General features: G+C 47.5%; 1 protein-coding gene and 1 non-coding gene across 9 annotated transcripts; both read left to right on the top strand.

Moving 5' to 3' along the window:
- The first annotated feature begins 15,357 nt into the window (after window positions 1-15,357).
- On the top strand, window positions 15,358-42,978 carry LOC102049717 (aprataxin and PNK-like factor). 8 transcript variants are annotated; one of them, XR_008730512.1, is made up of 9 exons: window positions 15,358-15,687; window positions 16,669-16,768; window positions 28,602-28,702; window positions 32,954-33,075; window positions 35,560-35,606; window positions 36,902-36,939; window positions 37,413-37,485; window positions 41,022-41,070; window positions 41,673-42,978. XR_008730512.1 is itself a non-coding variant. In XM_055700423.1 (7 exons), exons 2-7 carry the CDS (start codon window positions 16,744-16,746, stop codon window positions 41,724-41,726), a joined length of 387 nt encoding a protein of 128 aa, XP_055556398.1. In that variant the 5' UTR covers window positions 15,358-15,687; window positions 16,669-16,743; the 3' UTR covers window positions 41,727-42,978. The 8 variants fall into 8 exon arrangements, 4 of the variants coding, with proteins under 4 accessions (XP_055556398.1, XP_055556399.1, XP_055556396.1 ...); XR_008730515.1 differs by lacking the exon at window positions 41,022-41,070 and having other exon boundaries at window positions 37,413-37,481; XR_008730511.1 differs by lacking the exons at window positions 28,602-28,702; window positions 36,902-36,939 and having other exon boundaries at window positions 32,950-33,075.
- Window positions 17,192-17,276, top strand: LOC114015036 (small nucleolar RNA SNORD45). Its single transcript, XR_003558761.1, has one exon. It is a non-coding gene; the product is annotated as a small nucleolar RNA SNORD45 (small nucleolar RNA).
- Window positions 42,979-70,204: the final 27,226 nt, after the last annotated feature.

The raw sequence follows: 70,204 nt of genomic DNA on the forward strand, positions 1-70,204 counted from the left end.
CAGTATTGCTGAGAAAAAGAAGTCGCGAATCCCAATAGCAAGCAACCCATGCTGTGTTTGCATTCAGGGAAGGACAACTCCAGTCCCACATTGTCCTATTTGGAGGCAAAAGGAAATCTACAAAGGCCATCTGGGACCTCTGTCAAGTCACCAGACTTGGGGTTGAGGTGGCCAAAGAAATCATGTGTAGAGTGTAGACATCATCCTACTGTTTCCCACATCCACAACAGGATAAGCTGAATCTCAGTCTGGACGTGCCCGTTTCTCTCACTGTTATCCAAGGGAGTCCAGCATCATGCATCAAGATGCAGACCTCTGTTGTTGTCGATGTCTAACATAGGTGAGAGGGAACCTTCCTCTAACAACCTCAGTTCTCAGTAAGACGTTCTTAGGAGAGCTCTCCTCGGCTCATAGCAGACCTTCAGGCTCAGAGCCTGCGGTGAGATGACTGTTACGAAGGTTTGAGCTTTGGCCCCTACAGAAACATATTGCGCTGTGCTCTTGCTTTTTTTGAAAGTCATTACAGATCTGTGTGAATGCTACAGACCTTTTTTTCTTTTATAGGGCTGAGTCCCAAGGGCCTTAAAAACACAGGAAGGTCATATCCATACATATAAAGGGACCCTGATGGTCTTTTCTTCTCTCCTTTGTAGGACATCCCAAGCAAAGGCCAACCACCCCAAAGAGGGGATTCTCCCCCAAACCGGGAGAGAGTCGAGATGCTGAAAAGCAGTTCATTCAGAGACTGAAGGAAGAGTGTGATGAGCAGTCCCAGCAATTAAGCAATATTCAAGGTGACCTTAAAAGGGCCAGCTATGGCTTTGATGCCTTTGCTATAACAACACAGCACTTTTTCAGGCAGGTAGGTGCGATGAGTATTTTCTACCATTGGTAAGATACTTTGCCTTTACACCAGCCACTTGCCCAGATTTATTCCACAGTTGTTGAAACTTTGCTCTTGGGAGAAAAGCATGTAATTTCTTTGCAACAGTTATTATGATGAGGGAATCGTAATTTGATGCCATGTATTTGAAAATCAAGGTTCAGGAACTTGGAAGAGGAAGAATTGTGACTGAAGTATTTCTCATGGAGGGGTTTCAGGATGTTTTTAGGAGTAAAGCAGATGCACAAACTTAGAAGTACAAGTCCCTGACTGCTACAGCTGGAATGGAAAGTATAGCTGAGATCTTGATACTTGTGACCAAATGCAAAAACAATCCATGCATTTAGTCAACCAAAGGTGTTGGATGAAGGAAGAGATTTGCTTTCTCACAGTGCTTACCTACTCCTGCTGTTCACCACAGATCAGTCAGTGTCCCTGTTACAGAGGTGCCAGTTCCTGAAGACGTTAGAATAACATTATCTCAGCATTTAGATTACATTCAGCAGGTATAGAGAACAGTAAAGGAAATGTTGCCACTAATTAGAGAAGCTTATTTATTCACTAAACCTGAGACAAAATGAGCAAATTTTAAGACAACCCTGAAGGACTTGTAGGTAGTGCTTGTTTCAAAAGCCATTTACTGATCTGGGAAATCTGGCTGGGCTCTGAGGTCCAGACCTGGTTCACCTGATGCCCATGTATTTTGTACCGTCCTGGGTTAACCTGGTGTTCCAAGTACTTTGTAAAACAGGCAGACAGTCACCAGCAGTAGGACCCAAGGTCTGGAGAATATCCCTGATTGCCTGTTTGGCTACTTCTGGAAGAGGTAAGAGTAAACTTTCAGTGTTAACTAGGATGAAAGAAACCAACAAAACCCAAAGCACAGATTCAAACAGTCTTTACAACTTCTGAAATACTTGGTTCAGTTATTCTTTTTTATATTAGTGGGAAAAGTTACCTTTGAACAAATAACCACAGTTCACACTTTTCCCTAAGCAGGAGCTGATCTTGCTAGGGGGAGCTTCAGTGAACTTAAAAAAAGGGAAATTTTTAATTCGTACTGAGTATTTTAAATACCTTCTCAAGGGGTTTTCCCCATCCATTTTTCTATAGTCTTGACACTTTTGGGCTTGATGGGCATTTGTAAAGGGCTTTTTTTTTTTTCCTTTTGTTTTTTTTTTTTTTTCATTCGAGCTGACTGCGGAGTGTCCTTGATTAAAGCAGAGGGAAACAAAAAAGGGAAGGGCAGTGTATGCTGAGCTTTGTCTGTGTGTTGTCCACTGGGGAGAGATTTTTCATCTCATGCCTCATTCACAACTTGCTGAAGGAATTCTGGAAGCTTGGGCATACCTCCTGTGTCTCCTCTGGATACGTTTTCAGTGAGAACGGCTGCTGCAGCTGAGCTTTCAGATGACTCTCATCCAGTTGGCGCATGTTAGATCTGTCCTGAGAATGCCTACTGAACTGAACACCTCAGGGGACTTTATTTAACAGAGTCCTCTCCAAGTCCTGCCGGGCGTAGCTGTGCCTCGTGTTTCCAGCTCCCCTGCACCATCAGGCCGGCTGGGGGTTTGCAGTGATACTCCTCTGAATGCCCGGGGCTCTTGCAGGTGAAAAAGAATATACTTCTGGAATTTAAGCACCTTCAGGCTTGGGCAGGATTAGGTGTAGATTTTTTCCAGATCCACTGCTGGGCTCGTTTACCTGTGTTCAGCCTGAGCGTCAGTTTCTTCTGGGCTTGCCTGGTCGCCCTGGAGATATATATATATGTGCACATCATCATTCAGTGCAGTGCCAGACACCTGTATCTTGCCGCTCGCTGCTGGGAGCCATGTAACACGGACCCCTCCCAGGCAAAGAGACCCCCGGCTTCCCCGGGTGGTGAGCTGCACAGTCAGCATGAGCCCAGCAGTTACCCATTAGTCACTTAGGTGTGGTACCTACATTAGGAGTATGGTTGCTTTAGGCTCCATCTTTAGGGAATGGAGGCAGGTGAGCACTTCCAGGAGACCGTTTTCAGCACCAAAGATCTGAATTTCTGCTTGAGGTACTTGCCTGTACTGTGGCCTCCAGGGATGCCTAAAGCTGCTGCACTTTTAAATTCAATGCTGAAGTTGAGAGCCTACATGTGATGGGATGATCTGGGAGTATTCAAGCAATCGTGTAACTGGGCAGTCTGTTCTCCTGCAACGTAGACACAGGCTTCCAAGTTTTGGAGTCATTCAAAAATACAATCTGTAGACATTTTCTGGGATGGCATTATTGTTTGAAAGCTTGAGCAAAATTGCATTGGCTGGCTTTGAGTTAGGGCAGCATGAAAAAAGAAACTTTCCCCATTATAAAAGTAATACTTATGTTTGTTCCCGAGAAGCCTGCAGGCAGAATGTTGAGGTCTGAGTAGAACTGCAGTTTGGCAAGGGAATAATACTCATTCAGGAAAAAGGTGGGGCCTTATTCCAGAGAAGTTTGAGCTTGAGTTGTCCAACTGGCAGTTCTGCTCTGCTTAGCAGAGGACCCAACCCTACTTTGGTGCTAGGGAGCCTCCTTGGGCTGATAACCAGCCATAGCCTAATTTTACTCTGTGTGTCTCTCTCTCCTTACACCACATCAAAATAATGCCCAAAACATAGGCTTTTATGTGAACTGGAGTTGAATTCTGTTAGAAAATGTGCTCCAGGCAGTGAGGACTGGGCTGAGTCTTAAAAGCAACCCAAGGGCCAGTGTTTTGCACACAGGTGGGAGCCTCCCTGTGCCCGTGGCTCTCTTGTCTTGCTCACACTGTTTCTGTTCTCTCTCCAAAGCTGGGGAAAGCACCAATGCAAGTGGTCCAACAGACGTGTTTAGCTGAAGAAAGAGCGTGTCAATACGTAGTAAACAGTGTTGGCCCACACTCAGGGTTTCTTTGAGTGCTTTCTAATTGTAAGCACCTGCTGTAGCAACCTTAAGGCGGCATGACCATTTTCTTTGGGTTTCGTTGGATTTGTTCAATTGCTGCTCCAGACCACTGCTGAACATCATCATGAAATCATCTCTTTTTCTCCGTTGTAATAGGCAAGAGTCATTAAATAGGCATCAAGGAGTTCACAGCATGTAGTGGTACTTAGCACAGACCCATTAAATGCAGCTAAACCAATTTTCTGCCTTGGTGAAGAGCCTAGGCAGTCAAAGCAAGCGATGGCTGAGGCAGCGGACAAAAAAAAAATTGAAGCAGTGGTTCTGACTTACACGTTTAGCTAATTATGAAAAGTAATGATTGCAGTGCATGTGGACAGCATGGCTTTTAATTATTATTTAATTAGCAGATGGATTAGTGAAGACCCTCAGATATGCACACATGACTCCTATTGACTTTGGGAACCACTTTAAACTTCTCCTGAAGGGGAGCAGATGGAGTTTGCCCCTAACGTCGGATGTTCATCATGTCGATACAACCCTTGTGCTGTGAGGCACCAAACTGCACCAAGGCCCTGGAAACTGGACTGATGCCTTTCTGCCAGTCCAGCATGCCCAGGCAGCTGGACTGTTGGAGCCCCGCTCATAAGTTCTGCCCCTGAAATTTCAAATGAGGACTCCAGAGCTGCAGGGCACGTGAGGGGAAGGGATCGTTTCTGAGCTGCAGACCCCAAGGGTGGGAGGAGGTAAGGGAAGGCGCTGTGCTGTGGTAGTCTGTCCCGTACTCTGCTGGGGCACGGAGGGGTTTCCAGACTTGCGGCACAGCCTTGTGCTGCACTTTCCATCACAGTGGAAAAACTGCTCTGGACAGGTCCTGGCATGTGGGCGCGAGCAGATCAGCTGGGAATGGGGGAACCACACAGATGTGCTGGACAAGAGCAGGTGCAGGAGGGGGCCTGGGAAGCAGGACCACAAATAACAATCAGTTAGTTGAAAGGAATGTGCTCGAGCTTGTGGGTCACAAGCCCTGGTGAAAGGGACATGAGAAATTTCTGAAGGGTATAGAAACAGGGACTAATCATCAAGTTGAGACTATACAAGGAATAAGGCAGTCAGTTTGTCAGCTTGCTCAAAGACGTGGTGCAAGAGCTGCAGACATTGTTGTCTTTATTGCTGAATTGCTAAATAGCTAGTGTGAGATCCTCGCCGGAGTTGCCACATAGTTATTGAATAAGCAAGTTTTTGAACCGATCAGAATTAGATGTAACAATTGCTTGTGTGTATATAATCATGATATTTGGCTAGTTAAAGTGACGTCTGCTTGCATCAAGCTGCATCCCGTCTCTCAGCTGTGGCAAGCAGGGACAGCACTGCAGTACCTGACAGCATCCCAACAGTTTGTGTCTACCAACACTGGGAAAGACCTGTCACCAGTAACCCGTGTGTGTGTTTGTCTCCACACCGGAGTGTGAGTTACTTTTGGGTGTGTATACAAGGCACATCTTCCAGACAAGTAAACAACATAGCGGTGTCCTGGAAAATCTGGGATGGACAAGAGAAACCTTTTCCCCCATTCAAATAACTGAGATATGTGTGTGCTTTTGTGTATTCTTCAAAGCAAGGTTTCTGCCTGTGAAGTGTCATGTCACTACCTTGTTCAAATGCTAATGACCTCTTGTGTAAGAGGCAGAACTGGTTGCACTAGTTCCAAGTCACTTGGGCTTCCCACCATTGCCTCCAAAACAGTAATTTGGGATAACATTTCAAGTGCTCTTCTCAGGCTGGGCTGACAATGGTTTATTTCCACAGCTGCCTCTGAAAGTTAGTTTAGGAGAAATATATGTATTGTTTGTGCCTGGTGGTGGCACAGTGGTAAGAAGCCAGCACTCATCAGAAAGACTGACCTTCTGGCTTTCAGGGGTACTACTTTCCCAGCATTTGCAAAATATATTAGAATTTAGACCAAGAATAGCTGTTAGGAAAGTGCCGCTCCACTTCTCCCTCATCATTATTACCATCAATGGGCCCAATTTCCTGTATGGAGCAAGTTCGGTCTTTTCTTTGCTCCTCCTGGAGACCAGAGCAGTGAGAACAACTCAACCTTTTCATTCTGTATCCTGGAAGAAATCCATGTTGGATTCACCAAGCCCTGACAGTTTTGGGATATGAATCAAAAACATTTTATTGCAAGACAAACAAAACACTTGGTTTACTTGGGAGCAAAAAATTAGAAAGAAACTTTGTCATCATTTAGGGCTTTCTAAACTGCATTTCAAGTAGAAACGCACAAGATTTGGTGCTGGGGACAACTAGTTATGGTAAAACAGTGCAGTAAGAATTGAGAGGTGCTCCTTTCCTTGCAAGCATTGCAGTGAAGGCTCTATAATGCAGCTGCTCTGGGACTCAGGGACACTCATTCATGCTCGATCTGCCCAAGGAGTGGGTCAGGGTTTGTAAACTGAAGGAAGGTGCCTTCTGCGGGTGCCCTGCTTATTTGCTGTGGGTGCTAGATGACAGGCAGTGAGAAGATAAGGTGCTGTAGAATAGAAACCTTAAAGCAGCTGAATATCTTTCCCCTCCTCATGCTCTTGAATGATGAATGATGTACTGCTTATCTATAGGATGATGTACCTATGTTTATCTAAAAGCTGGGAAACATGCAAGGACCCTTATTGCTAACATGAGGGATGTACTAATTGCGAAGTCCTTGGATCTGTCATCTTTAAAAAGGCTCTCTGGTCCTAAGTTCCTGTTGTTTATGAAAGGTGGCAAAGACAAGGACTTAAATCATGGTCACTAGTTTAGTGAGATGTGTAAATGAGTTCCTGGCATTGTAATGAATATGTAAACGATTTCCTGGAAAGTTAATGAATAGGTCTGAGTTGCTTGTATAAAGAGGGGACTGAAAAATCCCCTCGGTGTGGGTGACTTTGGTGGAGGGATCCCCCATGCACCCAGCGCTGGCAAATAAAGATAACCTCCTCCGCTCACTCGAATATTGGTGGCTGATTCTTTAAATCAATTTGGCGACCCAGGTGGGACCTCCTCTGCTCGGCTGCGGGACCCATTGAGAGCGAGCGGGGACTCCCTAGGGTACCCCCGGGGATTTTCCCGGAGGGGCTCCTCGTCTCATCTGGATCACCGCAGGAGCAGACAAGGACTCCATCTTGCGGAGCAAAGGTACTATCTTTATTCAAATATTATATTAATTGTAAATATTATATTAATATTATATTTTGAACAGTACTGTTTTGGATATTTCTGTTCTGGGACTGGTCCATCTGTAAAGCTGTCCGTAAGACATAAGATCATTGCATGCTTATGCAGGATGGCGTATGCCGGGTAGCTAGCACCGCAGGTATACATCTGATTCTGTTCTGGTATTTGTTCCGGTATTAAGGTAATATCGGAACTCTGATTCTGTTCTGGTATTTGTTCTGATATTGAGGTAATATCGGAACTCTAATTCTGTTTTGGTTGGAAGACTGACACGTTTGATGATTTGAAGTCAATCTGTGTATATAGGATTAATAATTATAGGGTTACTAATAATATTTGTTATACTCATTTTATGCTGGAAATGTGAGAACATTTCTGTATTAGGTATATTATGAATGTTGACATGTGGTTATTGTCTTGAACATCCGAGGGGTGAGTGTAAACCTCTATATGTTTTAAAGCGCATATAGTGTAAAGAATTAGTGAGTATATGGTGGGAGTTGCTGCTTAAAGACAAAATTTGTCTCTGAGCAGTTACTCTGTGCTGTTTTGGCATCGATTTTGCGAGCCAGCCAGGAGAGCTCTCCACCAGTGCTGGAATCCAGGGGCCTGGGGACCCTCAGGGCCCCCGACTGCATCTTCTGTCGGCAAGACTCCCCTGCCTCTCGGCTTCTCACACAGGTGGACAAGGACTTCTGCACAACATAAAAGGTATTTATATTTATTCTTTGTTTTGAATATTTGATTGTCTTAAGATTTGTTTTTACCCCATAAGACAAAAGACAGGGTGCCGTCTTGCAGGGTTGAGAAGAAGGGACGCCTTCTGAAAAGGGTAATAGCCCTATTTGATTATCTTAAGCTTTGGGAAGCTAAAAACTTCCTTTAGGTTGTCTTAAGATTTGAGGAATTCCTAGAATATAACAACTGAAATAGCGCTCTGTGTCTTGTTTGTTCTATGTATTGTCTTGTTACATGTTCAAAATTGGAGTTATGAAATGTATGTTGAAAAAAAAATATTCTGGTAATTCTAGGCAAATAGCTGAAAACTTAACACTCTGCTTAAGGCCAGAAAAAAATGAGAATCTGTTTTTTGGCAATTGTTCATTGAAATGCGTACTTTGTGTGATAACGTAAACTGTCAGCATTCCTAGAGTTGTATGTAAGTGCACGGTACCGTGTAGCATACTGCCTGTGTGACTGAGGGCTGCCCAGAGAGTGTGGCGTGTGTGAGAGACGTGGTGTCACTGCAAAGCGACTGGGGAGTCCCGATCTGTGTGTCTGTGTTCCCCGCGAGGGGCCGGCCAGAGATGGACGGAGCGATTGCAAAATCAGTTTATGAAGTGTTGGAATGCATAATTAGACATTATAGCGGGAGACTGTGGACAAAACATTAGAACTAACATCATTGGAAAAAGCACGAACTAGCCTCTGCCCTTAGTGTCGTAGGTGCTGTCTGTATACTCGAGCAAGAGGTTGCAAGTGTCTAAGATATATTATCTCCTTGCAAAAAAACCCCAATAATAATAATAAGAAGAAAAATAATGAGACCAAGAAATAAGGCTAAATAGAGGTCTGGAACTGTGGTGTGTGTTCTGAGATAAGTATGGTACCTCCAGTAATAACTAACACATTGTAGAAAAATGCCAGACTTATTAGGACGATGGGGGGCAGACCGAGCCAAGAAATAAATACCAAAACACCCCTGGGATGTATTTTGAAGCATTGGAAAGAATTTGGCAGAATTCCCAGTGGAAATTTGAACAAAAAGACATATTTAAAATATTGTCAGAATTGGTGGCCTTTGTATACATTAGGTGATGGTGAAAGATGGCCACTCGAAGGAAGTCTTATATTACAACACAATTTTACACCTTATGCTGTTTCTTCATAGAGAACAAAAGTGGAATTAACACCACCTGATCTTTGATTATGGCTCTAGAAAAGGATAAGGGAAAAACTGAGACCTAAACTAGAAAGATATTCTTGTTGAATTTTTTTTTTGGGGGGGTGGGGGGGGTGGGAAGAGAGAGAAGAGCTGAGGTTGTGGTTCCTTCTGTGGAGCAACCAGAATGAAGCACGTTGTAAGATAAAAACTTGCACTAACGTATGTAAGACCTAAAGCGGGGTGTGGAGAGTCAAAGACCCTGTGAAAGTGTTAAAGTATTGGGGTGAGTTTGTACAAACCCCCATACCCCCTCGAAGGTGCATGCTGGACGCATGACAGGGTGTTTGCTGTTTGCCTGCGAAGGCGTGATATGTAAGAACACAGAGCAACAAGTAGCAGATTTGCATTCAGGGTAAGAAAGAGTTAAAACAGAAGTGCTGTAGCAGAGGCAGGCTTGTGTAACCTGCAGAGCAGGAAGAGCATCTCCTGCCCCGAATCCTTCTGATGGTGAGGAGGAGGGGGTTGCTGTTGCTGACGATTGAGCAGAAGGACCTGACAATGTCACCCCAATTGCTGCAGCATTTGCAGTACAACGGGACCGGTAACGGCCCCTCTAGGGCAGGCGGTGGGTCTGAGGAGAATAAAGGTGAGTCTTTGATGGGGAAATTTAGATGTTTGAAAGTTGGTTGGGAAAGACTTATCAGGATGATCTAATAGGACTAGATAAAGGTTCGAGTTGATTGTTATTAGGTAATTGTGATGTAGAAAAGTTGATAGAAGGAACAGGGAACCTGTACAGAAGGTAAGAGAAGAGCTGGGTCGTGCTGAACTGGTAGAGGAGATGAGGCAGAGACAGGAGGAATGTCAGGCAGAAGTGAAAAGTGAATCCCTCTCCTATGGGATCGGATCACTGTGCATATTGTAGGGAAAGTGGACACTGGAAGCGAGATTGCCCTAAGCTAAAGAACCAGCAAGGGGTTCTGGTGAAATAGGGACTAGGAAAAATGAGGTGGAATTTTTAGTGAATACAAAACCAACTTACTTGGTGTTAAACTTCAGTGAACAGAATTTGTTACAGTTGTGGGAGCTGCTGGCCACCAGGAAAACATCCTGAAACCTTTAAAGTACAAACTAAGAAAACAAGTAAGAATGCCAAATTCACCAAAATCTTTGTTGGGATGAGATTTATTAGAACATCTAGATGTTTAAAGAAGGAGAAATGAACCCAAAATTTAAAAATAATCAATTAATTGAAATCTTGAGCTTATCTTTATCCCTGAAGTAAAAGAAATCTTTAACCAGGTATATCCGGGAGTAAATTCCAGGTAAGGCAAAAAATGCTTTACCTGTTACAGTAAAAATGATAAGCAGGAGGCCTGCCTAGTTCAGGTAAAACAATATCCCTTGGTCAGCAGGGCTGTGGGGGATATTGGCATAAAAACTGAAATAAAACGCACTGTGTAGTAGTTCTACTACCAATGTAAATCTGTGTGTTTTACCACGACACAGACTTGTTACGGGATGCACAGATGAAACTGCATTGACAACGAAGTGCTGAATGATGAATGATGCACCACTTATCTATAGGATGATGTACCTATGTTTATCTAAAAGCTGGGAAACATGCAAGGACCCTTATTGCTAACATGAGGGATGTACTAATTGCGAAGTCCTTGGATCTGTCATCTTTAAAAAGGCTCTCTGGTCCTAAGTTCCTGTTGTTTATGAAAGGTGGCAAAGACAAGGACTTAAATCATGGTCACTAGTTTAGTGAGATGTGTAAATGAGTTCCTGGCATTGTAATGAATATGTAAACGATTTCCTGGAAAGTTAATGAATAGGTCTGAGTTGCTTGTATAAAGAGGGGACTGAAAAATCCCCTCGGTGTGGGTGACTTTGGTGGAGGGATCCCCCATGCACCCAGCGCTGGCAAATAAAGATAACCTCCTCCGCTCACTCGAATATTGGTGACTGACTCTTTAAATCACTCTGGGTAATGTTATTGGCGGAGGCTACACAGGGCCTACAGGAAGATCATTTCATCCAGTCTCTCCACCGCCGTGCCAGGGTGCGTCCCTCATTTTCCACTGGCACAGCACCTCTTGGTGCTCAGCGCTCCGCTGCTGTGGCTGCAGAGCCAGATACTCACTGCACCGTGCACTTCGGGTCTGCCAGCAAAACCCACGGCTCACCTGGCCCAGGATCTAAGGGATGTTTGTAATTGCCCTGTGCCTCAGTGCCTAGCTGTTAGACAGGGATGCCAGGGAACTGCCCTCACATTAAGAGGCCACAGAGGAAAAAAATTGTTACTTCTGATGCACTCTGATGTCACGGGCGAGATGAGAAAACAACAGCCTGCGAGGAAGATCAGCACTGCTGTCAGTGCAGAGGATAGCATGGGTGATAAATAAGGCCTTGGGCTACAGAATGCATTAAAAAGATCAGCAAATTCAGAAATGAGTACTGACATGCCTGTTCACCGGGCACAGTGGGGAGTGCTGTGCTCTACCTCGTGCTGTAGCTGTGTGACGGATCTGCCCCACGGAGGGGGCATCCACCCACCTGGGTACTGCACCGCTTCACTGTGCTGCTGCTGGGCTGCGGATGCAATTGCACACCCATCGAAGGGGCATGGGGGTGTGAACTGGCTGGAGTGGAGGTGATGATGGGGATACTGGGTATTGCGAGAAAACAGGGGAATTCCCCACTGAGGGCTCCTGAGGCGGGCACTGTGTGAGGTGGGAGTAGGACCAGGCAGTGCAGTATCCCACTCTCCATACATTTTAGCTGTGTGCTCCTGGGTAGCCCAGGTCCTGTGGCAGGATTTTGCTCTGTGATGTGGACTCACTTGCACAAGCTACTTCCTCACTGCAAACGGGGTGATTAGAGCCCCTCTGCCTCTGAGATGCACCCCTTCCCCCAGTATGGATTCTGGTAAAATATTTCCCATCTTCTAGCCTTTGTCTTAGCCCTTGTTTCTTCCATTCTTCATAACTGCTATTGTTATTTTTTTTTCACATGCACAGAAAGCATCGTAACGTAATACAAATCAATAATTCTAATACAATAATTATGATAACTACAACAAAGGGCTGCTTCAGCCACATAAAATGAGGTAGGCAAGAAGTAAACTTTTCCCAGAGGTCAGAAAATCCAAAGGAAGTGTCATCTAGGGATACTTGATGTAGTATTTTGGGGGTTATCCAAATTTGTTGCAAATCCGTTTCAATACGTTTTTCTTGGTTAACATAGACACAGCAAGTTTGATTAATAACCATACACAATCCTCTTTCTTTTGCTAAAAGTCTGTTCAGACCCGTTCAGTTTTGAAGTACTACATTTCTTAATGAAGAAACTTTGTTGGACTCCCTGTACAGCGTCCATGGTGAGTTTTTCCATTTGTTCTATTGTGGCAGAAATATTTATTATTGCTTTTTCTAACTCACCCCTAATGAAGGAAGATGCCGTCTCGCAAAACTATGGAATGCTGAGGGGCTTTTGGGTCATCAGGGGGTTATTAGTTCCTCATTTAACCAATTTCCATGGGGATCTCAAAACACCTGGTGGAGGATGCGAATGATTAAATATCCTGCCTTGGGGAACTGGTATCCTACCCCAGATTCACCTTGCCGTCAGTTAGGTAGTCTTTTCCTGGCCCTGCCATCTCCACATAACCACCATAATCCTTGATGTAAGCAGCTATAGGTCTGATTAGCGAGCATATCTAGATGCACTTTCCCACATTTCAGGGTAATACTATATTTTCCTTTTGTATTAGTTGGTGTTAGAATTGGCGGGCCACATACACTCCAATTCAGAGCAGTATAGTTTAAACTGAGCCATCCTGTCAGTGGAGCATTCATTCCCATCATTCCCTCTAATTATTGTAGAATTTCCTGATTTCTGTACTTCATATCAGGGTCCTGCCGTACTATCTGGAGATTTGTAACAACCAAATCCTGTATGATTAAATGGCCAGCTCCAATTTGCCTGTGATACCATTACACCATATAATGGAAATTCTCTACTACCTCTGGAAAATGCTGAACATACCCAGCAATCTGCCAGATTCAAAGCATTCGTTACATTATGGGTTAATTGTACAAACAGATTCTGGTCCCAAGAATGAGTTCCTATTGTACAGAACATTGTTAATATACAAACAATCAATGGTCTTTTTGTTGGATCCGAAGCCGCAGAGGTCTGGTAGGTGTTGATTTCCATTGTGACTTAGGGGCTGCCTTCGCTCTGGTGTGGCGGATCCAGGATGCTTGTTCCTTAACTCTGACTGCGGTATGGGATGTAAGCAGTATTTGGAAAGGACCTTCCCACTTCTGTTCCAGAGGTGAACCTGAAAGAGGTCTGACACATACATAATCTCCTGGCTCCATGTTATGCACAGGTCCATCAAGACCTGGAGCTCCAGTTCCTAAAACTACGTCTCGAAGCTGTTTCTGCATGCTTCTTCCATAATCAGTAAGTACTTCATTCTCAACTCGGGCTGACGCTCTGCTCCTGTTTGTATACTATAAGGTCTCCTATACAATATCTCAAAAGAACTTAGCCCTTCTTTAGCTCTGGGCTTGGTTCTAATTCTCAGGCGCGTCAGAGGCAATGACTGAGGTCAAGATAAACCAGCCTCCTGTCCAGGTTTTACAATTTGCGGCTTAATTAGGTGGTTCATTTTCCACTTGACCACTTGCTTGTGGATTATATGGGGTGTGTAACTGCCAGTCTATTCCTAAAAATTTAATAACTTGCAGAATGACTTTTTCAATGAAGTGTGGCCCCCAATCGGATGAGATTACTGCTGGAACCCCAAATCTCTGTACTCTTTCTTGTAATAGTACTTTGGTTACTTCTTTAGCTTTGTTGGTTCGGCAAGGGCATGCTTCGGGCCACCCTGAAAAGGCATCCTCAATACCTCCTGCATGACCAGCAGGTATTAGGACCCCCCTTTTGGGGTCGGTGATCCTGGATTGCGATGACGGTGCCACCTTGTCCCGCGGCCCCACGGGGATTTCAGGAGTTCACCTGGCTCCCGGCTCCCCCTTCAGCTCAGCTGCCCCCTGCCCCGCACCCGCCCCGCACCCGCCCCAGCCCCTCCGCACCCCGCTGGGGTCTCCTTCATGTGCCCACATGCCGGGGGGGTCCGTGCCCTGGGGAGCCCGTCCCGGCGCGGGCACGGAGGGGAGCGTCGCAGAGCCCCCCGGAACGGCGAGCGCGGCTCGGGGAACGCCGGCCGAGGCGTCCCGGGGCAGGGGGGGCGCGGGGGCCCCCAGCCCAGCAGCGGGCTCGCTCCCGGGGCTCGCTCCCGGGGCTCGCTCCCCGTGCCCCGAGTAACCCCCCGGCGCCGGGCGAGGGGCTGCGAGGAGCCCGGGGGAGGGGTCGGGCCAGGGCCCCTTTCCCCGCGGGGCTCCGGCTGAGGGCCGGGGCGGGGGGACCCCGGGGCGGGCAGCGGGGCCGGCGGCGGCGGCCCCTCCCTGTAGCGGGGCGGCTGCCGGCGGCGGGGCCGGGGCGGGGAGCGGAGCGGCCGCTGAGTGCCGCCGGGCCGCGGCCGCGCCGGGGCAGGTGAGCGGGGGCCGGGGCGGCGAGCGGCGGGCGCGGGGGGAGAGCGCCGGGGGGGCGGCGGGGCCCGGGCCGGGGCGGGGAGCGGGGCCGGAGCCGCGCTGGGGGGCGCGGGGCTGCGCGGGGGGCCGGGGGCTGCGCTGCCGGGGGGCGGCCGCGCTGTGCCGGGAGCGCCGGGCGGTGCCGGCTGCCGGCACTGGGCTGCGGCCGCGCTGCCCGGGCCGTGCCGGGGGCTGGCGGCGCTGCGGGCCGGAGCGGCGGGGCCCGGGCTGCCGGCGCGGCGCGGGGGGCGCTTTGCTGCGGGGGGCGAGCCCGGCGGGGGGTGCGGGGGCGCAGGGGAGGCGAGCGGACCCTGCGGGGGGCGTGGGGGTGTCTCCTGCCCGCCGGCCGCCTCGGGGGGCGGCACGGGGGACTCCAGCCGACCGCGAGCCGGGTGCGGGAGCCCCGGAGGGTCCGGGGGCTGAGGGGGGGGAGGCGGGGAAGCAGGAGGCCGCCCCCCGGGCGCCGGCGCCTCCCCAGCTCGCCAGACCCCCGAGCCTGCCGCGGCCCCGCTCGCCCCGCGCCGCTGCCCCCGCTGCAGCATCTCCCCCGCAGCCGGGCCCCAGCCCCAGGTGCCCCCGGCGCTGCCGTGGCGGCGGCCAGCCGGCCCCCCGCTGCCGCTCGGGAAGGGCCTGCGGCAGGAGCGGCTCCGGGCGGGGCCGAGCGGCGCCGGTCACGGCCCCCTGCGCTTCTGTCCCTCTGCCGGGGGCCGCGCCGCCTCGGGCTGGCGGGGTTTGTCCCTGCCCGGCCTCGCCCCCCGCGGCGCGGGTGCGGGAGGGCAGCGGGGGCACGGCCCGGTGTGGGCAGGAGCCGGGCCGGCCGGGGCGAGGCGAAGGAGAAGGAACCCGAGGGCAGGCGGGCGGCAGCTGCCTCCTGCTGCGGGCACAGAGGGCCTGGCCCTGCGGTGGGGGGGGACCAGCCCCGCAGCAGCCGGGTGCCAGCGTGCACAGCGGGGTCCGTGTGTCACCCGCGGGGTCCGTGTGTCACCCACAGCCTGGGGCGGCCCCCGGTGCGCGAGGGAGCGACGCGCCGTGTCCGGGAGGCCGCGTCTTGCGAGGAAGAGCTGTGAGACACCCGGGGGTTACCGGGGGTGGGGGAGCCGAGCGGCCGGCGTTCTGCGGGAGGGAGGGAGGGAGGGGAGAGGGGGAAAGGCGCGTCTGAACTGGCACATTTTCGCAGCGGTACCAAAGCGAGAGCTGTGGTGAGTCCTGGTCCGTGGGACCCTGTCTCCCCTCTTGTGTGCCCCAGGCGCCCCCTGCCCCTCCTCTGCCCCCCCTCCCCTTCCCTGTGCCGCTGTGATTTTGTGTGGGGGTGACCCGGGCTGGACCGAAGCTGCTCTTACCGCTCCCCCTCCTCCGCTGGACAGGGGGGACAGAATATAACAAAAAGCTCACGAGTGGGCACAAGGATGGGGAGGTCACTCCGCCATTACCTCCGTGGGCGAAACAGACTGAACCTGGGGAAATCAGCGCGATTGATTAGCAGTCAAGTCAGAGCAGGAGAACGTGCCGGAAAAGCAAATCTTCAGAACACCTTCCCTCCAGCCCCCATTTCTACGGGGCTTAACTTTACTGCCGATTTCCCTGTCTCCTCCCCGCAGGGGGATGGGGAACGGCAGCTGCGGTCAGTTGATCACACAGTTGTTTCTTCTTCTTTCTCCTCCTTTTCCTCCTCCTCCCCAAACCTTGCCATACAAACCCATCGTGTTTTGATTCCCTGTAGCTCTCCATCCTATTCTTCTGTCCTGCTCCCTCTTCCCTTCTGTCTTTCTCATTCTGCTGCTCCCTTCTCTTTTACTCTCTCTGCTTGTGTCCCACTCCCTCTCATTCTCCCCTTTTCTTCATCCTCCGCCTCTGTCCTGCAGCCCAGGGCTGGTTTTCCCTTTACATCTCTGTCCTCATCTGTATCCCCGTCTCTTCTTAGGTTTTCTTCTTCCCTTCCCCCGCCCCGCCCCCCCCCCCCCGCCTTTCCCTAACGCCTCTGGTCTGTTCCCTGACGTTCTTTTCCTCCTTGCACCTGTACGTGCCACTCGGGGTCCAGGGAGTTGTCTGGAGGTGGGGAGCACCTCAGGAAAGTCTGTGTCCAAAGAGGCACTTACTACTGTGGAATTCCTGACTCCCCCCAGGCATGGGAATCTCCCAAGCCAACACCACAACTGACCTTTTCTTGGTGTTTTTTAAAGGTGATGCCATGAAAGGATGGGGTAAGAAAACCTGATGCCCTAAGCGTGTCATTTCCAGAGAAACATGTTGCTTATATGCCTTCATCTGGGAGGAGGACAGGTGAGTACATTGTGTTGACTTGTTTCAGCACAGCTGTGCTTTTATTAAGAGGAATGACCTTCTTTTTCTTGTTAAGAGTTAGGGGTTGCTTTTTCTGAGAATTCTGCCCGTCTGTTCAACAATCGCTGATGTGTTGCGTGCTTTTCCCTCGAGGAAAAGGACCCTGTCTCAGTCTTATTTATTCACCATTGCTCGCTCTGTTGTAGAAAAAATTTCTCACCATAAGGCTCCAGTGCTTCCAAACGGCAGGTTGGTGGTCTGCATAATGTATCTGTAGTCCCGTCTCAAGGAATGCGTTAACGGTGTTACGAATTATAAATTTGTAAAAAATTAAAAAGTAAAAAATTAAAAGCTTCCTGCCGTAGGAAGACAGTGTGTTGGGTTTGAAACCTTTGGGTAGGACAGAAGGAGGTTGCCACCCTGGGTCAGTGGTGAGTGCTGGCATGTATCGTCTGATCTAGAGCTGATGTCTGTCACCACTTTAGCTCTAGAATTACTCTGAGACGCAGGGAACTCCAGTTCCCTTCAGCTGCAGCCTTGGAGCTTTTCCAAGCAGTGGGATGAAATTCCTGTCACAAGCTGTAACCCAGCTTAAGGAGAAGGGGGCACAGTTTGAGTTTTCTTCCACGTAGGCATCTGGGAGGTACAGTTCTGAGCTTGATACTGCTACTAGGAGATGCTTTCAAGTGAACTGAGTGTGGCTCTGGCGACCCAAAGCTGGACAGGGTTGGCAAATGGTGATGTAGAGTTTTGGTGGTAAACTTGACCAGCCTGTCTTAACGAGCAGGCATGTTCTTTGTTTGCAAGCACTGTTTAGTCCCGCCTAGGCATCCCGCAAGTTTGAAGGGCCGTGGTCACATCATCCCTTGGTCACACACAATGAACAGTTGCCTGTGCTTTTTAAGGAGCATGCTTGGTTATATTTTCTCTGTTTGGCTTTGCATTTGGGAAATAATGTAACAGTTACAGCTCAACTGAAGGAGCACGATACCTGACGTGGCAGAGAAGGAGGTGTGTTTTACTAATTTTTTGGTGTGCATCAGTTTGACCCCAAAATGACATTGTGTCAAAGCTTGTGGCCAGGTTCCGCTGTAGATGTTGACTTGGGGTATGAGTGGCTCCAGGTGTGCTTTAGGAGAGCTCTGTTGGTGTAGATGTGCTGAGCAATTGCTCTGCTGTGTGTGCAGCTGTTCTGGTTTGGCTTGCAGGTGTGAGCATGCAAAAGAAAACTCGCAAGTGTGGTCAGCCTTGCTGTAAAGTCAGAACGGTTTCTACTGCTGAGAGCCTCCTGAACATTTCAGGCTGGCCAAGCGTTGTGCCCCGGTGTTTCTGAAAGTCCACAGCTCTGCAGTTCTCTAGGAGGGTGATGCCAAAACGGCACAGAGTAACTGCTCAGAGATGAATTTTGTCTTTAAGCAGCAAAGGTATTTATTTCGTGCAATGCTGGGGAGCTAGCCAGTTTGCACCAGACAAACTAGCCCCAAAGTTTTCAGTGAAAAGTCAGGTAATTTATACAGTTTTCACGAGAGGTTACAACATCTTTACATACATATTCATTTGATTTTGACATCTAATCATCATATTCATAATAGATGGGGTTTAGGCGGAGCTTGAAGTGGAGTCTTCTAGAATTGTCTTTTGGGGAGATTTTTGGGTGGTCGTTCCGTTCTTTGGCTGGAGCTTGCAAAGCCTCCTGACTCATGGCCTTCTCATCTCCTTCAAATGCCCACCTTATCTTTATTTATGACTGCTAGATTGCTCAGAGTACATTTCTCCTGTCTCTTACTTCAGTAGCATGAGCAGAACAGAACAGGCCGTGCCGTCTCTGTTATATCTCAACATAAACAGAGCATCCCCCAGAGCATGGTACCAAACTCATCCCGAATAATCTTTCAAGACCTTGCTCTGTTTCATTCCCCCTTTTTCTTAGGACTTGGGAAGTCTTTTGTCAAGTTCTGAAGACAAAGGGTTTTGGTAGACATGCATCATTGATCACATTATTTGTGTTCTTCTGACTATGATACTTAGTTTATACCACAGACAGACGTTTAAGAGAGATAACAGGATCATTCCTTCCAACATGACTTAACATGGGATGTATTAAATAGTAGAATACTTGTGTTGCTTTGGGGGAATGGCCTGCAAAGGTGTCCCACCAGTGATGTTCTCCAACTTGTTCTGCATCGGCTAAAGATGGATTTTATATTTTCAGAGTCACGTTTCTCCTGTCGAAGCATGTGTTGGGCCGTTCTGTTTATTTCTTGGACCAGTCTTTCTATGTTGGGGTGTCTAAGCATTGCTTTGAAGAGGCTAATGTTCATGCCTATTTTTAATTTAGGTATATCATGATACAGGGTATAATCAGTTCCAATTAACTGTCTGGTAGTTACAGGAACAACATAACCAAAGTCACAGCCTACAATTCTAGTAAAATTATACATACAAAATTTAGTACCATTTGCCATTTCATGACAATTATCAATACTCTTGTTACCAGAAGAAGTTGTAACACATGTGCATCCATTTCCTACATAAAATATTTGTGGCTGGGCTTTAATATGTGGAAACATTTCAAAAGCACGCATAGCCTTTCTGATATCTAAACACAGATCTTCATTCTCTTATTACTGCGTTTTCACAGATGTATCCCAGTTGTTCCCTGGGGAACATGTTCATTCCATGTTCATTGACTGCCACTTGCCTTTGGTCTGACCATAACTTGCCCAAACATTATGGCCTAGGGGTCTGACAGTGACTTTCTGGTGTATGGCTCCTAGTGTCGCAACGGGAAAGATTGCCTGTTCTTTTGCTGCACTAATTGGGAGCACATATGCTTCAGTTTGCTCCTGTTGTGGGTTGTAGGTGAAGTTTACTAGTTGTCACCAAGCCTGGTGATGTTTTTCAAACTGAGTGGTGAGGCTGGTTTTGCCTATTATTTCCCTTATTTCTTGAGATAGTATTCCTGATGTTCCTTCCTGTTGCGACGGAGGGAAGACACAGTCACTCAATATGAGTGATCAGCAGACTTCGTTTATTGTCCCTTACAGTCACCTTTTATGCCTTGTTATAATTAGCTCATACATATTACAAAAGTTAAGCTCATTATTGGTTAGTTGCCTAAATACCAAGCCCGCCCCTTGTTTCTCTTCTGTAGTTTTCTGTTCCCACCTGCAACATTCTTTTCCCACCAAAATCTTCCTGTTACTGTGTAACAAGGACAGCCAAAGACAGTGTATTTTGCTTTACTTCAGATAAGCTGAGAGCGATGCGCACTTTTGTTCAGCCAGCTGGACTATGTCTATGTGACCCTTTTCAGCTAGCCAGTTATCCACAATTCCCCCGTTTTTATTTTGGGCGACATAGGCTTGGTTGACCATTTTCAATAACAGCATTTTAACACAGGAAAATACACAGCCAACTTATAAAATCTCAGTTCAGAAGTATAATTCCTGAAATACTTGAAAAATAAAGTTAGCTTGAAGCTTTAATTTAGATGCTCTTTCTGTTCCAGTGATATAAAAAGTTTAAAAAATTCAAAGGTAATTTTAAAGTTCTGAACATGGACTAATGCAAGCTCAAAACCCAAAAAGAAACCAAACTGATGTTTGACTAGGAATATTTGCAAATATTTTAGTGGAAAATCCCTGACCATTAACAATTTTCTGTCCAAATAACAACTGCCCTTATGCAACCAACCAATCCATACATTTTCTGAAGAATTCCTCATTGATATCAAAGAATTAACAAAGGGAAAAAATTAGTTCTAAGCTATATACATTCATAAGGGGATTTTTCAATAGTTGCGTACAGATTTACACACTAAGCCATAATGGCTTGTAGGTGATACACACAAGAAGAGTACGTTGCTTATCTGTCTGAATGTCTATGCTAAATTTGACAACTGTGCCACAAGCCAAGCCTACATGGGTTCTGTGTTATGCACGTTCCTTAACAAACAGAAGTATAATAGGTAAATTCCCAAGATCTAGTCCCCAACCTAATTATATTATTTTGTAGCCAATTAAGGAAAATAACACAAATGTGCGTAACTACATGTGCACACACCTTTTAGTTCAGAACCAATCTGTGATATAAGGCCTTAGCCTTATGGCATCATTGAATCTTAATGAGTACAGTAATTAAAAATGCAGTCTTACTGTAAGTGTGATTTATGCTGACATTCCCTCAAATGCTACACGTGAGTATTTCTCACTCAACTGCCTCAAGTTAAAATAGTAGTATTTGTTAATATGTATTAAAAAATCATTAATTATCTACAATAGCAGTTGACTTCCATAACACTATGTAAGCAAAAGAGGCTTAAGATGGGTTTTTTGAATACTGACAATTTATTTTAGACTGTCTAAACTCAGGTCTTGAAAGATTTCACTCTGCCAGACATAGAAACACTGTTGCGCTCCAGTTGTGATATCCCTTTTCCCAAGTTGTCACATGCACATCTTGCTCAAGCAACATTATTGTCAAAGTTTCTCTCTGCTACATAAAAGCATATTGCACTTGTGGATATAAAAGACAGCACCCTTACTTAGATTATTACCTTACTACCTCATAACTCTTAGTATCTCTGATTTCATCACTTCAAAAATTCACCAGAAGCAGATAAAACCACAGCATCAGACTAAACTACACCTTAACTGCTGATTCAAATAAAGGCATTCTCTTCAGATATGCCTAATGCTTACAAATAATTTTGGCTGGTTTTGATCAAAAAACTATTATTACAATAATGATCAAAAATAATAATCCTGTTTGCAAAATGCCTTTAAGCCAGCCTCCTAGTCCCAGCCAATTTCCACATTCAGAATACAGCATAAATACAGAATACAGAGTAAATTATCTCCATCAAGGCAAAAAGGCTTCTCTTTAAGCACAGAGATGTTTGCTAGTTCAAGGCAGAAACCCATTTCTTGTAGGGGACACCTTCCCTTAACATTCCTGCGGTTACGGATTGTACCCACTGCTGAGTATTGGATAGCAAGTGCAACCTTTTTTGCTAATGCCCCCAGTCTGATGAGATTACTGCTGGAACCCCAAATCACGGTACTATTTCTTATAATAGTGCTTTGGTTACTGCTTTGGCTTTATTGGTTCAGCAAGGGTGTGTTTCTGGCCACCCTAAAAAGGCATCCGTCATGACCAGCAGGTATCAAGACCCCCCTTTTCTTGGGAGTTCTGAGAAATCAGTTTGTCATGGTTGCCCTGGATATTTTTCTTCTCCAATTGTCCCCATTTGATTCATGTTCTCCCTACAATTTTGTCAGTCTAAATATTTATACTATGAGTCAGTGCCCCAATGGGTCTTGTGACGTTCTTCCTTCCTGGGTGACCCTCTTACAACAGCGGGGGCCATTCCTCACATCAAGGTCTGGCATGGCACATGTTCCCACCACTCGGCACCTACTGGCTTGCAGCCAACAGCAGAATTCAAGATTCTTCTTGGTGGCAAACACAGAGGCCAACCCAGTCTTGCCCTTGACTACGGTAGGAGGCACTTGACCAACCTTATTCCTTGTACTTTGTTGTCAATGCAGAGTTTCATCTGCGCATCCCATAACAAGTCGCTGCCATGGCAAAACACACAGATTTACATTGGTAGTAGAACCACTACACAGTGCGTTTTATTTCAGTTTTTGTGCCAATATCCCCCACAGCCCTGCTGACCAAGGGATACTGTTTTACCCGAACTGGGCAGGCCCCCCTTTTCATTTCTGCTGTAACAGGTAAAGCATTTTTCGCCTTGCCTGGAGTTTACTCCCGGATATACCTGGTTAAATATTTTGGTGAAATGGCATTCTGATTTTTTTTTCTTAATTTGTACTTCAGAGGTTTCACAATGCTTTTTCCTGGCGGCCAGTAGCTCCCACAACTGTAATAAATTCTTTTCTCGCTGAAGTTTAACACCAAATAAGTTGGTTTTGTATTCACTAAAAATCCCACCTCCTTTTTCTCTAGTCCCCAGCTTTAATTTAACCAGTGGATCCGCTAGGGCGGATTCCCCAGGCCTCTCAGTCTGGTTCTGATGCAGTCACCGGAACCCCCTGATGGTTCTTCAGCTTTGGGCAATCTGGCTGCCCGTGCCCACTTCCCTACGATGTGCCCACTGATCTGGGCCCGCAGGGCAGGGTTCGCTCTTTCACCTCTGCCAGGCATCCCTCCTCTGCCTCTGCCTCTGCCTCGTCTTCTCACCTTAGTCCCTCTGCCAGTTTTCACTTTTCCCGAAGCCGCCGCCGTAGCTGTGACTACAGCACGACTCAGCTTTTCTTCTCTGACCTGCTGTGCTTGTGCCGTGCTGCTTCTGTCAGCTTCTCTACATGGCGATTACCCAGTAACAGTCAACCCTTTTTCTACTCCTGTTGGGTCATCCTGATAGTCTTTCACAACCGACTTCCAAGCATCTAAATCTCCCATCACAGATTCGCCTTTATTCCCGCCCGCCCCCCGCCCCCACTGCGTGCCCTGAAGGGGCCAGTTCCCGGTCCTGTCGTGCTGCAAATGCTGCGGCCCTTGGGGTGACATTGTCAGGTCCTTCAGCTCTGGTGTCAGCAACAGCGACCCCCGCCTCCTCGCACTGGAAGGATTCCGGGCAGGAGATGCTCCCTGCTCTGCAGCAGGCACAAGTGCCTGCCTCTGCAACAGCACCCCTGCTTTGACCCTTTCGAACCCTGAACGCAGATCTGCTCTGTGCTGCTTTAAGTCTGTGTCCTTACCTGTGGTGCCTTTGCCAGCAACCAGCAACCAGCCTGCCACGCGTCCAGCCTGGCTCAGCCGCACCTCCCAGCGGGTGTGGGGCTTTGTACAAACTCACCCCAAGACTTTAACCCTTCCCTGGGGTCCTTGACTCCCCCGCCTCAGGTCCTACATTAGTGCAAGTTTTTATCTCCCAATACGCTTCACCCCAGGAGGAGCCACAGCCTGAGGCTCTGTCTTTACAAAACACAGCGATCCTATATTACACAAAAAACTTCAACAAGAGCATCTTTCTAGTTTAGGTCTCAGTTTTTCCTTGTCCTTTTCTAGAGCCAAAGTCAAAGGATCAGGTGGTGCTATATTAATCCCACGCTCCTTCTGCCACACTCTGTATGGCTTCTCAATGTGAAAAACAAATCTGCATGTGTCGTCCCATTTCCCTTGTCATCTTAAAAATAGCATTAACTGTAGCGAGGTGTTACAGTTTCCTGATCTTCTAAGATACATAAAGGCCACCATTGGTTATAATATTTTATCAATGTTTGCTTGACGTGTGGAATCAGACTCCACAATCTTTATCAGATTGTAAAGTAGGTATGTTTATTCAGCGCTGGGCAGCACCAGGGGTAGTCCCACCAAAGCCGTGTGCGCCAGGGGCAACAACTTGTCTCAATTTATATAATCAAATGTTGCATATACATAAGATTTCCAAATATACCGATACATATTCATAACCTAGCCCTGCTTCATATTAAAATTAGTTCCAAGAAGTCATTTCCATATGTCCCTCCCAACTGCGTTTGCGTAGTGCCTCTTGCTGGTCATGGGGGTCATGGGGATGAAGGCTTGGTAGTCTTTCTCACTCTGAACCTTCTCTCTTTGCCAGACTCAGTTGCTCCTTGGTCTTTGTCCAGACTATAGAGTTGGTTTTAGCTAGTTCTCATCACAAACTGTCCTTCAGGAGGAGCTGTAGACTCCTTGCTTCAGTTAATTTACACAATAGTTAGTAAAACAAAGCATTATTTATCAACAACAATCTAGGTAATCGTTAAGCAATTAGACCTACTAAAACTTCTTTAACCCTTTCCCTCACACTCCCACCCTGTGGTCCTCCTGTATTCTTCCAGTGAGCCAAAATACAACCCAAAGGGCTCATGTTCACTCTTTCCCCACTCTGTTGACCTCCCATTTCACCTTTATGCAATACAGTAAATAATACAAATTATCACAAGTTGCAGGTTTCAGCACTCGCTTTGTAGCTGAGCTACGTCTCAGTTGCACAAAACACTCGCACAAAAGGGCCCGTTACACACTCACTCTGCTACTCAGATAGATAGCAACAATACCATTTTATGATGGACGTTCCGACCTCAAACACCGTTATGCCACCCCAGAACGTCAAATATCAACAAGAGGTCTCAACTAATACACGGTACCGAATTTTACAACAGATGACAAAATGGCCAAAAGACATTCTTGAAGAGAACCCAAATTGGCCAAAACACACCACTTGGGAGAAAACCTGTTACCCCTCGAGAGGCCCCTTCCCGCTACCGCAGCGAGGAGAGCACCCGAATTCCCACCCCCAGCCTTTCCAGGGGCAAGCACCAGCGCTCTTTACCTCACGTAGGACGTCTCCTCACAACTTACAGGTATCCCCAACCCAACTGCAACATACCTGGTCCACCGACGATGGTCCCTGTCTGTCCTCGCAGTCATCTAGGTGAGTAGGGGAGTCCTCCTGAGAAACCCTGGGGGCACCCAGAGGAGTCCTGTCCTCAGCAGGTCCTACAGCCGGACAGAGAGGGTCTCACCTGGGTCACCAAACTGACATGTGGAATCGAACTGTACAACTCGAGGGCAGTTACAAAGAGGTATGTTTATTGCAGCGTTGGGTGCAAGGGGGATCGCTACTCCTAACTTGCACGCTGTTTCAACAAGCCGACAGATATTTATTATACAAAGTCATGCAAATACGTAAGGTTTCCAAAAATTCATTATCATAACCTCCTCCCTCTGGCGCCTCTTCAGGATGTACTTTTCATCTTATTGGGCAGTTACCTAAATTTCCTGCTTACCTTTGCATACATTAGCAGTCTGTTGTTTAGTTTCTGTTACCTACTAGAGTTCTTTACACTTCCATCATCTAACCTTTTGTTCAAGTGTAACACATCTGCTGGCTAACGATGAGCCCCAAGCTAATATGTGCCCACGGGGCTGGTTTTAATCTCTATCAAGGTCCTTTCCAGCCTGGGCTCTACTATGATTCTCTCACTTTGAAAACAGGAATGATGAGGCAGAGTTTGACCTTAAAGCTTTTAGTTCTGAAGAATGTACATTTTCAGGTCCTTCAAAATGGAACCTTGTTCCACAGAATGCTCTGGATTTCCTCTTGAGAATACCATGAGAAACATGGCAGGGAATGGCAAGACTGGAACAAAAACCCCTGGAAGTTCTGTGGGAAGAAAAGCTAGGCAGCAGCATAGTAAATTGTCTAAAAGAGTAGGTCAGATCTCCAGTAAAGGAAATAGAATTGAGGAAACAGTAAACAAAGAGCAGATGACTGGTTCTGCAAGCCAACAGGCTCACTGGGCAGGACTTCCTGATCTTTTGGTGCCCAGGAAGGGACTCTTGAGCCTGATGCAAATCTGGATTACAAGACAGATTTCTGATTCAACCAGAAGTGCAGATACTTCAGAAAGCTCCAAACAGAACAAGCGTAAGAGGACACCTTGCGTGTATGGAACAGGCTGTTACAGGTGAAGCAAAAATAAACCCAGCTTAAGCTAGCTTGTTATTAAGAAGTACTGTATTAGCTACCAAAAACAGTAAAGTCGTTACAAGCTTTGATTTGAAAGAAATCTTTTGGTAAATGGGGACTGATGAGAAACCAATGGCATAGCAAGAATTTTAAAAGTATAAAAGGAGGAGCCAGGATGTCTTGCTAACTTTCAATATAACCTAAACAAGGGATGATGTACTTCAGCAGATTAAACGATGCAGAGTTCTAGGAAATAAGAAACAAAGGTCCACTTTAAAAAGGAAAGAAATAAACCCCCCTGTGTGTACAGTACATGTACCGGCAGGGAGAAGAGATGTAAATGATTGAAATGCCCAACATAGACCCTGTAGGCTTATTTTATTTGCAGCTGAAACTTTTATGAAAGATGAAGTTATTGTATGCTTTGTGATCTGACTATTTAAAATGCTTATTATTTGTTATCCCTAAACAATGGAGAATTACTTCTGTTGTAACTTGGCCAATCTGCACCATTTTTTTTTTTTATTTATTTATTTTTTTTTTAAGCATTCAGTCCCCTCTTAAAACCAGAACAAGTCACACTTATAAACTCCCTGTGAACCCTTATCTGGTCAGTGTCTTTGGCGATACTTCAATTGAGGGATGATTTTTATTTTTTTTTCTGCTACTCATATCCTCTCAATTCACAATCTGTCATACAAATGTTTTGTGCGATACAAATGTTCCAGCAAGATCCCAAAAACCCCAGTGCTGAGTGCCTGGTCTCCTGCTAGTTCTTTCTGCCCAGAAAAGATCTGTAATGCCATGTGTTAATATATTGAAGAGAAGATAGGCGTCTAGAGGTGTTCCTGAGGGTAGCAAGTGACCAGTGACCTGAGAACTGCCTTTAGGAGAAGATTTTGAGCACTACATAAATCTATGTACATTGTAAGCACAAAAGATAAGGCTAATCCAGGAAACAGGAGGTCCTGTGATTTTTTTTTTTTTTTTAAATATTATCACTGTTACTATTTTTGTATTTTTTACCTCTTCCCCCAAGGGGCTTGAGTGACAGTAAAAGCTTAGGTTGTTCAGCAAACAAGCAAGCACAAGTAAATGGGTTCTTGTGTATGTTTGGTGTGCCTGTTGCTGCAGATAACTGCGTAAAGCTGTTGTGTTCATGAGCACATCAGACTTCCAGTTTTCATGTAGCATTCCTTCGCATATCTCAGTTTTTGCCCTTCATGATTATGAGGAGGACATGGTTCATTAGGCAGCCAAGCTGATCCAGTAGTACAAATGCAGCCTTTAGTTTGCTCCAGCTACTTTTCATTTTGCTCAGACAAGTTTTCCCCTCTGTGGGGGTGAAGCTGATTCAGTGCTCTGACACGCTGAAGGATTCCTAATGTTTTGGAAGGCAAGTTTTAGTTACAGGTAACATGCAATAGGAGTCTGCATGTGCACGTTTCTTCTTGGGTCTTTATTCTAAAACATTTGGCAGCAGTACTTTTGGGAAGTGTTGCTTTGTAAGAAGAAAAGAATGCTCTGAAATAGCACATAACGAAATCTTATTTTGTTGGAGAAATTTGTAAATAGGAAGTATCAAAACCATCAGCTTTGATCTTCAGGAAATGTGATGAGACTAAACCTGCTTGTTTGCAAAGAAAGGTGCTTTATCGTCTGTCCTGTATGTGCTTTTAATGCAAGACCACCAAGTAGTCATTCTGCATCAATGAGATAGCTATGTTGCAGTAAAGCAAGCCATTGCAGTTACCCATATTCTTGACAGAAGTGTATATAAGTGTGATGTGAATGGACGCTTTGAAGGAACGCACTGATAGCGTATTCAGTTTTTGATTGTGTAGTGTTCTCCTTGAGCAAAACCTGTTTTTTAGAGTTGCTAAGGAAGAGGAGCTGCTTTGAGTGCTCTTTTGAGTACGATGAGTAGCTGGTTTTTGTCTCCTTCCATTAACCTTATGAAAGGTGTCTTCTAGCACAATGTGCTGTAGGAGTCAACGTCTTAAATGAGGACTGCTTTGGTAACCATAACATTTCCTTACAGTGTTCTTTCTAGGTGAGGTTTCATATAAAATGTCATTTTTCCAATAACTGAATGCCCTTCAGTTTTCTAATCCGTATTTTATAAACTCCTAGTAAGAGATACTTGTCTTCTGCATATGACAGGCACCTTTGGTGGGTGCGTGGTTGAACAGCACAAATGGAAAAGATGAAATGTTAGTTTAGTTGATTTTATTAGATGTCTCTAACACATAGCTGAAATGTTTAGGAAATAACTTTGTAACCCATAGCTCAGTTTCTTCATTTATGAATTTGAAAACGCTGCTTTTTGAAAGAGTCAAGCTTGATTCACACTTCTCTCTGCAGAGATTCTTCTTCTTATCCTCCGTCAGTGTGAGATTCTCTTCCTGTGGCAGTCTGAAGCTTTTTCCAAATCGAAAGAAACTGCTGTTACCACTAGGAGGCAAGTGCTCTGTCTGTGTTATATCTGACTATATTTGTTGTCAAGGAACTTACTCTTTGAATACTGTCTTGTGTTCATTTTCTTGTCTGCTGCTCGCTTTTCAGAAGTTAGAAGAATAGGGATTTAAAAACAAAAACAAATTCAAACCCAACCCCCATTTCGAGTTGCATAGTAGGGGTGTGGTACAGCTGAACTCTCATCTCTGAAACTGTAATTTCACAATTTTTGTCCACAATTCTGTCCTTTGGCTAGCCTGTGGTACAGTTCTGTGCTGACTGGGTGTGTGTGAATCTTTCCTGTAACTGTCAAAGCAGGGCATGCTCAACCAGCCTTTGGATTTGTATGTGCATTCTTCTAAATACTGTGCTCTTTGTTTATGAAAAGAAGTATTTTTCATTTCACCTTCAGCTTGTAAATCTGGCAGCTACAGACTTGCATCTGTCTTTTTATGAGACCTGTTTTCTAGTAAGACTTAGAGTTTAGAACTTATAAACATCTTACACGCACTTGTGGCGTTAACTTCAGGCTTGAATACTATGGCTTTATAACTAGTGCTGGTGAGTCATTACGTTTTCCTTACCAGTTTCTTTAGTAGGCTGAGAAAATAAGCCCTTGAGATGACAGGGGTCTCCTGCATGTGATTAAGAAGAGCCAGGGATTCTGACCTTACCACTTAAATTTGTTTTAGAAAAAGCTTTTAAGATGCTTTTGGGAGCTGCATAGATGAAAACTGTCTTGAGTATTTCACTGAGCGATGCTCAGCTGCTGCTGGAGATGACTGCATTGATTCTGAAGAACTTTGTAAGTGTTACTTGCATAATTTTTATTTGCATAATTTTCTGCCACAAATTCAGAGCTTCTGTGTATGAGAAGGCAACTCTCCTAAAACTTTATTCTTAAAATAGGCTTTTAATTGGTTATTTTTTGTGCGAGTAAAGCTTAATGATTTTGTTTTGATCAAATTAATAACGTATTCCTGTGCAGCAAGGTTTTGTTGTAAAACTAACTTTGGAGTGCAGCTTCCAGCATGAAGGGTGCTGTGCTCTTACAACTCAGATCTCTTGTATTCAAAAAAACCCAAACAAACCCTCAAACAACCCAAACTCTTAATAAAAGGAAGAAGATTTTTGCAAGAAGGGATAATGTGTACTTAATATTAGCTGTGCATTTCTCTGCTTCTATTTATTTTGCTGGATATCGTTGCACAACATCTAGAAATGGAGTAAGTATAAATTATCCACATAAAGGTAAGAGAAACTATGATGTTGTTACTAGTCCTGAGCATCTGAAATAGGACATGTTTAAGGTGCTTCACAGGTGATGAATAATTTGAGGAGCATCATCCACTGGCCCAAAGAATCCTGAGGCCCAGTGATAGGGTGCGTACCTCAAGACCCTTCCCTTTTTCTTGCTTCCTCCTATACAATTTTTTTTTTCTTTTTTCTCTCCTGCAATAAAGGCTCTTTGGTATTGGCCAAATAGCTTTTGAAGTAAATTCATGAAAGGAACTGGCTATCACCTAAAACAGAATAGGTTAGCTAACTGGCAGCTCTTAGGCCTTCTTTCCTTCATGACTATGATGCTGCATGTATCTTATTGTAGGAATAAGTATTAAAATGATTTCACAGAGCATTAGCTGCTTCTGTGTCCCTTTGAGAAGATGAATTGTGTTTCAAATGACTGAACTCAAATTCTGGCTAATATTGCTAGTACGTTAGCTCCGTGCATTTAGAAAACAAAGCAAGTAGCCTCTAAAATGACTTGGTTTCATCCCATTTATTTTTAAATGGCAAAAGAAGTAGGCAGCCAGCCTGAATGTGGGGTTAGAAGTGATGTTTTCTGAGAACTTGTAGAATAAAAGACTGGTAAATGCAGCCTTGCAATGATATCTAGTGAAACAGTATTTACTTACCCTACAGTCTGCAGAAATCAACAGAAAAGACCAGAACCAGAACAAGGCGTCTGTCACCTGTGTAAATAGGACTAAGGGACACTGGATCTCTGATAAGTAGCTCCTGGAAGAGTTTATCTGTAGCTTGCTTGCTGAGTTTCCCGAGTGAAAGATACCAAGCAGATGGAGATGTAAAAGTATTAATACTAAATATCTAATCTGTTTTCGGTGCCTGAAAGGAGGCCTGAATGGTTAGTGGGGCTCACGGTGCTTAAGTAATCATTTTGCAAAAGCTATAACAAACGCTTTTTCTCTTACGGTGTTGGTTGAAATGCTGAAAATAATACTGACTGTTCCCTAGAAAGTTCATAAGAGCCCGTTGTGGTCAGTGAGGAAGCTGCTGTGTATGTCGCTAGCTGCATACGTGCTTCTGGCTTGGTGTTTCTAAATGCAGCTGTAACAAGTGCAAATGACAGCAGTAATCCCTCTGCAGTTTAAAGTTATCATTGCTCTTGCTTGAGGCAAGCAGTTCACTTTTACAGTTTGCACAAAGATGTTGATTATGTACACTGGGGATTAGTGGTAAATCACTGAAGTATTTTGTGTATATCTTTTGGAAAATCATTTATTAAAACATCTCACTTTTCTTGCTTTCAAATATGCTTGAAAAAAAGTGTCTCTAAAAGAAATCAGAGGGAAAAAGTAGATTTGCTTTTAGTACAGTATGTTCACTATGACATAATTTTTTGTAGTGTCTTTTGATCTGCCCCATGAATTTCTCCTGAAGTCATAATGTATTTTTCTGTGTTCTTTTTAACATCACTTCTTCACAAAGTGATGTTGTTTATAGCTGCCTTGTCTTGTATGGTGCTCTCATCACTAACATCGGTGTGGCTCAGCTACACACAGCGTTATGTCTTAGGGTACAACTTCATGTCATCGTTGTGATTTGGTATTTCAAATAAAATGCCACGGTAGCCAAGGCAAACCTGAGAGCATAATCAATGTAATGTCCAGGAGACTGCTCCATTGTTTTGCCAGTTGATGGGGTCAATAGATAGCACACAGAAACCAATACAGAAGATACCCTTGATGCACTGTTTGTTTCAAATTAATGCAGAAAATAAGGCAATATGCACATACAGAAGGATTAGCCTACGATACCCTGATTCAAACAATAAAACAGATAAGCAAGGCAATGCACCTAATCGTTACTATTCACAGCTAGCTGTAGTGGTTCAGAAAGATACATCACCCGTTGCCCTAACAGGTTGCCATCCTCCAGCTCCGCAGTCGCTGGGGAGCCCCTGTTGCACGAGGATCTGGAGAGCCTGTCCCGGCAGCTGGGAAGTCCTGCGCAGGGCATCTCCTGGTAGGTGAGGTCTGCAACGTCGCTGCAAGAGGGTTCAGCTTTTATACTATTAATAAACAAGCTCACGTAATTCCAAACGTGGAAACATCTGGTTTCACTCTCCTGTCAGATGCTACCAAAGCCTGGCCAGGGGTTGGGAGGAACCGAGGGAGTTCCCTTTATCGACTGGATTTTAACCACCGGTTTCCAGACAAGGCCAAACAGCTGGATTCATGGCTTTGGCCGCCTGCCTCTAAGCAAGGAAGGATGCGCTGTCTCTTCTGTCATGATTGTAGTTTATCCAAGGTGCATCTTTTGCTAATGGCCATACATGGTTCACTAATGACCGTGCATATTTCGCTAATGATTGGATACTAAATACATATATTTAAGGTTGGGTTGGCGGGTTCTTCTGGAGGTCAGCTTCGGCTCAGGGCCTGCTGCTCAGGCCCCAGCACTTCATCCCTCTGGAATAATACGCTGGCATTTGAAGTGTTCAAGTGAGTAGTAACTTGCATATGGAACAGAAGTAATGATTGAGCCATACTGCCTGAAGCTCACAGGTGATCACCCGAGAGCGTGGGAAGGCTTCAGGACTGCAGTTGCTCGGCTGCCATGGGTTGGCCCTCGCAGCTTGAGCTCAGACTTTGCGAGAGGTTTGTGTAGCACTTGGTAACTCCAGAGGGAGTCATGACAGAGCAAGCCACGGAGCGAGATTCATGCTATGGGACTACATCAGTAGATTGTGTATGTGTTGGAGGCCTGAAACGTAAAGCTGATGATGGCAAATAGGAGAATTCATGTTTTAACCTCTTGCGGCCTCTGCTGAAACAAAACTTTTCTTCAGTTATCCTGAAAGCAGGTCTTACATTCTGCACCAAGTTAAACGTTAAAAGCTTCTCTTTCTGTAACCGCTGAAAATGTCACTGATTCAGTAACACCTTTCTTACCTCCACTTCTCCTGTTTAAATGGAATAGTCAGTTCTTGATCTATATTTGTCTTTTGCAGGAAGAATCCCATTCACTTTCAGCAGTTTAGTCACCCTAATGACGATGACAATCATGAAACAGAGATCGTAACTCAGGATAACAATGATAACCGGCCTGAATGTCTGTATGGAACGGCTTGTTATAGGTAAGAAGCACTGTACAAAATGGCTTTTCTTGTTTTACAGGTTAAGAATGTTCTCCCCTGGAGTTGCAAATTGACAGTAGGATAGTGATGTTAAATCTTGACTGTGGCTTTCCAAATTTACTGGCGCCAGACTGCTACCTTTATGCCTCCAAGGTCTGTGCAAAGTATTTGTGATTTCAGCTGGTGAACATGAAGCCTTGACTTTTGGAACCTGTTCAGTGGCCTAGAGATCAAAACTTTCTCATTTTTCAACCTGAAGTAAACTGTTCTTGTATAGAAACAATAATTTATTGTTACATGTTCTTCTTGATATGTAACTTTTAGTTCAGATTTTGACAAAATATTTGTTAAGATTTTGTACAAACCCTCTATTTTAGTCAGTATTTGATTTGTTAGAAAGCATAATTTAGGTACCAGCAAGAAAATCCAGTTTATGGCTGACTGCTGTTTCTTTTAGCAGCTGTTGATTTTCTTCAAAAGATCCTTTTGTTCCATTTGTTTCTTAATATCTAGGTTTTACACTTGTATTTAGCAGAGTGTAAGGACTGCTTTGTAATTGATGCAATGGACAAAAGGATATATTTTGAGACAACAGCCCTTCTGTGGGGGCATATTGAAACTAACAGCTGCTGTTAAAGATTGTGCTTGAGCAGAAACATTTTCTCTCTCTCTCCCTGGAAGCGTGATGATCCTAAAGAGCGTGTTCTTTATAAAGTGTAACAAAATGGGAGTAACTTTTAAGGAAAAGCCATCTTATGTTCAACTAATGCAGAAGAAGTGTTTCTTTTCTCAAAAACCATCTGTGAGATGAATTTCTCATCTCAGGATGCGAAATCTAGGTTTATACCGCTCCTGAAATTGCCAACATACTTTTCAGGAGTACAATGGACACTGTCCAAAACTAAAACTGTCTCTCCTTGCAGATAAGTCAACTCCTGTGCTGTATTAGTTGATCATTTCTTAAACAGCGTTTCATTCTTTTTGGGGTAGAAGAAAGGAGGCACCCACAAAGCAATGATAATTCTTTCCACAAAGCAACAGGTGTCATTTGAAGGATTTGGATGTTATTTTTGTTGTCTTTATCTGTTGGCTACTACTGGAATACATAATTGAGTTATCTAAATGTTGTGCCTTGAGTTGGGATCAAATGCTCTGATGCTACCAACACTTGCAAAACACTGGATTAAGCAACTGTTCTGTTTCAGTACGGTATTTAATAGAAAGCTGTACTTGCATGTTTTTATTCAGATAACTATCCCTTCTAATGCACATGAAATGCACTTTGGGATAGCAGTAGCTATAAAACTGTAAATCAGCTTCAAGTATGTGAATGTGTAACAAGTTATTTGATGTAAAAATAAGATTTTCTTACTGAAGAGTATTCTGTTTTTGAAGAATAAGAAAACATAAGCAACTAGTTTTACAAGGCAGTCTTCACAGCAAGGGTATTTTGTAAAATATCAAAAAAATTCTGCAGTTATAGAAATTAATCTTGTGTTTCAAGCAATGTCAAATGGTATGTCATTCTTAAATAGTGGGCTTTAATTGTTGATTCTTTTTCAGAAGGAGAAATTAGGACAACTGAACCAGTTTTCTTCCAAAGTTAGAATTTTTTTTAATTTTAATTTTCTGCACAGAAGTAAATTGAGCTGAAACAATTTTAACGTGCCGCTCTAATACACTAACACAACAGATCAGCACGGTGTAAGTGGGACCAAGTTAAAACATTAGAACAGCATTGGATAACTGCTTTAGGGGGTGGGATAAATCAGTGTGTTCATGACCTGGATCGCAGCCTGAATGAGGGGAGCATTTATTGCAGATCAAAGAGTAAGTTGACTTTAAATTTTTAATTTTCATTGCATTGATGCTGTTTTTTAATAGAAGACATACACACTTGTATATTGAACTTCCCAGATTGCAGCAGCATATTGCAGAAATGAGTAAACTCTCTTAACAGTCCTTCTTTGGCCTTTCCCTGTGATACTTTGAGACAGGCAATTCTTTTCAATTTCTTTAATTTTCCCAAACTATTTGATTTTTAGCCTTATGTTGCAGAATATGGAAGTTACGGCTGGGTATCTCAGACTTGTGATGCACTGTGTGCATTGCACTTTGTGCACCAGAGGTTATGTTCTGGTTTTGGTTTTAGTGAGAGTAAATAATTGGATCAGTTCTTATTATGCTGAACAAATGCATCTCATCTTACAAGTTTGGAAACTATCTCATCTCTTGGTTTTGGTCAGCTGTCTTTTTTATTTTTTTTTAAAAGGCTGAAACAAAAGGAACTCTTATGGAACCCTTTTTTTCTTCCACCCTACATTACGTAAGCTGAGACACTGCAGTAAGGCACTGGTCACAGAATTTTATTTTAAAAAGAAGTGAAAATTATTCACAAAATACAGAGGAGTTCTGGGAACTTGTTAGGTTCTTGTTAGGTGTGGAACAAGGTGGCAAATCAAGCTTTTACTGTTTTCTTTGCAGGAAGAATCCACAGCATAAACTAGAATACAAGCACAGTGCACCTCCAGGTAAGCCAAGTTGTTCAGTATAGCTCAAAGTGGGGGGAAAAAACCCCCAAACCCAGTAATGGATGCCAACACCTTGGAATAAAATGCTTTAAGTGAGAAAGTAACATTGCATTTGCAGCTTGCTCTGTATTGCCCTGCACCCTTGCTCTTCTTGAGCATGCGGTGTTGCCGTTGTCTGTGATAAGGAAGGTAAGGCTGCTTGGCCGCTGCACACTTACATTCACTTTTTCAAATGTTTTTCAACTGAAACAAGATGGTCTGGGTCAGACACCGCTGACATAGTTTGTATGCTTTGTATCTTAGGATTTGACAAAAATGCCAGGTGGCAAGTGGCTGTTTTCATGAGTTTAACAGGTTTTATTGAAAACTAAGCATGGTATAGCATGGTCTTACCAGATCTCTCTATTCTGCTTCCTCCATTTGGAGCTGGAGTATTACAGTGAAAACAGGGAATATACTGAAGTATTTCTCAACATTTCAAATGGATACTGCAGTAAATTTTTTCTGTAGCTTTTTTTCCCATCCCCACAGCAAAATGTGTATATCCCTATAGCATGTATGTTCTGTTGAGGCTTGGAGGGAATATAATTAAAACTGAATCTGAGATTCTATTCTAAAAGTCTTTTTGTATTCCAGTAACTAGACTTGTTGAAAAACACAGGGGAATATACTGTTTATATTTTGTCTGTTCTTAGAGAATTCAAAGATGTACTTTGCATTCTTTTTGTGCTTTTTCTTAATTATTGGACTTGGAGGGGTTTTTTTCCCCAATTTAATTCCCAATGCAAAAAGACAATACTTTAGAGCAGAACAGTTAGGGAAATGTAATGATAATGCATTTTACTTCAAAAAATCAGGATTATGACATTACCCCTGCCCATGGCAGGAGGGGTGGAACTAGATGACCTTTAAGGTCCCTTCCAACCCAAACCATTCTATGATTCTATGGTTATTAAGGAGAAATTGCATTTATGGAAACAATGGCGTAAAATATTTAAATGCTTTGAAATACTGCAATTGTCTGCTGTAAAAACCCCAAACAGTACCGATGATGTTTGTCTACAGATGGCATGGTTCATAATTGTAAGAACAGTTCATCTGGGTAATCTTTCAAGAATCATTTAATACAAAAAAAAAGGTTTTTGGGGGCAGCAGAGTAGTTTTTATACTTGTAAATACAGCACAACCATTGCAGCATTTCTTTTAATAAGTCAGTCTTCTGTTGTAGCAACCTCTCCGAATAACCTTATTGCTAGGTTGTACTCTGTCCTGGCTAATAACATTTCTTTCTTTAGTACCTGAAAGAAGAACACGACAAAAACTTCAAAAAATGGTATGTTCTGATGTTATGAACGGGCCCATCAGCATGGGATGCAACTGATCTGCTTTGGGTTTTGGGGCATTTAGTGGTGCTGGAGATGCCTGATAATACTTACCTGAGAAGAAGGTAGTCATTATTTTAGTAAAACTCTGCTTCCTTTTTTGCAAGTAATAGTGCTGGAATTGAATTCCTGTGTGCTGAGCACACCTGTCCTTCCCTGGAAGCAGGCAGCGAAACAAACAAATGTTTTGAGAGACATGTGTGACCAAATCAATTCTTCCTTCCTTGAACAGGGTTCATAATAGGATGAAAGGAGCCAATAGTTCATCCACAGCTAGTTAAGGTTACCCCATGAAGACTGATTGCTCTTGAAACATTGAGATACTCCTTCTGCATTGCATTGACCTCTAAATAAATGTCAAAAGATATCTGCGGATGTGGTGATGAGCTTTTCTTATATTTACTCTGAGGTATTGATGTTACAGGCTTGTTAGGACTGAAGTGTCGAAGAAGGGTAATGCCTTTCAGCTGGGGCAGTGTTCCCTGTGAACTATGTACGTATCCTTCGAACTGTAGTTTCTAGACATCAGTGAGGATTGTGTAGTATCACAGGCAAGCTGTAGTCTCTCTTGATAATGTAACCTGTAATACTGTGTATGAGTATCTCCTCCATTTACCAGTAGTACACCTAGCTTGCTTTGCTGCTGCCAATAATATTAACTTACATGTGGCAGGTGCATGGGCTCCAGTTTTAAATATCCTTTAGCTCTGTTTCAAGGCATCTCTTTTATCTCAGTTTGGCTTCCAAATGTGAAGCTTCCTGTTATTTCTAAAATAATTGAAAAGTGAGCGTTGAAGAGCAGTCTGAAAGCCTGATGATAAGCCATCTTTACTTTCACTGGCCTGAACAAGGCATGAGGATGTGGAACTGCTGCATCTCGAGTGGAGGTGGGAACTGACTTGTCTTCTTTGAGATCACCAAGGTGTGGCTGGGCATTTCCTACAGAAATCTTCAAAACAGAGATCTGCCTTCTAGAGAAAGTAAAGTGCAAATAGCTGTAGTTTTCTAGACAAAGCGTTTTGGCCTCCATTCTGTTCTGCGACCTACTTTCCACTCGGGAATGTCTTTCCCATCCCATTTCCTTATCATGTGTGTGTGTACTTCTGCTGTCACTGAATGCTTGATATGGGTGTATCTGTGCGCTAGCATATTTTGAGGCATATTTGTTAGCTGTACGCTTTGCCACATCCCATGATGCAAGTATGAGCCCCATCTTGATCACCGCTCCCTTGCAGAAATGTGCATTAAAGAGTGGCAAGAATTGTAAGCAGCGTTGTAAGTGCAGCGAGCGGTTAAGATTTTAATAATGAAGCAAGCTGGACTGTGTGCATATCTGAAGTTTAAAGCGAATCTTGAAGGTTTAAAATTGTAGCTGTGTCTTTCATAAGAGGACCTTCCTTACCAGGATGGTAGATCCTGTGTGTGCAGCTCATGGCAGGTGGTCAGCCAGGCATGGCTATGGATGGAAAAGTGCTTCTCTTGTAAATGTGTAAATCTTTGACATGGAAGTGAAATTCAATCTGTTAAATTCAACTCCTCATCCTAAGAACGAACCAGGGAAAAAATGATATTCCATGCACAGTGGGAAGAAGGGAATTCATTAATTAAAGTTCTGTTCATATTTAATGATTGTTTAAATTTCTTTTTTCCCCTCAATATCTTGTTGACTGGCTTGCTTCGTTCTCTTGAGGGCAAAGCTTGTAAAAGGTTGCACTCAGCAAGCTCACGTCTGAGGCGGTCGTACCGAGCCATGCAAGATCACACAGGCAAGGTTCCATTAGCCTTTATTTCGTGCTGTTTGGCACAACTGCACTGTTAAGCACAGCAGGATTAATTTCTGTTCAAGTGCACTGAAACTCCGCCAGCCAAGAAAAGAAGGGTGCTATCTACATGACATTTGCCATGTTTAGTTTTTAACATCGATAGTCTAATTGCTGCGAGATGGATTACAAATTGCCAATAGAGAATGTGGTCTATGTTCTGAGAAACAGTCTAAGGCTAATTACTGGGGAAATAGCTGTAAGGGAGGAAGGGGAAAAAAAAAAAAAAGAGAAAGGCTGGAGTGTGTGTTGTCATTAAATTGTCACTAGTGAATGACTTCACTGCCTTGTTGCTACTTGGATGAATGACCTGCTGTGGCTATGGAGTCTGAGAGTTCTCCTGCACACTTCTGTGTATGTTTTCTAGCAAGCTGATCGGCTCACTTCCAAACATAACCCCTTGTAAAGGGGTGGTCAGCAAGCTTTTTCTCCCCGTGTGAAGGAGATACTTCCAGGGAATGTTTCAAGGTCATATTTATAAATACGGTACTAGGGGAAAGGCAGAATTGTGCTTAATGAGCAGCTTCAGGGGCTGTGGAGCTGAATTAAACTATAGCAGAAAGAGAGGAGTGGGAAGACATGGAAGGAAGTGCATCATTCACTGCTGAAATCTAAAAACACTGGTGGATGAAAACCAACATTGTATGCTCCTCATACATTTGTAGGAGAAATATGGAAGTAATCAGTATTTTTCCAGAATTCCTATTTCTGTTGTAAAATACCACCTGCAGTGCTGTGAAAGTGAAGAGCAGTTTTTCTTTGTTAATCCGGTCTTGGGTTTATTATTCTCACAGGCTTAGGCTGAGAAGAGAGATTTTGTTCTTAATGTATTTAGCATCTTTGTTTCAACTTCTCCCTCCAGACACAATTCCTTCTGCACGACTATAGTCTGTGATTCTTAGAAAAAATTCTGCTGTTATGGGTAAACATGGGCATAATTACTTTCCTCTAAAGTCTGGTAAACAGTAAACTAGCAAGCATCATATGGGATGGGATTACAGCCGAAATTGACAGTTGATATTTTCAGGATTTTCTGCTAGGTGCTATATAGGTTGCTAGCCATAGGATATTTCTCAGTTGTAGTATTGGCTGTGTCACACATGGCTGACTTTATTCTAGGAAGTCATTGGGTGCCTCTGTAGCACAGTTCACCCATAAAATTGTGTACCTTTGAGGGAACTGACTGCTGCTGTAAGTGCTTTTGAAAACCTTGCTATAGAGTATAAAATGTTAATCAGACCATAAGATAATTCTGGAATAGTAACATTCCCACTAGCAGAAAAATGTAACTGACAGAGGATGTGATCTGACTGCACCAGGTGCTGATGTTCTTGCTTGTTCACCACACGCACAGCTTGAGTGTCTGGAGCTCTGACCTGAGGTTACAAGAAGCTGCTAAGAAATACCTGAGGTTAATATAAACATGGATGATTTGGACTGGGTTGTGTAGCTGAGAAGACACATTTCTAGTTTCATATAAAAGATGATAAGAACTGCTCAACAGATAAATCATTATGAGATCATTGACAGGTTATCTCCAAATGAGGTAAGAATGCAGAAACTGGAGGCTGGGAAGGAAAGGAACAAATACAGCTTTACTCGGGGGTGTGACTTAAGGGCAGCATACCATGACTGGAATATTAACAGACTGTGGCTAGTTAGGAATTGTGGGCCTGTAAGAAAAAGGGAGGTAGCGTAGGCTGGTAGAGCAATGGTCGTGCACATCTGCCAAAGTCCCAAAGCAGTGGAAATAAACTTGTTAAAGGTTCACAGCTACCGATAAGTAAAAGGAGAAGGCAATGCTGCTATGGCAGCAGCTTTGCATCGATGCTACCAAGTCAGGTAGATAAGGCTTCTTCAAAAATCAGGCTTGCCCTGTCTCTGGGAACTGGTTTATATATGTCAGCATATTTGAGCAATTAAAAGACTACTGCAAGACAAGCTGCCTAAAAAAGTTCAGGAACATGCAGCGAGCAGCATCCATTTCTTGTGAATAGAGGTTTCCAAGTTTTGACTCCTGCCAATGTAGAGTATTGTGACATACTGGGAAGAGAGAAGGCAATTTAATCACAAAGTGTGAGCTGTGCAGAAGATGGATAGGCAGCAGATTGGACAGCAGCGCGATAGAACAGACTGAACTGGGAAAGGGGTAGGCTGCATCCAGCTCAGGAAAGAAGTGTTCAGCATTTGTTGTTTCCTTAACGTGTGTTCAGAAAGGAAGCACAGACTACACAGCACAGATCGAAGTTGAGAACGTAGGAGGTGAGTGATCTAGCAGATTGTCTTTGCTGACCTGAAGCTCAGGAAAGAAGTGAATGGGAATTCAAAGCCATGTCAGATTCCAAAGAGCAAGAGTATAAAGTAGCCCTAAGTAAATATGGGTGGGTGAAGGCAGAAAATTTAGAGTCGGAATAGCTGTCTAGCAAGAGCTAGGGGCTAAAGGGCAAGAAAGATGCCTTGTTTAGGTATAGAAGTAGCAGGAAGATGACCAGGAAAATTGTGTATGCCACTCCTTCAGGAAAGGAGAGTTGTCAGAAGATGTTATCTGATACCGTTTTCTTCTGATATCAGAAGATGTTATCAGAAGAGGCCTGGCAACTGTTTTCCAAGTGCTGGAAGAAAAGCCACTAAGGAGAACTTTCTTAATTGATCAGACTGGTAAGCCCTGCAGTAGTGGTCAGAGAGGGATGGTACAGCTTTACATGAGAGTCTTGAAAGTCAAACACAAAATTGTCAGCATTGGATAGAGTGCTTTAGTTGAGCCTTTCTCCTGCTGAGGAGAGAGGCTAACTAGATGGCCCCTGCAAGGTCTCTTTCGTTCTGTATTTATTATTCATGAATATATGGCATTTTTGTCCCTACAGGAGAAAGGGCTGTGGAGAAAGATGCGGCGAATGAAGAGACGGGACGCAGCTTGATGCAAGCAAATGTCAATTTATTGTACAGAAGCACGAGTTTATATACACTTTCAGAAGCTGCGTGTTTTAAACAGATTGGTTCTTGAAGCTAAGCCTTGCATACTAGGCAATCCCTGATTGGTGGTTAACTACCAGCAATTAACAGCAAGGTGTTACCTTTCCTTGGCGCCATCCGTCCCCCACTCCCCTGTGCTCTGTAAACACGTCTCATCATGTTAATTGTTGTCTAGACAAGCTCGAGCACATTCCCCTCAGCTAACTGATTGCCACGCATGGTCCTAGTTTCCAGCCCGCTCCTGCAGAAAGATGAACCACATGAGTATGACCTTAATGGCGGCTTTAGAGATGATGAGGAAGAGGTGTGCGAACCTACCAATGAAGACTCTGACTGGGAACCAAGTTCAGAAGACAAGGATAACAAAGATGTTGAAATGCTTTTGCAAGAAGCGTCTAGATTTGTTAGAACCAAAAAGTAGCCATAGGGGGACAGCATTACGTATGCCCAAGCTGGTTATGTTAAAACATGAATGTGTAAGGAGGGGAATTGCTTTGAAAGCTATTTTTTCCTCAGTGATGTAGGCACTGCAGGAGGATTTTAGTCAGCGAGGGGATTCAGCAGTGTCTTTCTTTTCCATAGGGGTTTTTTTGTCTTACTAAGTGGTGGAGCCAGAGAACTGAGCTCTGAAAGTTTTTTGTGTTTCCTGCCCCCCCCCCATCTATTTCTTATGTTCTTATGCAACACCATTGGTATTTCATAGTTTGAAACACAGTTTTAAAGGTTGTTAATGCTTCATCTTCCTGTGCTTGAAAGAAATACTGGCATTAGGAAAGCCTTTTCTTTTGCTGAAGCACAGTATATACTGTGTTGGATGAAGGGGAGTTACACTGCCCACCTGCCATATCACAGACTAATTCTTGGCCATCACTGGGGAGTTTGTCTAAATTTTGTTAACGTTCTTTTGAGTTAGTGCAGTGCTACTGGCTTTCCTCTTTGGTGACATTTCTTTGGTTCTCTTGATTAATACAGATTAAATACAGATTAATACAGTTAAATACAGAATGTGTAAATCACTTGAGAACAGTATATCAGTGTATCGAACCGCATGGTTGTCTAAACAGTGACTATGGTGTATTTGCTGTAATTACAGTAGGACCTCTTTCCATGCCTGTACCTCACTGGAATTATGTTCAGTTTACAACAAAGCTTAAGTCTTGATGACTGTATTTTTGCACAATTAAACTTGTAACATACTGCGGGAAAAACGTTTGCCTGTGTCTCTGTGATTTCTAAAGACTGTTGAAGGTTCTTGCCTTCTGTGTGTTTGCAGCACGCCTGAGCTTTCAAGAAAGTAAAAGTTTTAGTGTGTTTCAGGGCAGGTGACTGGAGCCATGTGAATTTGGCACCTTTTTGGACACCATCTGGAAATTCTGCAGGGGAATTATTCTTGTGTGGCTCTGGCTCCCCTGGGAGCTGGAGAAAGACATCCAAATACACTCAAGCTTTTCAGCTGTGTGGCTCAATGTGCTCTGCTTAAAATGAAATGGCTGTTGCTGCAAGCTGGCATTGGGTGCTTCTGGATGTGGGGACCATCTTCTGCCAATTGTGTGTCAGAAGCTTCTCTCAAAAATTGTAGATGTCAAAAATACAAACATTTATGATGGGGAACTCTTGCGAATTTGGAGAACATCATTCTGTTGGCCAACGGCTTACTGTTTGCTCAAGTTATTCCATACAGAAAGAATCCATTTGGTGTTTTGTACAGTGATGTCTGTGACCATAACCTTCCTCAAGCTAAAGCATTCTGTATCACAGCATTAGTCTGTGAATGGCTATTTAAGCTGCTCACAGGAGCTACTAGCCTTTACTTTGAAAGCAGAAATAGCTTTTTATTGCTAGAGGCTCCCAGTCAGATCTGTAATCACAAAAGCACATTTGGAAGTAAATGATGTTGCATGATAGATCAAGTTTTATTACTGATACATCGGGACTGAAAAACTTGCGTATGACCAAAGCAGCACACTGGGACAGTCAAAGCCGTCGTGAGCTGCTCTGTGCTTGTAGGTTGAAGTTCTCTCTGTTGAAGTGCATTTCCCTGTTCTTGTATTCTTTCCTTAAGAGCAGGATGCATTTTTATTCTTCTGGCAGGATGAACTGGTAACTCCAGGATACTGGAATACTGATTGAAACTACTCTGTTGGAGATACAGATGAGAGTACCCGGGCACTCAGGAGACCCTGAAAATTTTCAAGTTACCCAGAAAGGCAGAGGGTAACGTTTCACCACGTAGACTCTGCATCACATTACCCTGTAATACATGCTTATTTGCTCTGAAAAAAAGCAGCTGGTGAAATCTTTACCCCCCTGCCTCCTCCCCAGAAAATCCATTTTGAAATACTGTACTTCAAATGAAGTGAGTAGGAAGTGCTTCTCTCCAGCTGCCACCTGAGAGGGTACCCATCTGTTTTAATAATATGGCTAAGATGTGCAAGCCTCTGTTCCTTGTGTGATGGGGCGCAGACCATAACTCCTCCCTCCTTTTATCTTGTGGTGCTACAGACTGCTCTCAAACTGCCCCCAAATTCTCCTTCCATAACACCTTTGCTTCATTGAAAGCCTGGTCAACACGGAGTGCCCTCAACCCAGAGCATGGGGAGAAGTTAATTACCTTTTGATTTGTAGCATCCTTTTAAATATTTAAAGGCCCTTAGACAGCTCTTCTGTTAAGAAGATGCTGATGTTAAACAAGTCCATTCACCCTATGATTAATCCTGTGAGACCCTGTTTCCTGAAGCCCTGACCCTTCTTAACCATAGCCTCTGGCTGCTTTCTCCTTGGCTTATGTCTTTCTGGAAGAGTGATCCTCAGAAACAGACACTGTTTCGGGTGAGAATGACAGGAGACCCCAGCCGAGGCATGATCCTGGGAGGGGTTTTCCACCGACGGTCAGTGATTGCAGAGACAAACCTCTGCTGGCCTGTTCATGGGCATGGCAGGTGAGGGGGCGCGGAGGCCGTCTGGGGTCCGTGCCCAGGTACCTGCCCTTGACAGGGGCTTAGAGGAGGGAGCTGCTCTGCTGCTCCTGTCGCACAGTCCTCTCTTCATTGCCATTGTTTGTTGTGGTGGCCTGAATACACGTAACTCTGGGATAATGACTTAATCTTGGAGTGGGACCTGAAAAGGAGTTCTTTAGTTAAACTAATGTGATTTCATTTTTAAACTAAAGGAATTTATTTTCAATTGAATTTGATTTTTCTCTGCTTTTCTTGCCTCTTAGTTCTTTACCATCCTGCCGTGACATCTGGGCAGACAGCAAAGGAGTAAGAGCTTTCCATAAGCTCAGCCGTGGATTCTGACAAAGTTTATTGCAGGTTTCTTCCAAGTTTGTCCCCCAATAGTTTTGCTCAAGGGAGTCACCGTGAGCGGTGTTGATGCTGACAGGGAAGCACGTTACAGGGCTTGGCTGAGTCCCCTCTCCCTGCAGTGGGGTGAAGGCCCGCTGCCCTCCCTGTGGCCGCCTGAGGAGGCCTCTGTGGACGCGGTGTCCTCTGCAACACCCCTGCTGTGTTCTTTGACCAGCTCGTGTGGCCGTCCCCTTGTGACCAGGCTCCTCTCGGGGAAGGAGTCGAGGGGGACTCAAACCGGGCCCTGAGGGGGCCCCTCTGCTCCCGCCCCGAGCTGTGCGCGGCCTCCGCAGCCCTGAGCCTACCGCCCCCCGCGCTGGGCCTGTACTGGGCCCGGCCGGGCCCGGGGCTGCCGGCGGGCGGGCGGGCGGGCGGGGGGCCAGGGCGCTCGCCATTGGCTGGGCCCAGAGGCGTCGGGGCCGCCGGCCAATGGGGTGGCGCCTTGTCACAGGAGCGGGAATCTGAGGGGTTCCCCGGAGCGCGTCTGCCTGTTGCCAGGGCACTGCGCCTCAGCGCCTCCCCGCGGGCGGCTGCGGCCGGCGGGCGCTGCTGCCGCCGCTGTGGCCGAGCCGCCCCTGCCCGCGGGGGGAGCTGCCCTCGGCGGGGAGCTGCCGCGGCCAGAGCTCTTGCCGCAGCGAGGCATCGGAGCCGGGCTGTGTCGGGACGGAGCCGCCTCAGCGAGTCCTCCCCGGGACAGGCAGGAGCTGGTCTGCGGCTTGGGACTGGGGCTCGCCCCAGGCTTGGCTTCAGGTGGGGTTCGGCCGGGGCCGGGGCTGAGGTGCGGGGTTACGGGGGCTGGGTAGGAGCGGGCGGGCGAGCCGAGCCCTGCCAGGCGGGCTCTGCCGCGGGCGCCGCTGTCTCTCCCCTCCCTCGGCCCGCCAGAGCTGCGGGCGGGCTGCTCTGGCCTCCGGCCGGGGCTGTCGGCACCCGCTCCGCTCCGGCCCGGGCCGGGCCGCCCCTCCCCTCCCCTCCCCTCCCCTCCCCTCCCCTCCCCTCCCATTGGTGGGTGCGAAGCACGCGCGGCTTCGGGAAACTTCGGGCGGCACCGGCCGGTGCGAGGGGCGGGTCCTGCCGCGCGCGGAGCTGTCGTTAGGACGCGGCTGCGGCGCCCTGAGGCGGCAGCGCCCTGAGGCGGCGGCGGCGGCAGTTTCGTGGAGGACGGCCGGGTGAGCCAACACCTTGTCCGGCGGGACTGGCGAGGGGAGAAAGGCGCTTTTCCTCCGGAGCGGGCGGCGGGCAGCCTGCCTGCGGGTCTGGAGCCTGTGCCCGGCCCTGCCGTGAGGAGCCGGCACGGTGACAGGCCCCGAGTGTGCGCCGGGCTGTGGCGCTGTGTCACGCCGGGTGGTTTAGCATCAGGCCCCGCGGTTCAGAGGCTGAGCACTGGAGATAGGGACCGGGGACCTCTGGTGCTGCCAGTTTCCACCTCAAAAGAGGCCGTTGAACGCACACCCCCCTTGGCATTTGAAAACTAAACGGAGCTGGTTATGGATGTGCTGTTGATGTGAGGGGCAGCTAAGATGGTTCATGGGCACCAGTCCATTCAGAACCTGTTCTTCAGGCAGTTCTTCATGTGGAATAAATGAAGCCTGGCCCATGCCCTGCGCTACACCCTGGGGTGCATGTAGAAACGATGCCAGGGTTTTGTGCTCAGGGAGCTCCAGTCTTCCTGTGCTGGCTGTGGGGAGAAGGGTATGTGGATCACCCCCGAGGCAAGCAGGAGCTGCCTGAGCAGGCTGAATTTAGTGCTGCCCAGCTTTGTGGTGCTCCGTGTGTGTGAGTAGGTGGTGTGGAGTGGTCTTTTCCAAGCAGTGTCAGAAACATGTCTTTGCTTATGGTGTGAGTGCTTGTCGCTCTTCTGTCCCTGCTGCTGGCAGGGGGAGGAGGTAACTCGCTGCCAGGGAGACCCCCCTGCCCTCGTATGCATGAAGGTGTTGCAGGATTGTGTCTAAAGTGCAGTGGCTTGCTCACTGCTTTCCCTTTAAGTCTGCATTTACAGGATATGCTGGATTGTGGTGTTGGGGCCCAGAAATTAATCTCGGTACTTTATTTTTCTTCTGGAACAGACTGTTAAATGCCATGCAGGGACAAGCCCTTCCTCCCTTGGCCTTGAGAATGTCTATGTTCCCTGTAAAGGTAGTATATATTTAACATAAAGACTGAAGAGGGTAGCTTCTTCTCAACTCTGTTGCCCACAAAGTTGACTGATCCCTGTGCAACAGCAGTGGTCCGGGAAGAGATGCGGCATTTGTGTCCCTGTGAGGTGTAGCCTGGCTAAACGCAGGCAGCATTTCCATTCTGGGAATGGTGTAGTGCAGTTCTTTAGCACAGTAAAACCAGTGAGAAATGAGGAATTTCCCAGGAAGGCCTAGGAGGTGATGAATTTGGATGCATTCAGGAACTTTCCTGCAGCTTCCTAGGAATTATCTCTGTACGGTTGTTGGCTGGGTATTTCTGACTGAGGATAAGAACAGCTATTTCAGTGCTGTTTTCTAGAAGTGCTCACAAGGGTTTTGCAGCATGTGAGGAGTGCGTCAGCATGAGGCCCTGGAGGATGCTTGAATGCCCAGCTAGTCCTTCACAGAGTGGCTTTGTTGGGTTCCTCCACTGCCTGGCTTTCCTGGGGAGTTCACCACCTGGATTTTCTGGGGAGCTTCATTCACTGTGTATCTGTTTAGTAGTGCTTCATCATCCAGCTTTTATTAGAGTGCATCACCACACAACGCTGGTGAGGGGCTTTGCTGCATGGCCCCGGAGGAGCCGTTCTCTTCCTAGTTTCTTTGGGGTGATTCCCCAGTTGGTGTTTTTTGACAGTTCCATTGTGTTTCTTGGTGGTCTTGGAGCCCTTCAGCATACTGTGCCAGAGGTATTGGGTGTGGTACGGGATATGGTATGGAACTGGCTGTGGTACTGTGTTCTATGCATTACTTTGACCATTGTGTTGCATTTTGTATTGCCGTTAGTGTATGTATGGTGTTTTGGTTTGGATGGTAAGGTGTATTTTGTATGGTATAGTATGTGTGGTATGGTATTGTGCCTATGGTAGGTTATGCTCGTGTACAGTGTTTAGGGTATGGTGTTTAGTTATATGGTATGTACCACATGGTATGCATTGTATTGTACAGCATGTATAGTATTGTTTGGCATGTATTGTATGGAATATAATATATGTCTTGCATGTATGGTATCCATTGTATGGTATGGTATAGTGCGGTATGGTATTTTCTATTGTATGTATTGTATTTTCTATTCTATGGTATGGTATTTATATTTTGTATTGCACTGTATGTATTCCGTGTATTGGTTTTATGTACTGTGTTCTGTGTATCTGTATGTATTGTATGTGTAGTATCATATTGGATCGTATGTACTCTTTTTATGATATTTTTTCTGTTAGTGTGTTAGTGCATTGTGTTGTGTAGTACTTCTACTGTATGTGTTGTATATTTATTGTATGTATTGTGTGGGAATTTTGTTGTTAGATGTACTGTATTCTCTTGTGTGTTTTATTGTATTTTGTGTTCTGTTGTTTACTACTTTTTCCATTCTGTGTTGTGTTTTGTATTCTGTGTTTTCTTGTATTGTGTATTGTGTTGCATGGTCCGTATGGTGTAGTAGATACTGTATGGTCTGTCTCACAGGGTATGTACCATATTGTACTGCAGGTTGTTTTGGATTGTATATTGTATTGTGTATTGCCTGTGTTGTGCAGAATTCTATGCATTGTGTTGTGTGGCATAGTATTACATGCACAGTAATATGTATGTATTGTTTCTTGTGGTCTGTATTTTATTGCGTGGTATGGGTTGTATTTTGTATTGGACTGTATTTTGGGTTGCATGCGTTTCCCGTTGTACGGTTTGGTATTGCATAGATTGTATTTTGTGTTGTGTGTCATGCACTTCTGTGTGTGTTGCGTGTATGGTATGTATAGTATAGTCTTGTATTCTGGGGTATGCCCTGTATTTTCCGTTGGATGGTTTGTAATGCCCTGTCTGCATGGTATTTGACGCTTAGTATTTCCCGTCTCTTGTGTGTAGTGTTGTATTCTCTCTGTGTTGTGATGTGTTTTTTAGGATGACGTGTATTGTGTTGTGGTTTGTATGGTGTGGTTTGTCATAAATTGTGTGGTATGTGTGGTGCTGTATGATTTCCTGTGTTGTTTGGTATGTTTTGTATGTACTGTATTTTATGTAGGGCTCTTGCATTGTCTCATATGTATTGTATTGTGCTTCAGTTTGTGCCATCTTGTGTGCTGTTGTTTGTGTTGTAGCGTGTATTTTCTGTATTGTACGGTATTTATGTATGTAATCTGTTGGCTTTCTTGTATTCTATAGGTTGTATGGTATTTATTATGTTTATTCTAGGAATTGTACTGTACGTTTTGTATGTCGGGTATGGTATGGAATGTCTGGTGTGTATCTTGTTTTGTTTTGTATTGTATCTGGGGTGTGTATTGCAAGTTGTCTGAGGAGCGGCAGAGGGAAGTGGGGTTGTATAGCTCGGTGGAATTATGTGACCTCATGTGACCCTGGAGGAGCCCCTAGTCGCTTGGTAGCGGAGGAGCTGGTTCTTGCACCCCCGCAGAGGAGCCCTTCATTGCAGCGCCCTTGAGGAGGCCTTTATTAGCTTTGCACGGGAGGAGCCCCTCCTTGCGCCGCCCCAGAGGAGATCTTCATCACGCTGCCGTGGAGGAGCCCGTTGTTGCCCCATGCCTGAGGAGCCCTATATTTTGCCTCCTTTTCAGAGCTGTTCATCGTGCTGCCCAGGCCTCCTTGCAGCCCTTCGCTGTGCTGCCCCAGAAGCATTGGCTGTAGTGTGGGATGTGGTTTGGCATTGGGTATGGTATTGTGTGGTCTGCGTTGTTTTACGTTAAGTGTGATATTGCATTTTGTATTGCCTTTCCTGTATTTGCAGTATGGTATGTATAGTGGTGGGGGTTTTTAGTATGGGAAGGTATATTTTTTTATGCTGTAGGATGGCATGGTATGCTATTACAGGGTATTTCAGGTATGCTGTGGTATTTAGGTGATGGTGTGGGGAACGGTCTGGTATGTATTGCATGGTATGCATTGTAATGTATGGTATGCATGCCTTTTTTAGCAGGTGTGGTATAATTTAGCATGTATTGTGTGGTATGTAATCTAAGTCCAGTATCTATGGTATCATATGGTAAGATATTGCATTTTGTATGTATTGTATTTTCTATTATATTTATATTTTGTATTGTAGTGGATGTCTTATGTGTATTGAACTGTAGGTTTTGTACTGCATGTACTATGTAGTATCCATGAAATGGAATGGATTGTGTTTTCTGTAGAGAATTCTTTATGCAATGTATTTCCTGTGTTCTATGTGTCCTTTGTAGAGTGGGGTGGGTTTTATTGTATGCTCTGTGTAATATGGTATTTACTGTGCAATAATGTGTTCTATCCTAATGATTTAAAACAGTCTCTTGTTTATCTTATGCAATGTGTAGTATTTCGTATTGCATTCTGTATTTAGTATTTTATTTTGAAATCCGTAGTATATGTCCTGTATTATATCTTCCATCATATGTAATGTAGTGTAGTGTAGTTTTTGTATGGTGTCTTGCGTGTATTCTAAAGAATGTGTTGTGTTCATGGGCATGTATTCAACGACCTTTGTCAGGATTGTATATTGTGCTGTATTGTTTTGGTTTTGCGTGGTTTAGTGCTTATTGTACTGAGGGTCTCTTGAGCTGTATCTTGTATTTCCGGCCTAGTGGGTATGGTGTGCGTAGGGTTGTATTTTGTATCCTATGGTACGTCTTGTGTTTTCTGCTGGGCTGTTTGTAATACGTGGTATGACGTATTGTATTTCAAGCCTGTTCTTTCCAGCGTGGTATGAGTCGTGTGGCATTGCGCTCGCGCCACCCCAGAGGAGATGCTGATAGCGTTGCTCCTGGAGAGCCCCCAGTGGCGCCGCCCCGGAGCAGCCCTGTAGCGCAGCGCCCCAGGGGAGCGATTGGTGGCAAAGCGCCTCGGGAGCCCCTCGTCGTGCCGCAGAGGAGCAGCCCTTTGTTACGCTGCCGAGGAGGAGCCGATGGTGGCAGCGCCCTGGAGGAGCCATTTGTTGCTTTGCGCTGGAGGAGCCCGTGCTAGTGCCGTTGCGCAGGCGTCCTTGTTGTCGCCCCGTCGGAGGAGCGTGTCTTGGCGCCTCCCCAGAGGTTGGCTTTGTGCCGCCGCAGCAGAGCGGTGGTTAGCAGGGAGCGCCGGAGGAGCAGTTTGTTTGATGCCCGGCTCTTCTTGGAGCCCCTTTGGTGCAGCGGAGCAGCTGTTGGTGGTGCCATGCTGGTGGGGCCCTTGGTGGTGCAGCATTGGAGGAGCCCCTGATGGCTTGGCGGCAGAGGAGCCCTTTTGTCTTTCCGCTCTGGAGGAGTCCTTGGTTGCGCAGCCCTGGAGGAGCCTTTCTTTGTGCCGCCCCGCAGGAGCCGCTTCTCGTGCTGCCTGCTAGGGCACCTGTGTCAACTTATGTTGGAGGAGCCCTGCATCGCAGTGCCCCACGGGAGATCTTCCTGACGCTGGTGATTTGGTACGTACTCTACGGTAGGTACTGCGGGTCTGGTCCCTGCCTGTGGTATCTCCTGTCCGGTCTGGGATGGTGTCGCGTTGTAGTTGGCCTGTATTTTTCTACTGTGGTACTTGTAGTTGGTATTGTAGCATATGTATTGTGTGTATGGAGTCGTAGTTCTTGTACAGTGTGTGCTGTATGGTATACATTGCATGGGATGGATTTTGTTTTCTGTAGAGTATTTTTTATTGTCTGTTCAGTATGCTGTGTATTCTTTGTGCTGTCTTTGATTGTGCAGGATGATTTTGATGGTATGTATTCGTGTTTTGTTTTCTGTTGTATGTTATATGTATTGCATAGTACCTTCTGTTGTGTGTCTTTTACTGGGTTTTGTCTTGTTTTGCCTGTATTTTCTGGTACGTATTGTCTTTTGAGGCATTTCCCGCCCAGATTCTGTTTCCTGTCCTGTATTTTGCGTCTGGTTTTGTGCGCTGTTTCTGGGAGTGTCTTGTGACATGCGCTATGGTTTGTAATGTACTGGCTCCTGCGATTTCTTCGGTGGTGTGTGTCTGGAGGAGAGGCTGAGGGAGCTGGGGTTGTTTAGCCTGGGGAGCCCTGCATCGTGCCAGCCCCAGAGGACATGTTCATCACACAGCCCAGGCCGTCTCTGTGGAGCCTTTCGTCGCCCCGCGCTGAAGGAGCCCTGAATGGCGGCACCCCGGAGGAGCCCTTTGCCAGATGTCACCGGAGGAGCCTGTCATCGCCGCATCATTGCGTTTGCTCTTTTGTATGGCGTTTGGTTTGGTGTATTTGATTGTACGGCATCTTCTGTGTCTCTTAAGTGGTCTGTACAATGTCCTTTGTCGGGGATGGGTTGTAGCAAGGGCGGGGGGTACATGGTGGAGCGTACTGTAGTTGGTTTTGTGTTCCGTAGTGCGTCGTCCTGTGTCTACTGAGTATTGCATGATCTGATCTGGACTGTATTTTGTGCTGTATGTATTGTTTTGGTTTTGCGTGGTTTAGTGCTTATTGTACTGAGGGTCTCTTGAGCTGTATCTTGTATTTCCGGCCTAGTGGGTATGGTGTGCGTAGGGTTGTATTTTGTATCCTATGGTACGTCTTGTGTTTTCTGCTGGGCTGTTTGTAATACATGGTATGACGTATTGTATTTCAAGCCTGTTCTTTCCAGCGTGGTATGAGTCGTGTGGCATTGTGCTCACACCACCCCAGAGGAGATGCTGATAGCGTTGCTCCTGGAGAGCCCCCAGTGGCGCCGCCCCGGAGCAGCCCTGTAGCGCAGCGCCCCAGGGGAGCGATTGGCGGCAAAGCGCCTCGGGAGCCCCTCGTCGTGCCGCAGAGGAGCAGCCCTTTGTTACGCTGCCGAGGAGGAGCCGATGGTGGCAGCGCCCTGGAGGAGCCATTTGTTGCTTTGCGCTGGAGGAGCCCGTGCTAGTGCCGTTGCGCAGGCGTCCTTGTTGTCGCCCCGTCGGAGGAGCGTGTCTTGGCGCCTCCCCAGAGGTTGGCTTTGTGCCGCTGCAGCAGAGCGGTGGTTAGCAGGGAGCGCCGGAGGAGCAGTTTGTTTGATGCCCGGCTCTTCTTGGAGCCCCTTTGGTGCAGCGGAGCAGCTGTTGGTGGTGCCATGCTGGTGGGGCCCTTGGTGGTGCAGCATTGGAGGAGCCCCTGATGGCTTGGCGGCAGAGGAGCCCTTTTGTCTTTCCGCTCTGGAGGAGTCCTTGGTTGCGCAGCCCTGGAGGAGCCTTTCTTTGTGCCGCCCCGCAGGAGCCGCTTCTCGTGCTGCCTGCTAGGGCACCTGTGTCAACTTATGTTGGAGGAGCCCTGCATCGCAGTGCCCCACGGGAGATCTTCCTGACGCTGGTGATTTGGTACGTACTCTACGGTAGGTACTGCGGGTCTGGTCCCTGCCTGTGGTATCTCCTGTCCGGTCTGGGATGGTGTCGCGTTGTAGTTGGCCTGTATTTTTCTACTGTGGTACTTGTAGTTGGTATTGTAGCATATGTATTGTGTGTATGGAGTCGTAGTTCTTGTACAGTGTGTGCTGTATGGTATACATTGCATGGGATGGATTTTGTTTTCTGTAGAGTATTTTTTATTGTCTGTTCAGTATGCTGTGTATTCTTTGTGCTGTCTTTGATTGTGCAGGATGATTTTGATGGTATGTATTCGTGTTTTGTTTTCTGTTGTATGTTATATGTATTGCATAGTACCTTCTGTTGTGTGTCTTTTACTGGGTTTTGTCTTGTTTTGCCTGTATTTTCTGGTACGTATTGTCTTTTGAGGCATTTCCCGCCCAGATTCTGTTTCCTGTCCTGTATTTTGCGTCTGGTTTTGTGCGCTGTTTCTGGGAGTGTCTTGTGACATGCGCTATGGTTTGTAATGTACTGGCTCCTGCGATTTCTTCAGTGGTGTGTGTCTGGAGGAGAGGCTGAGGGAGCTGGGGTTGTTTAGCCTGGGGAGCCCTGCATCGTGCCAGCCCCAGAGGACATGTTCATCACACAGCCCAAGCCGTCTCTGTGGAGCCTTTCGTCGCCCCGCGCTGAAGGAGCCCTGAATGGCGGCACCCCGGAGGAGCCCTTTGCCAGATGTCACCGGAGGAGCCTGTCATCGCCGCATCACTGCGTTTGCTCTTTTGTATGGCGTTTGGTTTGGTGTATTTGATTGTACGGCATCTTCTGTGTCTCTTAAGTGGTCTGTACAATGTCCTTTGTCGGGGATGGGTTGTAGCAAGGGCGGGGGGTACATGGTGGAGCGTACTGTAGTTGGTTTTGTGTTCCGTAGTGCGTCGTCCTGTGTCTACTGAGTATTGCATGATCTGATCTGGACTGTATTTTGTGCTGTATGTATTGTTTTGGTTTTGCGTGGTTTAGTGCTTATTGTACTGAGGGTCTCTTGAGCTGTATCTTGTATTTCCTGCCTAGTGGGTATGGTGTGCGTAGGGTTGTATTTTGTATCCTATGGTACGTCTTGTGTTTTCTGCTGGGCTGTTTGTAATACATGGTATGACGTATTGTATTTCAAGCCTGTTCTTTCCAGCGTGGTATGAGTCGTGTGGCATTGTGCTCACACCACCCCAGAGGAGATGCTGATAGCGTTGCTCCTGGAGAGCCCCCAGTGGCGCCGCCCCGGAGCAGCCCTGTAGCGCAGCGCCCCAGGGGAGCGATTGGTGGCAAAGCGCCTCGGGAGCCCCTCGTCGTGCCGCAGAGGAGCAGCCCTTTGTTACACTGCCGAGGAGGAGCCGATGGTGGTAGCGCCCTGGAGGAGCCATTTGTTGCTTTGCGCTGGAGGAGCCCGTGCTTGTGCCGTTGTGCAGGCGTCCTTGTTGTCGCCCCGTCGGAGGAGCGTGTCTTGGCGCCTCCCCAGAGGTTGGCTTTGTGCCGCCACAGCAGAGCGGTGGTTAGCAGGGAGCGCCGGAGGAGCAGTTTGTTTGATGCCCGGCTCTTCTTGGAGCCCCTTTGGTGCAGCGGAGCAGCTGTTGGTGGTGCCATGCTGGTGGGGCCCTTGGTGGTGCAGCATTGGAGGAGCCCCTGATGGCTTGGCGGCAGAGGAGCCCTTTTGTCTTTCCGCTCTGGAGGAGTCCTTGGTTGCGCAGCCCTGGAGGAGCCTTTCTTTGTGCCGCCCCGCAGGAGCCGCTTCTCGTGCTGCCTGCTAGGGCACCTGTGTCAACTTATGTTGGAGGAGCCCTGCATCGCAGTGCCCCACGGGAGATCTTCCTGACGCTGGTGATTTGGTACGTACTCTACGGTAGGTACTGCGGGTCTGGTCCCTGCCTGTGGTATCTCCTGTCCGGTCTGGGATGGTGTCGCGTTGTAGTTGGCCTGTATTTTTCTACTGTGGTACTTGTAGTTGGTATTGTAGCATATGTATTGTGTGTATGGAGTCGTAGTTCTTGTACAGTGTGTGCTGTATGGTATACATTGCATGGGATGGATTTTGTTTTCTGTAGAGTATTTTTTATTGTCTGTTCAGTATGCTGTGTATTCTTTGTGCTGTCTTTGATTGTGCAGGATGATTTTGATGGTATGTATTCGTGTTTTGTTTTCTGTTGTATGTTATATGTATTGCATAGTACCTTCTGTTGTGTGTCTTTTACTGGGTTTTGTCTTGTTTTGCCTGTATTTTCTGGTACGTATTGTCTTTTGAGGCATTTGCCGCCCAGATTCTGTTTCCGGTCCTGTATTTTGCGTCTGGTTTTGTGCGCTGTTTCTGGGAGTGTCTTGTGACATGCGCTATGGTTTGTAATGTACTGGCTCCTGCGATTTCTTCGGTGGTGTGTGTCTGGAGGAGAGGCTGAGGGAGCTGGGGTTGTTTAGCCTGGGGAGCCCTGCATCGTGCCAGCCCCAGAGGACATGTTCATCACACAGCCCAGGCCGTCTCTGTGGAGCCTTTCGTCGCCCCGCGCTGAAGGAGCCCTGAATGGCGGCACCCCGGAGGAGCCCTTTGCCAGATGTCACCGGAGGAGCCTGTCATCGCCGCATCATTGCGTTTGCTCTTTTGTATGGCGTTTGGTTTGGTGTATTTGATTGTACGGCATCTTCTGTGTCTCTTAAGTGGTCTGTACAATGTCCTTTGTCGGGGATGCGTTGTAGCAAGGGCGGGGGGTACATGGTGGAGCGTACTGTAGTTGGTTTTGTGTTCCGTATTGCGTCGTCCTGTGTCTACTGAGTATTGCATGATCTGATCTGGACTGTATTTTGTGCTGTATGTATTGTTTTGGTTTTGCGTGGTTTAGTGCTTATTGTACTGAGGGTCTCTTGAGCTGTATCTTGTATTTCCAGCCTAGTGGGTATGGTGTGCGTAGGGTTGTATTTTGTATCCTATGGTACGTCTTGTGTTTTCTGCTGGGCTGTTTGTACTACGTGGTATGACGTATTGTATTTCAAGTCTGTTCTTTCCAGCGTGGTATGAGTCGTGTGGCATTGTGCTCACACCACCCCAGAGGAGATGCTGATAGCGTTGCTCCTGGAGAGCCCCCAGTGGCGCCGCCCCGGAGCAGCCCTGTAGCGCAGCGCCCCAGGGGAGCGATTGGCGGCAAAGCGCCTCGGGAGCCCCTCGTCGTGCCGCAGAGGAGCAGCCCTTTGTTACGCTGCCGAGGAGGAGCCGATGGTGGCAGCGCCCTGGAGGAGCCATTTGTTGCTTTGCGCTGGAGGAGCCCGTGCTAGTGCCGTTGCGCAGGCGTCCTTGTTGTCGCCCCGTCGGAGGAGCGTGTCTTGGCGCCTCCCCAGAGGTTGGCTTTGTGCCGCCGCAGCAGAGCGGTGGTTAGCAGGGAGCGCCGGAGGAGCAGTTTGTTTGATGCCCGGCTCTTCTTGGAGCCCCTTTGGTGCAGCGGAGCAGCTGTTGGTGGTGCCATGCTGGTGGGGCCCTTGGTGGTGCAGCATTGGAGGAGCCCCTGATGGCTTGGCGGCAGAGGAGCCCTTTTGTCTTTCCGCTCTGGAGGAGTCCTTGGTTGCGCAGCCCTGGAGGAGCCTTTCTTTGTGCCGCCCCGCAGGAGCCGCTTCTCGTGCTGCCTGCTAGGGCACCTGTGTCAACTTATGTTGGAGGAGCCCTGCATCGCAGTGCCCCACGGGAGATCTTCCTGACGCTGGTGATTTGGTACGTACTCTACGGTAGGTACTGCGGGTCTGGTCCCTGCCTGTGGTATCTCCTGTCCGGTCTGGGATGGTGTCGCGTTGTAGTTGGCCTGTATTTTTCTACTGTGGTACTTGTAGTTGGTATTGTAGCATATGTATTGTGTGTATGGAGTCGTAGTTCTTGTACAGTGTGTGCTGTATGGTATACATTGCATGGGATGGATTTTGTTTTCTGTAGAGTATTTTTTATTGTCTGTTCAGTATGCTGTGTATTCTTTGTGCTGTCTTTGATTGTGCAGGATGATTTTGATGGTATGTATTCGTGTTTTGTTTTCTGTTGTATGTTATATGTATTGCATAGTACCTTCTGTTGTGTGTCTTTTACTGGGTTTTGTCTTGTTTTGCCTGTATTTTCTGGTACGTATTGTCTTTTGAGGCATTTGCCGCCCAGATTCTGTTTCCGGTCCTGTATTTTGCGTCTGGTTTTGTGCGCTGTTTCTGGGAGTGTCTTGTGACATGCGCTATGGTTTGTAATGTACTGGCTCCTGCGATTTCTTCGGTGGTGTGTGTCTGGAGGAGAGGCTGAGGGAGCTGGGGTTGTTTAGCCTGGGGAGCCCTGCATCGTGCCAGCCCCAGAGGACATGTTCATCACACAGCCCAGGCCGTCTCTGTGGAGCCTTTCGTCGCCCCGCGCTGAAGGAGCCCTGAATGGCGGCACCCCGGAGGAGCCCTTTGCCAGATGTCACCGGAGGAGCCTGTCATCGCCGCATCATTGCGTTTTGCTCTTTTGTATGGCGTTTGGTTTGGTGTATTTGATTGTACGGCATCTTCTGTGTCTCTTAAGTGGTCTGTACAATGTCCTTTGTCGGGGATGGGTTGTAGCAAGGGCGGGGGGTACATGGTGGAGCGTACTGTAGTTGGTTTTGTGTTCCGTATTGCGTCGTCCTGTGTCTACTGAGTATTGCATGATCTGATCTGGACTGTATTTTGTGCTGTATGTATTGTTTTGGTTTTGCGTGGTTTAGTGCTTATTGTACTGAGGGTCTCTTGAGCTGTATCTTGTATTTCCTGCCTAGTGGGTATGGTGTGCGTAGGGTTGTATTTTGTATCCTATGGTACGTCTTGTGTTTTCTGCTGGGCTGTTTGTAATACATGGTATGACGTATTGTATTTCAAGCCTGTTCTTTCCAGCGTGGTATGAGTCGTGTGGCATTGTGCTCACACCACCCCAGAGGAGATGCTGATAGCGTTGCTCCTGGAGAGCCCCCAGTGGCGCCGCCCCGGAGCAGCCCTGTAGCGCAGCGCCCCAGGGGAGCGATTGGCGGCAAAGCGCCTCGGGAGCCCCTCGTCGTGCCGCAGAGGAGCAGCCCTTTGTTACGCTGCCGAGGAGGAGCCGATGGTGGCAGCGCCCTGGAGGAGCCATTTGTTGCTTTGCGCTGGAGGAGCCCGTGCTAGTGCCGTTGCGCAGGCGTCCTTGTTGTCGCCCCGTCGGAGGAGCGTGTCTTGGCGCCTCCCCAGAGGTTGGCTTTGTGCCGCTGCAGCAGAGCGGTGGTTAGCAGGGAGCGCCGGAGGAGCAGTTTGTTTGATGCCCGGCTCTTCTTGGAGCCCCTTTGGTGCAGCGGAGCAGCTGTTGGTGGTGCCATGCTGGTGGGGCCCTTGGTGGTGCAGCATTGGAGGAGCCCCTGATGGCTTGGCGGCAGAGGAGCCCTTTTGTCTTTCCGCTCTGGAGGAGTCCTTGGTTGCGCAGCCCTGGAGGAGCCTTTCTTTGTGCCGCCCCGCAGGAGCCGCTTCTCGTGCTGCCTGCTAGGGCACCTGTGTCAACTTATGTTGGAGGAGCCCTGCATCGCAGTGCCCCACGGGAGATCTTCCTGACGCTGGTGATTTGGTACGTACTCTACGGTAGGTACTGCGGGTCTGGTCCCTGCCTGTGGTATCTCCTGTCCGGTCTGGGATGGTGTCGCGTTGTAGTTGGCCTGTATTTTTCTACTGTGGTACTTGTAGTTGGTATTGTAGCATATGTATTGTGTGTATGGAGTCGTAGTTCTTGTACAGTGTGTGCTGTATGGTATACATTGCATGGGATGGATTTTGTTTTCTGTAGAGTATTTTTTATTGTCTGTTCAGTATGCTGTGTATTCTTTGTGCTGTCTTTGATTGTGCAGGATGATTTTGATGGTATGTATTCGTGTTTTGTTTTCTGTTGTATGTTATATGTATTGCATAGTACCTTCTGTTGTGTGTCTTTTACTGGGTTTTGTCTTGTTTTGCCTGTATTTTCTGGTACGTATTGTCTTTTGAGGCATTTGCCGCCCAGATTCTGTTTCCGGTCCTGTATTTTGCGTCTGGTTTTGTGCGCTGTTTCTGGGAGTGTCTTGTGACATGCGCTATGGTTTGTAATGTACTGGCTCCTGCGATTTCTTCGGTGGTGTGTGTCTGGAGGAGAGGCTGAGGGAGCTGGGGTTGTTTAGCCTGGGGAGCCCTGCATCGTGCCAGCCCCAGAGGACATGTTCATCACACAGCCCAGGCCGTCTCTGTGGAGCCTTTCGTCGCCCCGCGCTGAAGGAGCCCTGAATGGCGGCACCCCGGAGGAGCCCTTTGCCAGATGTCACCGGAGGAGCCTGTCATCGCCGCATCATTGCGTTTGCTCTTTTGTATGGCGTTTGGTTTGGTGTATTTGATTGTACGGCATCTTCTGTGTCTCTTAAGTGGTCTGTACAATGTCCTTTGTCGGGGATGGGTTGTAGCAAGGGCGGGGGGTACATGGTGGAGCGTACTGTAGTTGGTTTTGTGTTCCGTAGTGCGTCGTCCTGTGTCTACTGAGTATTGCATGATCTGATCTGGACTGTATTTTGTGCTGTATGTATTGTTTTGGTTTTGCGTGGTTTAGTGCTTATTGTACTGAGGGTCTCTTGAGCTGTATCTTGTATTTCCGGCCTAGTGGGTATGGTGTGCGTAGGGTTGTATTTTGTATCCTATGGTACGTCTTGTGTTTTCTGCTGGGCTGTTTGTACTACGTGGTATGACGTATTGTATTTCAAGTCTGTTCTTTCCAGCGTGGTATGAGTCGTGTGGCATTGTGCTCACACCACCCCAGAGGAGATGCTGATAGCGTTGCTCCTGGAGAGCCCCCAGTGGCGCCGCCCCGGAGCAGCCCTGTAGCGCAGCGCCCCAGGGGAGCGATTGGCGGCAAAGCGCCTCGGGAGCCCCTCGTCGTGCCGCAGAGGAGCAGCCCTTTGTTACGCTGCCGAGGAGGAGCCGATGGTGGCAGCGCCCTGGAGGAGCCATTTGTTGCTTTGCGCTGGAGGAGCCCGTGCTAGTGCCGTTGCGCAGGCGTCCTTGTTGTCGCCCCGTCGGAGGAGCGTGTCTTGGCGCCTCCCCAGAGGTTGGCTTTGTGCCGCCGCAGCAGAGCGGTGGTTAGCAGGGAGCGCCGGAGGAGCAGTTTGTTTGATGCCCGGCTCTTCTTGGAGCCCCTTTGGTGCAGCGGAGCAGCTGTTGGTGGTGCCATGCTGGTGGGGCCCTTGGTGGTGCAGCATTGGAGGAGCCCCTGATGGCTTGGCGGCAGAGGAGCCCTTTTGTCTTTCCGCTCTGGAGGAGTCCTTGGTTGCGCAGCCCTGGAGGAGCCTTTCTTTGTGCCGCCCCGCAGGAGCCGCTTCTCGTGCTGCCTGCTAGGGCACCTGTGTCAACTTATGTTGGAGGAGCCCTGCATCGCAGTGCCCCACGGGAGATCTTCCTGACGCTGGTGATTTGGTACGTACTCTACGGTAGGTACTGCGGGTCTGGTCCCTGCCTGTGGTATCTCCTGTCCGGTCTGGGATGGTGTCGCGTTGTAGTTGGCCTGTATTTTTCTACTGTGGTACTTGTAGTTGGTATTGTAGCATATGTATTGTGTGTATGGAGTCGTAGTTCTTGTACAGTGTGTGCTGTATGGTATACATTGCATGGGATGGATTTTGTTTTCTGTAGAGTATTTTTTATTGTCTGTTCAGTATGCTGTGTATTCTTTGTGCTGTCTTTGATTGTGCAGGATGATTTTGATGGTATGTATTCGTGTTTTGTTTTCTGTTGTATGTTATATGTATTGCATAGTACCTTCTGTTGTGTGTCTTTTACTGGGTTTTGTCTTGTTTTGCCTGTATTTTCTGGTACGTATTGTCTTTTGAGGCATTTGCCGCCCAGATTCTGTTTCCGGTCCTGTATTTTGCGTCTGGTTTTGTGCGCTGTTTCTGGGAGTGTCTTGTGACATGCGCTATGGTTTGTAATGTACTGGCTCCTGCGATTTCTTCGGTGGTGTGTGTCTGGAGGAGAGGCTGAGGGAGCTGGGGTTGTTTAGCCTGGGGAGCCCTGCATCGTGCCAGCCCCAGAGGACATGTTCATCACACAGCCCAGGCCGTCTCTGTGGAGCCTTTCGTCGCCCCGCGCTGAAGGAGCCCTGAATGGCGGCACCCCGGAGGAGCCCTTTGCCAGATGTCACCGGAGGAGCCTGTCATCGCCGCATCATTGCGTTTTGCTCTTTTGTATGGCGTTTGGTTTGGTGTATTTGATTGTACGGCATCTTCTGTGTCTCTTAAGTGGTCTGTACAATGTCCTTTGTCGGGGATGGGTTGTAGCAAGGGCGGGGGGTACATGGTGGAGCGTACTGTAGTTGGTTTTGTGTTCCGTATTGCGTCGTCCTGTGTCTACTGAGTATTGCATGATCTGATCTGGACTGTATTTTGTGCTGTATGTATTGTTTTGGTTTTGCGTGGTTTAGTGCTTATTGTACTGAGGGTCTCTTGAGCTGTATCTTGTATTTCCTGCCTAGTGGGTATGGTGTGCGTAGGGTTGTATTTTGTATCCTATGGTACGTCTTGTGTTTTCTGCTGGGCTGTTTGTAATACATGGTATGACGTATTGTATTTCAAGCCTGTTCTTTCCAGCGTGGTATGAGTCGTGTGGCATTGTGCTCACACCACCCCAGAGGAGATGCTGATAGCGTTGCTCCTGGAGAGCCCCCAGTGGCGCCGCCCCGGAGCAGCCCTGTAGCGCAGCGCCCCAGGGGAGCGATTGGCGGCAAAGCGCCTCGGGAGCCCCTCGTCGTGCCGCAGAGGAGCAGCCCTTTGTTACGCTGCCGAGGAGGAGCCGATGGTGGCAGCGCCCTGGAGGAGCCATTTGTTGCTTTGCGCTGGAGGAGCCCGTGCTAGTGCCGTTGCGCAGGCGTCCTTGTTGTCGCCCCGTCGGAGGAGCGTGTCTTGGCGCCTCCCCAGAGGTTGGCTTTGTGCCGCTGCAGCAGAGCGGTGGTTAGCAGGGAGCGCCGGAGGAGCAGTTTGTTTGATGCCCGGCTCTTCTTGGAGCCCCTTTGGTGCAGCGGAGCAGCTGTTGGTGGTGCCATGCTGGTGGGGCCCTTGGTGGTGCAGCATTGGAGGAGCCCCTGATGGCTTGGCGGCAGAGGAGCCCTTTTGTCTTTCCGCTCTGGAGGAGTCCTTGGTTGCGCAGCCCTGGAGGAGCCTTTCTTTGTGCCGCCCCGCAGGAGCCGCTTCTCGTGCTGCCTGCTAGGGCACCTGTGTCAACTTATGTTGGAGGAGCCCTGCATCGCAGTGCCCCACGGGAGATCTTCCTGACGCTGGTGATTTGGTACGTACTCTACGGTAGGTACTGCGGGTCTGGTCCCTGCCTGTGGTATCTCCTGTCCGGTCTGGGATGGTGTCGCGTTGTAGTTGGCCTGTATTTTTCTACTGTGGTACTTGTAGTTGGTATTGTAGCATATGTATTGTGTGTATGGAGTCGTAGTTCTTGTACAGTGTGTGCTGTATGGTATACATTGCATGGGATGGATTTTGTTTTCTGTAGAGTATTTTTTATTGTCTGTTCAGTATGCTGTGTATTCTTTGTGCTGTCTTTGATTGTGCAGGATGATTTTGATGGTATGTATTCGTGTTTTGTTTTCTGTTGTATGTTATATGTATTGCATAGTACCTTCTGTTGTGTGTCTTTTACTGGGTTTTGTCTTGTTTTGCCTGTATTTTCTGGTACGTATTGTCTTTTGAGGCATTTGCCGCCCAGATTCTGTTTCCGGTCCTGTATTTTGCGTCTGGTTTTGTGCGCTGTTTCTGGGAGTGTCTTGTGACATGCGCTATGGTTTGTAATGTACTGGCTCCTGCGATTTCTTCGGTGGTGTGTGTCTGGAGGAGAGGCTGAGGGAGCTGGGGTTGTTTAGCCTGGGGAGCCCTGCATCGTGCCAGCCCCAGAGGACATGTTCATCACACAGCCCAGGCCGTCTCTGTGGAGCCTTTCGTCGCCCCGCGCTGAAGGAGCCCTGAATGGCGGCACCCCGGAGGAGCCCTTTGCCAGATGTCACCGGAGGAGCCTGTCATCGCCGCATCATTGCGTTTGCTCTTTTGTATGGCGTTTGGTTTGGTGTATTTGATTGTACGGCATCTTCTGTGTCTCTTAAGTGGTCTGTACAATGTCCTTTGTCGGGGATGGGTTGTAGCAAGGGCGGGGGGTACATGGTGGAGCGTACTGTAGTTGGTTTTGTGTTCCGTAGTGCGTCGTCCTGTGTCTACTGAGTATTGCATGATCTGATCTGGACTGTATTTTGTGCTGTATGTATTGTTTTGGTTTTGCGTGGTTTAGTGCTTATTGTACTGAGGGTCTCTTGAGCTGTATCTTGTATTTCCGGCCTAGTGGGTATGGTGTGCGTAGGGTTGTATTTTGTATCCTATGGTACGTCTTGTGTTTTCTGCTGGGCTGTTTGTAATACATGGTATGACGTATTGTATTTCAAGCCTGTTCTTTCCAGCGTGGTATGAGTCGTGTGGCATTGTGCTCACACCACCCCAGAGGAGATGCTGATAGCGTTGCTCCTGGAGAGCCCCCAGTGGCGCCGCCCCGGAGCAGCCCTGTAGCGCAGCGCCCCAGGGGAGCGATTGGTGGCAAAGCGCCTCGGGAGCCCCTCGTCGTGCCGCAGAGGAGCAGCCCTTTGTTACGCTGCCGAGGAGGAGCCGATGGTGGCAGCGCCCTGGAGGAGCCATTTGTTGCTTTGCGCTGGAGGAGCCCGTGCTAGTGCCGTTGCGCAGGCGTCCTTGTTGTCGCCCCGTCGGAGGAGCGTGTCTTGGCGCCTCCCCAGAGGTTGGCTTTGTGCCGCCGCAGCAGAGCGGTGGTTAGCAGGGAGCGCCGGAGGAGCAGTTTGTTTGATGCCCGGCTCTTCTTGGAGCCCCTTTGGTGCAGCGGAGCAGCTGTTGGTGGTGCCATGCTGGTGGGGCCCTTGGTGGTGCAGCATTGGAGGAGCCCCTGATGGCTTGGCGGCAGAGGAGCCCTTTTGTCTTTCCGCTCTGGAGGAGTCCTTGGTTGCGCAGCCCTGGAGGAGCCTTTCTTTGTGCCGCCCCGCAGGAGCCGCTTCTCGTGCTGCCTGCTAGGGCACCTGTGTCAACTTATGTTGGAGGAGCCCTGCATCGCAGTGCCCCACGGGAGATCTTCCTGACGCTGGTGATTTGGTACGTACTCTACGGTAGGTACTGCGGGTCTGGTCCCTGCCTGTGGTATCTCCTGTCCGGTCTGGGATGGTGTCGCGTTGTAGTTGGCCTGTATTTTTCTACTGTGGTACTTGTAGTTGGTATTGTAGCATATGTATTGTGTGTATGGAGTCGTAGTTCTTGTACAGTGTGTGCTGTATGGTATACATTGCATGGGATGGATTTTGTTTTCTGTAGAGTATTTTTTACTGTCTGTTCAGTATGCTGTGTATTCTTTGTGCTGTCTTTGATTGTGCAGGATGATTTTGATGGTATGTATTCGTGTTTTGTTTTCTGTTGTATGTTATATGTATTGCATAGTACCTTCTGTTGTGTGTCGTTTACTGGGTTTTGTCTTGTTTTGCCTGTATTTTCTGGTACGTATTGTCTTTTGAGGTATTTCCCGCCCAGATTCTGTTTCCTGTCTTGTCTTTTGCGTCTGGTTTTGTGCGCTGTTTCTGGAAGTGTCTTGTGACATGCGCTATGGTTTGTAATGTACTGGCTCCTGCGATTTCTTCGGTGGTGTGTGTCTCGAGGAGAGGCTGAGGGAGCTGGGGTTGTTTAGCCTGGGGAGCCCTGCATCGTGCCAGCCCCAGAGGACATGTTCATCACACAGCCCAGGCCGTCTCTGTGGAGCCTTTCGTCGCCCCGCGCTGAAGGAGCCCTGAATGGCGGCACCCCGGAGGAGCCCTTTGCCAGATGTCACCGGAGGAGCCTGTCATCGCCGCATCATTGCGTTTGCTCTTTTGTATGGCGTTTGGTTTGGTGTATTTGATTGTACGGCATCTTCTGTGTCTCTTAAGTGGTGTGTACAATGTCCTTTGTCGGGGATGGGTTGTAGCAAGGGTGGGGGGTACATGGTGGAGCGTACTGTAGTTGGTTTTGTGTTCCGTAGTGCGTCGTCCTGTGTCTACTGAGTATTGCATGATCTGATCTGGACTGTATTTTGTGCTGTATGTATTGTTTTGGTTTTGCGTGGTTTAGTGCTTATTGTACTGAGGGTCTCTTGAGCTGTATCTTGTATTTCCGGCCTAGTGGGTATGGTGTGCGTAGGGTTGTATTTTGTATCCTATGGTACGTCTTGTGTTTTCTGCTGGGCTGTTTGTAATACGTGGTATGACGTATTGTATTTCAAGTCTGTTCTTTCCAGCGTGGTATGAGTCGTGTGGCATTGCGCTCGCACCACCCCAGAGGAGATGCTGATAGCGTTGCTCCTGGAGAGCCCCCAGTGGCGCCGCCCCGGAGCAGCCCTGTAGCGCAGCGCCCCAGGGGAGCGATTGGTGGCAAAGCGCCTCGGGAGCCCCTCGTCGTGCCGCAGAGGAGCAGCCCTTTGTTACGCTGCCGAGGAGGAGCCGATGGTGGCAGCACCCTGGAGGAGCCATTTGTTGCTTTGCGCTGGAGGAGCCCGTGCTTGTGCCGTTGCGCAGGCGTCCTTGTTGTCGCCCCGTCGGAGGAGCGTGTCTTGGCGCCTCCCCAGAGGTTGGCTTTGTGCCGCCGCAGCAGAGCAGTGGTTAGCAGGGAGCGCCGGAGGAGCAGTTTGTTTGATGCCCGGCTCTTCTTGGAGCCCCTTTGGTGCAGCGGAGCAGCTGTTGGTGGTGCCATGCTGGTGGGGCCCTTGGTGGTGCAGCATTGGAGGAGCCCCTGATGGCTTGGCGGCAGAGGAGCCCTTTTGTCTTTCCGCTCTGGAGGAGTCCTTGGTTGCGCAGCCCTGGAGGAGCCTTTCTTTGTGCCGCCCCGCAGGAGCCGCTTCTCGTGCTGCCTGCTAGGGCACCTGTGTCAACTTATGTTGGAGGAGCCCTGCATCGCAGTGCCCCACGGGAGATCTTCCTGACGCTGGTGATTTGGTACGTACTCTACGGTAGGTACTGCGGGTCTGGTCCCTGCCTGTGGTATCTCCTGTCCGGTCTGGGATGGTGTCGCGTTGTAGTTGGCCTGTATTTTTCTACTGTGGTACTTGTAGTTGGTATTGTAGCATATGTATTGTGTGTATGGAGTCGTAGTTCTTGTACAGTGTGTGCTGTATGGTATACATTGCATGGGATGGATTTTGTTTTCTGTAGAGTATTTTTTATTGTCTGTTCAGTATGCTGTGTATTCTTTGTGCTGTCTTTGATTGTGCAGGATGATTTTGATGGTATGTATTCGTGTTTTGTTTTCTGTTGTATGTTATATGTATTGCATAGTACCTTCTGTTGTGTGTCTTTTACTGGGTTTTGTCTTGTTTTGCCTGTATTTTCTGGTACGTATTGTCTTTTGAGGCATTTGCCACCCAGATTCTGTTTCCGGTCCTGTATTTTGCGTCTGGTTTTGTGCGCTGTTTCTGGGAGTGTCTTGTGACATGCGCTATGGTTTGTAATGTACTGGCTCCTGCGATTTCTTCGGTGGTGTGTGTCTGGAGGAGAGGCTGAGGGAGCTGGGGTTGTTTAGCCTGGGGAGCCCTGCATCGTGCCAGCCCCAGAGGACATGTTCATCACACAGCCCAGGCCGTCTCTGTGGAGCCTTTCGTCGCCCCGCGCTGAAGGAGCCCTGAATGGCGGCACCCCGGAGGAGCCCTTTGCCAGATGTCACCGGAGGAGCCTGTCATCGCCGCATCATTGCGTTTGCTCTTTTGTATGGCGTTTGGTTTGGTGTATTTGATTGTACGGCATCTTCTGTGTCTCTTAAGTGGTCTGTACAATGTCCTTTGTCGGGGATGGGTTGTAGCAAGGGCGGGGGGTACATGGTGGAGCGTACTGTAGTTGGTTTTGTGTTCCGTATTGCGTCGTCCTGTGTCTACTGAGTATTGCATGATCTGATCTGGACTGTATTTTGTGCTGTATGTATTGTTTTGGTTTTGCGTGGTTTAGTGCTTATTGTACTGAGGGTCTCTTGAGCTGTATCTTGTATTTCCGGCCTAGTGGGTATGGTGTGCGTAGGGTTGTATTTTGTATCCTATGGTACGTCTTGTGTTTTCTGCTGGGCTGTTTGTAATACGTGGTATGACGTATTGTATTTCAAGCCTGTTCTTTCCAGCGTGGTATGAGTCGTGTGGCATTGTGCTCACACCACCCCAGAGGAGATGCTGATAGCGTTGCTCCTGGAGAGCCCCCAGTGGTGCCGCCCCGGAGCAGCCCTGTAGCGCAGCGCCGCAGGGGAGCGATTGGTGGCAAAGCGCCTCGGGAGCCCCTCGTCGTGCCGCAGAGGAGCAGCCCTTTGTTACGCTGCCGAGGAGGAGCCGATGGTGGCAGCGCCCTGGAGGAGCCATTTGTTGCTTTGCGCTGGAGGAGCCCGTGCTTGTGCCGTTGCGCAGGCGTCCTTGTTGTCGCCCCGTCGGAGGAGCGTGTCTTGGCGCCTCCCCAGAGGTTGGCTTTGTGCCGCCGCAGCAGAGCAGTGGTTAGCAGGGAGCGCCGGAGGAGCAGTTTGTTTGATGCCCGGCTCTTCTTGGAGCCCCTTTGGTGCAGCGGAGCAGCTGTTGGTGGTGCCATGCTGGTGGGGCCCTTGGTGGTGCAGCATTGGAGGAGCCCCTGATGGCTTGGCGGCAGAGGAGCCCTTTTGTCTTTCCGCTCTGGAGGAGTCCTTGGTTGCGCAGCCCTGGAGGAGCCTTTCTTTGTGCCGCCCCGCAGGAGCCGCTTCTCGTGCTGCCTGCTAGGGCACCTGTGTCAACTTATGTTGGAGGAGCCCTGCATCGCAGTGCCCCACGGGAGATCTTCCTGACGCTGGTGATTTGGTACGTACTCTACGGTAGGTACTGCGGGTCTGGTCCCTGCCTGTGGTATCTCCTGTCCGGTCTGGGATGGTGTCGCGTTGTAGTTGGCCTGTATTTTTCTACTGTGGTACTTGTAGTTGGTATTGTAGCATATGTATTGTGTGTATGGAGTCGTAGTTCTTGTACAGTGTGTGCTGTATGGTATACATTGCATGGGATGGATTTTGTTTTCTGTAGAGTATTTTTTATTGTCTGTTCAGTATGCTGTGTATTCTTTGTGCTGTCTTTGATTGTGCAGGATGATTTTGATGGTATGTATTCGTGTTTTGTTTTCTGTTGTATGTTATATGTATTGCATAGTACCTTCTGTTGTGTGTCTTTTACTGGGTTTTGTCTTGTTTTGCCTGTATTTTCTGGTACGTATTGTCTTTTGAGGCATTTGCCACCCAGATTCTGTTTCCGGTCCTGTATTTTGCGTCTGGTTTTGTGCGCTGTTTCTGGGAGTGTCTTGTGACATGCGCTATGGTTTGTAATGTACTGGCTCCTGCGATTTCTTCGGTGGTGTGTGTCTGGAGGAGAGGCTGAGGGAGCTGGGGTTGTTTAGCCTGGGGAGCCCTGCATCGTGCCAGCCCCAGAGGACATGTTCATCACACAGCCCAGGCCGTCTCTGTGGAGCCTTTCGTCGCCCCGCGCTGAAGGAGCCCTGAATGGCGGCACCCCGGAGGAGCCCTTTGCCAGATGTCACCGGAGGAGCCTGTCATCGCCGCATCATTGCGTTTGCTCTTTTGTATGGCGTTTGGTTTGGTGTATTTGATTGTACGGCATCTTCTGTGTCTCTTAAGTGGTCTGTACAATGTCCTTTGTCGGGGATGGGTTGTAGCAAGGGCGGGGGGTACATGGTGGAGCGTACTGTAGTTGGTTTTGTGTTCCGTATTGCGTCGTCCTGTGTCTACTGAGTATTGCATGATCTGATCTGGACTGTATTTTGTGCTGTATGTATTGTTTTGGTTTTGCGTGGTTTAGTGCTTATTGTACTGAGGGTCTCTTGAGCTGTATCTTGTATTTCCGGCCTAGTGGGTATGGTGTGCGTAGGGTTGTATTTTGTATCCTATGGTACGTCTTGTGTTTTCTGCTGGGCTGTTTGTAATACATGGTATGACGTATTGTATTTCAAGCCTGTTCTTTCCAGCGTGGTATGAGTCGTGTGGCATTGTGCTCACACCACCCCAGAGGAGATGCTGATAGCGTTGCTCCTGGAGAGCCCCCAGTGGCGCCGCCCCGGAGCAGCCCTGTAGCGCAGCGCCCCAGGGGAGCGATTGGTGGCAAAGCGCCTCGGGAGCCCCTCGTCGTGCCGCAGAGGAGCAGCCCTTTGTTACGCTGCCGAGGAGGAGCCGATGGTGGCAGCGCCCTGGAGGAGCCATTTGTTGCTTTGCGCTGGAGGAGCCCGTGCTAGTGCCGTTGCGCAGGCGTCCTTGTTGTCGCCCCGTCGGAGGAGCGTGTCTTGGCGCCTCCCCAGAGGTTGGCTTTGTGCCGCCGCAGCAGAGCGGTGGTTAGCAGGGAGCGCCGGAGGAGCAGTTTGTTTGATGCCCGGCTCTTCTTGGAGCCCCTTTGGTGCAGCGGAGCAGCTGTTGGTGGTGCCATGCTGGTGGGGCCCTTGGTGGTGCAGCATTGGAGGAGCCCCTGATGGCTTGGCGGCAGAGGAGCCCTTTTGTCTTTCCGCTCTGGAGGAGTCCTTGGTTGCGCAGCCCTGGAGGAGCCTTTCTTTGTGCCGCCCCGCAGGAGCCG

Source organism: Falco cherrug, unplaced genomic scaffold (genome assembly GCF_023634085.1).
Source record: "Falco cherrug isolate bFalChe1 unplaced genomic scaffold, bFalChe1.pri scaffold_197, whole genome shotgun sequence".
NCBI lineage: Eukaryota > Metazoa > Chordata > Aves > Falconiformes > Falconidae > Falco > Falco cherrug.

Excerpts from the sequence above, each read along its gene's own strand:
- LOC102049717 (XM_055700421.1), top strand. The coding sequence starts at position 16,744 with ATGCCTTCATCTGGGAGGAGGACAG. Across the intron at positions 28,703-32,953 it reads CTGTTACCACTAGGAGGCAA|AATCCCATTCACTTTCAGCA; the intron begins GTGCTCTGTCTG and ends TTTTGCAGGAAG. Across the intron at positions 35,607-41,672 it reads CAAGCACAGTGCACCTCCAG|GAGAAAGGGCTGTGGAGAAA; the intron begins GTAAGCCAAGTT and ends TTGTCCCTACAG.